Genomic DNA, 72,089 nt, shown 5'->3' with positions numbered 1-72,089 from the left:
CTAACCATAAACTTAAATCTAACACTAAACCTAAACCCAACTCCAACCTCAAAAACAAAACTAATCCTAACCCTAACAGTAACCCTACCCATACAATTAGTCCTAACCCTATCACTAGCAAAGTCCCTACTCCTAAACCTAACCCTAACAATAAACCTAAAACTACCCTACCCCGACCCAGACATTACCACTAATCCCAACCTTACTCCTAACCTAACTCTAACCTCAACCCTAATGATCAGCCTAAATTAACGCTAACCCTATAACCATAACCCTAACCTAACACAACCCTAACTCTAAGCCTAACCCTACCCTAAATGTAACCCTACCAATCCCTAAACCTAGCCCTAGCACTAACCCTAATGATAACTCAAACTTTGAATCTAACCCTCCCCATACCCTAACCCAACCCTAAACTTACCTAACCCTAAACAAAACTCAAATCTTAGCACAATACCTTATACCTAACCACAATACCCATAACCCTAACCCTAACATTAATGCTAACCCAAACACTATCTCTAACAGTAGCCATAACACTAGCTCTAGAATTAATAATAGCCTTAATCCTAAAGCTAAACCTAACCCTAACCCAAACTAAGATATCCTTATACCTACCCCTGCCCTTCACCCTAACCCTAACCCTAACTTAACCCACACATCAACCCAACCCAAAACCCAACACTAACCCTAAACCTAATTCAAACACTAGCCCTACCATAACCCTAAACCAAATCTTAGCACTAGCCTTAACTCTAACTTTACCCAACTCACACCTAACCACAATAACCCTAACCCTAATGGCACCCTAACTCTAACCCCAGCCCAACACCTAGCCCCAGCCATAGCCTTAACCCTAACCCTAGCCCTAGCCCTAACCCTAATGAAAACCCAAATTCTAACTCTTAACAACATAATCCTAACAGCAACCCCAACCTTAAACCCATCCCAGTCCTAGCCCTACCCCAAATTTAGCCATAGCCCTAGCCCTAACCTCAACCCTAACCTAACACCAATCTCAATCTCAACCCCAAACACAACCCACGGCCTAACAAATAAATTTAAAACTAACTTGAACTCTAAACCAACACCAAACACAATCACAACCCTAACTCCAACCCCTACTCCAACCCTATCATAACACTAAGCCTAGCCCTACCCTAGACTTAGCTCTAGACCTTGCCCAAGACCTTGCCCTAGACCTAGCCTTCACCATAAAAATAACCCTAGCTATAACACAAACTCTACCCTACACTACCCCTGCCACTACCCCTCCCTAATCCTACTCTAATTCTAACCTTAACCCTAACCCTAACCCTAAACCTCACCTAACCCTAAGGTTACACCTACCCCTAACCATACCACTAACCTAAAGATAAGTCTAACTCTAAACCAAACTATAACCCTAATGCTAATCCTAACACTAATACTACCCCCTAGATATAAACTTAGTCCTAACCCTAAAGCTAAATCTAATCCTAACTCTATCTTAAACTCTAATCCTAACCCCAATGCTAACCCTAGCCTACACTTAACCCTACCCTTATCCTTAACACTAACACTAAGCCTAACCCCAACTACTAATCCTAAATACAACCCCAACCCCAAACACAAACCAAGCCACACAGTCCCAGCCCTAGCACTACCCTATCCCTAATTCTACCAGTAACACTTACCCTAACCCTGTCACTAAACCTACTTCAACCCTAATCCTAACCATAAACTTAAGCCAAACACCAACCCCAACCATAACCATAATGCTATCTCTAGCCCAAATCATAACCATAACTTTAACCCTAAAACTAGCACAGACTTTAACACTAGCCCTAGCCCTAACCCTAAATCTAAACTTAACCTTACCATAACCCAGCCCAAACTTAACCTGAACCAAAACACTACCCATAACCCTACAATAACCCAAACTCTAAAACAAGTCTAATCTTACCCCAAGCTCTAGCCCTAAACCTAACACTATTCCTAACCCTAACTCCAATGACATGCTTAACAGAAACTGTAACCTGAACCCTACCCTATCCCAATACTACAGTAACCCTATATTAACCCTAACTCTAACTCAAACAAGTTCCCTACTCTTAGCTCCAGCCCTGGACCTACCATAACCCTAACCTAACCCTGACCCTAACATTAAACTTAACAGGAACCTTATCCATAACCCTAACACTACCCTAAACCTACTCTACACTAACCCTAACTCTAACCCTAACACTAGCCCTAGTCGTAACCCAAACAGAAAACCTAATTCTAACCTAACCACAACATAATCCTAACCCTAACTCTAACCCTAATGCTAACCCTAACACTAACTCTAACCTAACAATAACCCTACCCATAACCCTAACACTAACAGTACCCTAACACTAAACCTGAGCCCTAGACCTTGACCTAGCTCTACCCTAAACTCAACACCAATCCTAGACTTAACCCTAACCCTATCATCCTACATCCCTATGTCTACCCTGAATTCTAACACTAACCCAAACCCTATCCCCAACTCCTAAGCCCAGTCACATCACCAACACCAACACCAACACAAACCCCATTCCTAGTGTAGTCCTAGCCTTAACCCTAGCCATAGCACTAACCTTAGACCTACCCCAAACCCTAACCCTAACCCAAACCCTGACCTCAATCCCTCCCCCAACCCTAACACTAATTCTACCTTAGCACTAGCCCTAGCCTTCACCCTAAGTCTATCCCTAACCCTAACCCTAACCCAAACCCCTACCACTACCACTAACCCCAACCCTAGCCCTAGCCCTTGCCTAGCTCTATTCTAAGCACAACACCAATCCTAGCCCTACCTCAACCCTACCACATAAACCTAACCCTAGCTGAACCCTAACTCTAATTGTAAAAATACCTCAAACACAACCCTAACTCTAATCTTAACCCTAACCCTAATGCTAACCTGACCACTAACCCTAACCCTAATGCTAATACTAAATCTAACCATAACCCTAGACCTAACCCTAACCCCAATCATAGATCGAATACTAGCCCTAACATTATCCTAGCCCTAGACCTAAATCTAAGCCTAAGCCTATCCCTATCTCTAACCCTAAAACCAACACCTAACCATAAACACAATCCCAACCTCATCTCCAAGTCCAACCCCAATGCCAACTCCAGCCCCAGCTCTAGCCCTAGACTTCATGCTAACCCTAACCCTAGCCCTAATCCTTACCCTAATCCTAACCCTAACCTCTAGTGAGCTTTTTCACGAGCTCTTGTACTTCTGACCTAATTGGGGTTGACTGAAGATGCAGAAAGGACAAATGATAGAAGAAAGACATGCACAAAGTTGGGGCCAGTTGTGCTAGGCATACAGATGGAAATGCCCAATGTCCTTGTTGCTTTTTTACTTATTTTCTCTTCTTTTACTCTGCTTCTTTTCTTTTTCTTTAAAACCTTACTTCTAAAGTCTTTTTTCTTTTCTGTTCTTTAAAGTCTCTTTCCTTAGACTTGCTCTGTCCCATGTTTTCCTTAATTGCTCTTAAAGTCTTAGCCCTCAGACTCGCACTGTCCCATGTTCCCTTTAGCTTTTACTTAGCATAGCTTTTTGAAAGCCTATGTACAAAGTTCCTGGTACAGAAAGCTGCTCTGGTGGAGACACACAACAGCCAGCAGCAGCAGTGTCAGCAGCACCTTCACAAGCAGCCTGTAGCCAACTAATCAATCCTCAACCATTCCATACCAAATTCCCCATCAATCCTGCAATCAATCAATCCCCCATGAAAAAACCTCACATCCTCCTTCAGTGTGTCTTTTATATACCGTGGTAAACAAGGAGGTGAAGCAACAGTTCTCAGAGAGGGACATGACATTGTAACAAGTGATACCTGCTCTCTACTTCTCTGAACATAAACAACTTAGGAAAAGCAGCTGAGCTGCATTTTGCCTCTCACTCTCTTCTGTGGCTGGGGCCATGCCAAACTCAGCCTGCAGATCATTGAGCACAAATGTACTTATGTCAAGTTATCGTAGGCTTCTCACAATCTCCCCCCACATTAACCCATGATAACCCTAACCATAGCACTAAAATAATCCAACCAAACCATAACCATAACCCTCACCCTTATCCTAAACTAACCCTAACATAAATCTAACTCTAATCCTAACCCTATTGTAACACACACTTATCTCTAACCCTAACCCCAACTCCCAAGCCCAGTCACATTCCCAACACCATCTCCGACCACAATCCCATCCCTAGTCCTAGCCCTAGCATTAGCCCTCGACCTAAAACTAATCCTAGCCCTAATATTAACCCTACCTTAATGCTAACCCTAACCCCAACCCCAAACCCAGCCCTAGCCATAGACCTAGCTGTAGCTCTATCCCTAACACTAACCCTAGCCCTAGACCTAGCCCTAGCCTTGGCACTAACCATAATCCCAACCCTAACCCTAACTCTATCATACAACACACCTATCCTTATACTTAACCCTAACACTATCCCTACTCTATCCCTAAACCTAACCCAAACTTGAATTGCAAATTCAAACCAAAACATAAACATAATATTAGACCTAGCCCTAGCCACAGCCCTAAACCTTACACTGAACCTATCCCTAACCATAACCCTAACAATAATCCCAAACACAATCCCAACTCCAACCCCAAACCCAGATGCAGCACTAGCCTTAGTCCCTAACACTAACACTAGCCTAGTCCTAACTCTAACCCAACATTAATCCAAACTCCAACCCTAACACTAATGCTACCCAAGCACTAGCCCTAGCCTTAGCCACAGCCCTAGACATACCCCAACCCCAACCCAAACCTTAACACTACCCCAACCCTAACCCTAACCCTTGCATAACACTAAACCTAACCCTTACCTTAACCTTACGATACCCAACCCTAACCCCTAGCCCTAACCCTAATTCTACATAACCCTAGCTCTATTCTAACCCTAACCCTAAACTGCCCTAACACTAAGTATACATAACCCTGATTCTAACCTGAGCCCTAACCCTAATCATAAACCTAAACCTAGCCTTAACCCTTACCCTTGCCCTAGCCTTAACTCCAACCCTAAACATATCCAAATCATACACTTAACCCAAACACCAAATCAAACCACAATCCCAACCACTAACCAAACCCAAACACCAACTCCAGTCCCAGTCCTAGCCATAGACCTAGCCATAACAAAAACTCAGCCCTAATCCTAACCCAATTCCAACACCAACATAGTCCCTACCCCTAGCAATAGATGTAGCTTTAGCCCTAACACTAACCCGAGCCCTAGACCTAACACTAACTATAATTCCAACCCCAACTATAACACTAACCCTAACTTAGACCTAACCCTAGCCTTAGCCCTAACCCCTATCCAAACCCTAACCCTAACTCTATCATACAACACACCTATCCCAGCTTTTAAACCTAAAACTAACCCTATCCCTGCAACAACCCCAACCCCAACCCCAGCCCTATCCCATGCTTCAGCCCTAACTAACCCTAGTCCTAGCCCTACCCTAACATGAACCCTAACAATATCCCTACAATAACCTAGCCCAAACCATAACTCTCACCCTAACCCTAACCCTAACCCTAAAATAAATTTACCATTATCTTAACCCTATCATACCACAACCCTACCTCTACTCTGAACTCTAACCCCAACCCTAATCCTAACTCCTAAACCCAATCACATCCCCAACTACAACCCCAACCATACCCCATCACTAGCACTAGCCCTAGCCCTAGCCCAGACACTAGTCCTAGCCCTAACCATAACCATAACCATAACCCTATCCCCAACCCCAAACCCAGCCCTAGCCCTAGCACTAGAGGTAGCTCTACTCCTAAAACTAGCCCTAGCCTTAGCTCTAAACCTAACCTTAATCCTAATGCTACTCTATCCCTAAACCTAACCCTACTAAAATTCCAACCACAACCACAACACAAATCCGAACCTTAGCCCTATCCCTAGCCTTAGCCCTAACTCTAAACCTAACCCAATCTGAACCCTAACCCAAACTCTATCCTACCACACACAAATCCCTACCCTTAACTCTAAAATTAACCATATCCCTGCAAAATCCCCAACACCAACCTCAAACCCAACCCTTGCTCTGCCTGTAGCTCTAGCCCTCACAATAACCATAGCCCTAGCCCTAGCCCTAGCCCTAGCCCTAGCCCTAACCTTAAGCCCTCTCTACCCCTAAACCTAACCCTAATTTTCATTCCAACACATCCTTAATCCTAAACATAACCCTAGCCCTAGCCCTTATCCTAACTCTAGCCCTAACCCTAACCTAAATCTATCCCAAACTCTAACTCTAACACCAACTCCTAACATCAAACACAATCCCAAGGCCAAACCCAATCCCAACCCCAACCCAAGCCACAACCACAGCCCTAGTCCTCACACTAACCCTAACCCTAATTCTAACTCTAACCCTAACCCTAACCCTAATCCTAACCCACCTAAATCATGCCCCTATACCTAGCCCTGGCCTAAATCCAATCCCAAATACAAGCACTCACCATAAACCCAAGCCTAAACCTACCCTAACTATAAACCTATATGAGCATATTCCTAGCCCTAACACTAGACCTAAACATAATCCTAATCCTAACCCTAAACTTAAACCTAACCCTAACTATAACCCCAATCCCTAACTATAAATAACACTAATTCTCACCATAACCCTAACTGTAACCTATCACTAACCCTAATCATAAATCTAACCCCTAATCCTAATTCTAACACCTAAACCAATCCTAATATAACCCTAACATAAATCTACCTCTAACCATAACCCTAATCATAATGCTAAACCTAACCATAACCTAACATTAACTTTAACTGTAAACCTAAAAATAGACATAGGCCTAACACTAACAACAACCAAAACCCTCACCATAACTATAACCCCTAAATATAACCTAACACTAGCCTTAGCTATACCAGTAGACCTAGCACAAACATTAGCAAAAACCTTAATAATAGCCCCTAAACCTAAACTTAACCCCTATGTCTAACCCTAACCCTAATCATAACACTAATCTAGGCCTAACAGTAACAATACCGATAACACTAACCCAATCCCTAACCCTAACCCTAAACCTAAGCCTAACCCTAACCCTAATTCTAACCCTATCCCTAAAAATAATAACCCTAACCATAATGCTAACCCTAACCATGACCCTAACTTAACCCTAACCCTTACCCCAACCCTAAAATATCCATAATCCTCACCTTAACCCTAATCCTAATACTCATCCTAACCACACTGTAACCCTAACCCTAACACATAACCATAACATTTACCATAACACTATCCTAACCTTAACACTACCTATAACCCCTAAACCTAACTCAAACCCTAAAGGTAACAAAAACCCAAACCATCAACCTAACCCTAACCACCCTAACTTTAACCCTAAACATTACCATAACCCTAACACTAGACTTGGGCCTAACACTAACAATAACCCTAACCCTCACCCTAAACATAAACCCTAACTCTAAACCTAAGACTAACCAAAACCTAAACCTAACCTTAAATAGACCAAGGTCTAATATTAGCAATAACCCTAACCTTAAACCCTAACCCTAACCCTAACCTTAACCCTAACCACTAAACAAACCCTAACCCTAACCACTAAACCTAACCTAACACTAGACCTAAGCCTAGCCCTAACAATAACCTAAAGCTAACCATACTCCTACCCCTAATTTACCTTACCCTAATTCAAATACAAGATCTAAGACTAGCACAAACATTAACACTAACCCCAACTCAACCTTAACCTTACCCTAACACAGAACCAAGGCCTAATGTTAACCCTAACCTTGATGCTAACCCTAATCCTAACACTAACCTAAACATAACCCTAACTTTAGCCCTTACCACAATCCTACCATATGAACTAACCCTAACCCTAATGCTAACTTGACTCTAACACTAACCCTAAACATAACCCTAACACTAGAAATATGCCTAACACTAAGAATAACCCTAAACCTAAACCTAATCCTAAACTGAACTGTAATATAACTCTAACCCTAGCCACAACCCTAATCTTAATCTTAATCCAAACCCTAAAACTAACCCTAACCAAAACCTAACCTTAATTCTATTCCTAATCTGAACTCCATCCCCTACATCAACCCTAAAGTACCCTAATACCTACCCTAATCCTACTGTAACCCCTAACCCTAACCCTAACTTTAACCCTAAACCTAACCCTAACCCTAAGCCTAACCCTAAACTAACCTTAACTTTAACCCTAAACTTAACCCTAACCATAACACTAGACCTAGGTCTAACACTACAAATAACCCTACCACTGATGCCTAACCCTAACCCTAACCACTAACCATAACATTAACCCTAAACCTATCACTAGACCTAGGCCTAGCACTAACAATAAACCTAACCCTAACTATAACCCGTGTTATCCCCTAATCCTAAACATAACCATAATGATAATAGCGACCTAGGCCTAACATTAACAATAAATCTAATCCTAAACCTAACACTAACATTAACCCTAACACGTAACACAAACCATAACCATAACCCTAATTTTAACCCTAACCCTAACAGTAACTATTAAACCTAACAATAACCCTAAACCTAAACCTAACCCTTAAATAACCTTAATTCTAACCCAAGCCTAACACTAACCCTAACAATAGATATAGGCCTAACACTAACAGTAACACTAACCCTCACCCTTAAACCCTTACTCTAAACCTAACCATAACCATAACCCTAACCCTAACACTACACCTGGGCATAAAATTAACAATAAGCCAGACCCTAACCCTAACCAAAACTCTAACCTTAACACTAAGACTAGACCAAGGTATAACAATAACAATAACCCTAAACCTAAACCTAACACAATCCCAAAGAGTGACCCTAGCTGCAACTATAACCCTAAATTAAGAACCAACCCTAACCTTCCTTCTAACCCTTACCTAACTGGAACACTCACTCTAACCCTAACCCTAACCCTAAATTTAGGCCAAACATCTAACGCTAACCATAAACATAACCCTAATCCTAAAACTACCACTAACTGTAATCCCTAATTATAAACCTAACCCTAACGGTAACATTAACCCTACCCTAAACCTAATACTCACCTAAACCTAGCTTTAACACTAATCCTAACCCCTACTTTTAACCCTAAAATAACTCTAATCCTCATTCTACCCCTAACCATAACCCTAACCCTAAATCTAACCTAACCCTAACCATAAATCTAACCCTATCCCCAACTCTAACCATAAAATAACCCTAATCATAACACTAACCAATCTGTAACCCCTAACCCTAACCTTAAGTCTAACCATTAAGCCTAATCCAAACCCTAGCCCAAACTATAACCCTAACCCTAGACCGAACAATAACCTTAAACCTAACCAAAATGCTAAACCTAACCATAACCCTAAACCAAACCCTACCCTAACCCTAACACTAGACCTAGGACTAAAACAAACCATAACCCTAACCATAACCTTAACCCTAAAATAACCCTACCACTAGCTCTAACTCTACCCATAACCCTATCCTTAACCCTAAACCTAACTGTAACCTAACCTTAACTTGAACACTAACACTAACCATAACCATAATCCATAACCTAAACCACTAACCCTAACACTAACTCTATACCTAACACTAGACCTACGCCTAGCACAATAAACATTACATAACCCTAACTCTAATCCCTAATCTTAACCCTAAAGCTAATCCTAACCATAACTCTAACCTTAAACCTATCCTTAACAATTACCATAATCCTAACCATAACCCTAATCCTAACACTAACCCAAACCCTAACCTTAACCTAACACTAGACCTAGGCCTAAACTAACAGTAAAATTAATACTAACTCCAACACAACTCAAATCCTGACCCAAACAGTAGACCTATGACTAAAAATTAAAATAACCCTAAAGGTAACCCTAAATTTAACCCTAACCTTAATCCTAACCATAAACCTAACACTAGAAACTAACCCTAACCTTAATGCTAACCTAACCCTAACACTAACCCTAACACTAGATCTATGCCTAATACTAACAATAACCTAAACCTAATCCTAACCCTAAAGTAACTCTAACTGTAACCCTAATTTTTACCCTGATACAAACATCAAACTCTAAACCTAAACCTGACTGTAACCTTAACACTAATCCTGAACCTAACATAATCCTAACCTTAACCCTAACACTAACCCATACTCCGACCCTAAAATAACCCTAACCCTAATCCTAATTGTAATGCCAACACTAAGCCTAATGTTATCTCTAAACCTAAATATAACATGAACCCTAACCTTCACCCTAAACCTAACCCAAATTAACTTTAACTTTAACCCTAAAATTAGGTCTAACCCTAACACTAGGCCTAGAACTAACACTACAAATAAAACTAAACCTCACCATTAACCCTATCTCCTAAATATAAATCTAATTCAAACACTAAGCCTAACCTAACACTAGACCAAGGTCTAACACTAAGAATAATCCTAAACCTAAATCCTAACACTAACCCTAACCACTAACCCTAATCCTAAGCCTAAACCAATCACTAGACCTAGGCCTAGCACTACAAATAACCGTAAAACTAACCCTAACCCCTAATCATAACTCTAACCCTAACACTAACACTAAACATAGGCATAAAACTAATAATAAACCTAACATTAAAACTAATGCAAACTCTAATCCAAACCCTAACACTACACCTAGGATTTACACTAATAACCCTAAACCTAACCATGAAACTATCCCTAAACATAACCCTAATCATAACTCTAAGCTTTAAAACTAACCCTAATCTGACTCTAAACAAAACATAACCATGAAAATTACCCTAACTCTAACCCTAAACATTAACTCTAACCCTAATCCTAACCCTAACACCTAACCATAACCCTAAAGCTAACCATAACCCTAATCCTAACCCTAAACCTAATTGCAACCCTTAACCCTACGCCTAACACTAACTCAAACCCTAAGGGTAACACAAAACCTAACCCTAACCTAAACCTAACTTTAACCTTAAACTTAATCCTAACCCTAACACTAGACATAGGCCTAACACTAACAACACTTATCCTCAAACTAACCCTAACCCCTAATTCTAAACATATACTAACCCTGATCCTAATCCTAACCCTAACACAAACCATGACCACAACAATAACCCAAACCCTATCATTTACACTAGTACCCTAACTTAAACCTAAACCTAACTCTAACACTAATCTTAACCCTAACCCTAACACAGAACTAGGCCTAAAACTAAAAATAACCCTAACAAACCCAAAGAGTACCCATAACCCTAACCCTAACATTAACCCTAAACTCAACCCTAAACTTAACCATAACTCTAACTCTAATTCCAAGCCTAATCCTAACTGTAATCCTAACCCTATCCCTAACAACCCTGAACCTAACCCCTATCCATAATCCTAACACTAATGCTAACCCTAACATTAACCCTGACCCTAGTAATAGCCCAAGCCCAAACCCCTAACACTTACCCTAATGCCCTACTTAAACCTAAACCTACCCTAACACTAACCCTAAACCTAAACCCAACTCTAACACTAGACCAAGGCCTAACCCTAATCTAACCCTAACTCTAATCTGAACACTAGCTCTAACCCTAGCCCTAACCCTAACCATAACCCTAAACATAACATTACACCTGGGCCTAACACTGACAATAATACTATCCCTAACCCTAAACCTAACCCAAACAGCTAACCCTACCCTAACCATAGACCTAGGTCTAGCACTAACAATAACACTAACCCTAACTCTAACCCCTAAATCTAATCCAAACTCGAATTCTAACCATAACTTTAACCCTAACTGGATCCCAAAAAATGAATCTAATCTTAAACAAACTGTAACCCACATCCTAAACCTAACACTAGACCTAGGCCTAAAAAACCCAGGACTGGAGGTATGGCTCAAGTAGTAAGGCACTTGTCTGGCACGTACAAGACCCCGAGTCAAACCCCTGTCCATCAAAAAAAACAAGCAAACTAAAAAAACCCAGCAAACATAACCCTAATCCTAACACTAGAACAAGGCCTAACAATAACCTTAATCCTAACCCTAACCCTAAAACTAACCATGACACTAATAAACCTAACCCTAACCCCCAACACTCTAGTACCCTAACTTAAACCTAAAAATGACCCAAACACTAAACTTAACCCTAACCCTAACATGAGACCTAAGCCTAAAACTAAAAATAAACCTAATCCTAACCCTAACCCAAACCCTAAGAGTACCCTTAACCCTAACCCTAACCCTAAGATCAACCCTAACACTAAGCATAACCCTAACCCTAACCCCTAACCCTTATTAAGTGCCCTAACCTAAACCTAAACCTAACCCTAACACTAACCCTAAACCTAACCTAACCCTCACACTAGACCTAGGCCTAACACTAACAATAACCCTAACCCTAACCCTAAAACTAGACCTGGGCCTAACACTGACAATAACTCTAATCCTAACCCTAACCCTAAAACTTATCCTAACCCTAACTATAATCCCTAACCCCAACCCTAACCATAACCCTAACACTAGACCAAAGACTTAAACTTACAATAACCCTAATGCTAACTCTAACCCTAACCCTAGCAATAGCCCTCACAATATAAATAACCTTGACACTAACCTTAACCTAAACCCTAACTCTAAACCTAGACTGAACATAACCTTGACCCAAACACAAAACACTAAACCTAAACATAGCCATAAGCCTAAAGCTAGCAATAACCTTAAACCTAACACTAATCTTAGCCCTAACCCTAACCCTAGACCTATCCATAAACCTAATGTAAACATAGCCATAGGCCTAACCTAATAGAAAACCTAAATCCAACATGAGCCATTATCCTAATTGTATCCCTATCCTTAGCACTAACCCTAACACCAGGCCTAAACCTAGTGTTAGGCCTAAAACTAACAATTAACCTAAACCTAACCCTAAACCTAACCAGAGCCCTAACCCTAACACTAGACCTAGCCTTTGTGGAGAAGGACAAGAAGAGAAACAGACAGTCTGTGTTCTGATAATGAGACAAGGAGAAGGGATGGCAAAGCTGAGAGATAAAACTGAAAAAATTAAAACATAAAGAAGGTTACATAGCACTGGGGGAATAAAATAGCCAATAAAGTCACATGCAGCCATATGTGGGTTGAGCTTTGCTTTTTGCTTCTGTAACCTGCTTTACAAGTGTATATAAGGGGAGACCTCTTTGTTCTCGGGGCTCAGCCTTTGGACATGAGTCCACTGAGTCTGTGCTGGCACAATAAAACATTGCTTCCTGCTAAACTGCCTCAGTATCCCATATCTTAGTTTGCAATTCCCACAACAATTCTTGGGGGCTTATCTGGGATTGTGGAGATGGTGATTCGTCTACCTCCCTTGTCTCTGGGGTGCATCCCCCAGACCTCCAGGAGAAGATCCTACCAGGTGTCAATGGACAGTTTGATCCTGAGGGGTACTCATCATCCCAGCAAGTTGGGATGAAGGACTCGGATGCACAATGGAACCTGGCGAGGTGCAGGAATCAATGAGGGGAGGGAAGCATCACTCGTCAGACTGATGAAAACCTGGGTTCAAATTCAGGTCTGCCTCAGGAGGCAGAAGGGGAGACTGATCACCTCCCAGAGACCACTAGTAACCACCTTTTGGGGTGAAACCATGTCTCTCAGGTTCAGGGAGCAGGGCAAAAATGTGTAAGACACCTCTGAGAGTTAACAGGGGTTTGAGCTTTTCCCCGAAAATAGCCACAACTGAGGTTAAGGGATGGATAACAAAAAATTCAATTCCAAAGAGGAAGACTCCCAAAAGAACAGATGCATCAATCACCATTTCACCGGATAGCCTTCTGGGTATAATTTAAAAGTTTTTTTCTTTATTAAGAGTGAACTCTAATTGTGTGTGTGTGTGTGTGTGTGTGTGTGTGTGTGTGTACATTTGTTTACAAATTTGCTTCTGGAGTTCTAGCTCATCTTATGTGCACTTAAATTAACATTTTTTCCTGGCATACTTAATTTACAAAACTTTTATGTGTAAACATCTTCAAAATGGTTCTTAAACTGCTGTTATAAGGTTAATGTGATACTTAAGGTTAAAAAAACGGGTTTTTTTAAGATCTCTATTACAAACTGCTTAAGCTTTTTAGATATCAATATGTAAACATCTTGAGGATGGTTCTCACAAAGAAAAGCAAAAAATTATTATTATGTTCTATTGCCACTTTTAAGAAGACAGATTTTCAAACTTATTTCAATCAGGTCTCAGTAGGGTGCAGACATTCAGGGGTTAACATTCTGGCTTAAACCAGAGGAGAAAAGAAAAAAGAAAAAAGGGGGGGGGCCACAGCCTACAGCAGGAATCTTAAATTTTGGGTAGTTAAAAATGACTTTAGTCTGTTTCATTCTGTCATAAATAATATCTGAGATTTAATTCTCTCTTATAATACATGGGTCTATTAACAAATGGGCTTCCTATAAATTGTTATTCTACAAAAAATAATTTAAAGTTGCTTTCTGATTTTTTCATACAAATATAAGACTCTAAGCTAAAAGGTTTTATAAGTTATTTTCAACAAGTAACACACACACACACACACACACACACACACACACATATATATTATATTAAGGATATGGTTTTTAAAAATAAAAAGTTAAAAAATACTTTTAAATAAAAAAAAGGGTTAAGACAAGCTCCCCTAGGGGATACAAAATAAGTTGTTACAAAGGTACAGAGTAAGTTGTCATAAAAAGATGGCATTTATAAATGCCTATGTAAGCCATTAAGTTAACTAAAATCCACTTACATTAAAGGTTTTGTAAGGTCAAAATTTAATGAACTGATGTTAAACTAAAACTTAATTCTCTAAGCTCATAACAACAAGACTATCTTTAAAATATTATATTGTTCTTAATAACATTTAAAAAACTCTTAAAATGGTTTTTGTTTTGTCAAGATAACTGTCAGAAACTTTTGGTACTACTAGATAATCCACAAATTTGTCAAGACAACAAGAGTTTTTTAAAACACAGAGAGACAAGAAGCAGCTGAACACAGGAAGTACTGCTACACGGATGTGAGGGTTGAGACAAATTTACTTATGTAAAGCAAAGTAAAAAGAAAAACAAAACCAAAATAGACTCTCCAGATAAGAAAAAACTCAAAAAAAGCACTACACTGGAGGTCAAGACCCCCAGTTTTTATTAGAGTCAATAGAGTGGAGATGTTAGTCCCACTCCTTCCACATGTCAAGTAGAGGGGATTTTTGGCCTGAGATGGCCATATTGGGCCTATTATTTTAGGGGAGCTCCACTGACTACAGGTTGATGGGATTCTGCTGTATGTTATTAGCCAACTGTTAATGTCAACAATTTGGGATATGATCCCTTATCAATGTCTGAGCCATGACTCTTGGCCATTAGGTTTCCTAACTCCATACTTAGTCCTCATAAATATTTACCTGTGCTCTCTGGTGATCTTTTTCAGAGTTTTAACTACTAATGTAACTGCGTAATGTTCATTTAAGAGTTGGCTTATGTTGAGGTTAACAGTGAGGACAGCGATGTTAGGACCAGACCCCCTGACATCTTATAGATGGCTTACTAAAAATTCCCCACCCAATCCCAAAGACTAACAAAGGGACAATTGTTAAACTTTATCTCCCCAGATGGATGCCAAGAACAGTTGAACAGACAGTGACATAACTACAACTTATCTTTCTTGGTTACCCAGCAACAGTATCCTTTAGTGACCTTCCTGGTGCTTTTCCACTAACTGCCTATATCTAGCCTAAGCCTGTGTATGGCAGTGGGCTCTAGCTCTATTGTTGGGGTCCCTTTCCAGAGGGCTCATGCCTGAACAGTAAACCCTGTACTGGTGTTTGAGCTGTCTCTCTGCCTCTTCCATATCTATTATTTTCTAACAGTTTATGACCTCATGGTTCAACAACTGTTCTCTTGGATGATGCTAATACAGTTGATACCCTATATGTGTCTGAGACTGGGCTATTTGGGTTTACTAAAATTGTTGTCTGCCCTCTGCCAACGGATTAAAAAAAACTTAAGGTTTTACTTCAAAAACAACAACTAAATTAATATGTATATATAACCTCATAAACCTGTGAAGTTGTTACTGGTTCCTTATACTAAATATTTATGTTTTTCAAGTATATCAGGCCTTCTAAAACATAAAAGTTAGATAAACACAGTAACAAAAATTAATGGCACTGATATACTATTCTGTTAGTTGCTAAATTGTCCATCAAAATTTTAATCGTGGCTCTTTTAGGTTTTTGTCATTACAGTTCTGATCCTTCTGGGGAATTTACAATCAACTCCATAAAAAATGACTCTAATAAGTGCTTGTTTATCAAATAGGTTAGCTTTTTAGACATCTGCTTTTGTTGGATTTTATGTATTGTCCTTTTCTAGAAGCCGACTGCCTAAGAGCCACTCCTTCTAAGCCTCTTTGCTGCTTAAATTTGGCCAAAAATGTCTAGTTGGTATCCCACCTGATCTTCTTGTTATTTCTCCCCCGACATGGAACCGAAACCAACCAAGCAAACAAAATCCAGAAAAAAATAAATCCTTGCAATAAAAAAAAAATGGCAAATCAAAAAAGATCTTCAGTCTATGGCCATACCACCCTAAACATGCCCAATCTGGTCTGATCTCAAAAGCTAAGCAGGGTCAGGCCTGATTAGTACTTGGATGGGAGAAGGATCTTCAAAAGAGATTGCTCAGAGACAAATAGTTTAGAGACAAGGGAGAAATGCCGTCAAAGTTCAAATAGAGTTATTCATGCCAGACCTCTCAAAAATAACCAAGGCTGAGAGGATTAAAAAAATAGTTCTTATACACATGTGGCCATCTGACTTTAAAGCCCATCCAGACACAAACTCATATTTTAAACAGGGTCTTCTACTTAAAGACAAAATAACTATTTTTACATGTCCTTTGATACTTAAAGATGATAGTTTTAGCTTTTTTTAAAAAATGAGTTTTCTTGGACATATATACTGATAATATATTATTGCCATGGTAATTCTACTCAGTTAAAAAAAAAAAGATACTGTCTGGGTAAAAAAATAAAATGTCCAAACATTAAAACCCCATTAGAGGAAACCTTTTGTTGTTGTCTTATCTATCCCCACTACAGTTAAAGTAACAAAAATTACTCCCTGGATCCACGACAGGTGAGTAAAGCTAGCCTCTCGCAAGTGGGAGTGCATCCCTGACTCAACCTCACCATCCAAGATCACACTCCAAAACATCTGCACCCATCCTCATCAAGACTCCACTTTCCAAGAGACAACAGGGAACCACAAGCAATGGGACAACAGCCCTGCTCTAGTCACTCTGAAAACTGACTAGTCTTTACAGGGAGGAAGCTCAAACATGGGACACACCTTGCTCTCCTCTATACTATTGGACTCTTACATTTGGGTTGGTCCTTACAAGGTTTTTCTCACGTACTAAATGTTATAAGAGAGCCATTGTTGGGACCCCCACACAGTCAAACTTTGTATCATACACCCATCAACAGTCAAATGTTACATCAGCTCATGTACTCCCAGCTTAGTGAGGTTGTTAGTATGTAATACTAAAAGTCCCAAAATAAGAAAAAAAAAAATACAGGCTACATTTGTCATAAAAAGTGGGACAATGGGTCTTATCTTGGGAGCATATTTGATGTTACCCTGCCTGTTTCCCCTGGTATTGCAGTCTATCAGGACCATTATGAAGACCACTAAAAAAAAGGCCACAAATGGAATGATGCTATAAAAATACAAAACCCTAGATCAAAATGATGCTCTTTGACCCTAGGTAGGTCTGAGCATCAAAGAGGGGAATGATGTAGCAGGAGGGAGGACCAGAAGAGAAACAGACAGGCTGCATTCTGATAATGAGACAGGGAGAAGGGAAGGCAAAGCAGAGAGATAAAACTTTAAAAATTAAAACAAAAAATATCACATAACTCTGTGGAAATAAAACAGCCAATAAAGTCACATGCAGCCATATGTGGGTTGAGCTTTGCTTTTTGCTTCTGTAACCTGCTTGCAAGGGTATATAATTATTGTATGAGACCTCTTGGTTCTCAGGGCTCAGCCTTTGGACATGAGTCCAGTGAGTCTGTGCTGGCACAATAAAATGTGCCTTCCTGCTAAGCTGCCTCATTGTCCCATATCTCATCTTGAGATTCCCACCACCTAACACTAACAATAATGCTAATCCTAACTCTAATGCTATCCCTAACACCCTAACCCTAATCCAGCCCTAACCATAATCCCTAACCCCAACCCCAACCCAAATCCTAACCATAATCACAACCCTAACCGTAACACTAACACTAGATCTAGGACTCAAACTTACAATAACCCTAACACTAACTCTCGCCCTAACCCCAGCAATAGGCCTCACAATATAAACAACCCTGACACTAACCTTAACCCAAATCCTAATCCTAAACCTAGACTAAAAAGAACCCTAACCTGAACACAAAACCTAACCCTGAAACTAAACATAGCCATAAGCCTAAACCTAACAATGACCTAACACTAGCCCTAATCTTAACCCTAACACTAACCATAACACTAGTGTTAACATTAATAACACTAAATCTAATGCTACCCCTTTCCCTAACCCTGGCACTGCACTAACAATAACACAATCCTTATCTTAGCTATACCACAAAACTAACCCTACACCTTGGCCAAACATAAACAGTAACATTAAACCTAAACCTAAACCTAACCCTAATTCTAACCATAATCAAAATCTAGCTTTGGTCCTAGTCCTAAAGATAAAACTAACCAAACCTAAACACTAGAAGTAACCCTACCCTAGGCCTACCCCTAAACCAAACCCTAACTCTAAATTTAAATATAGCATAGGAATAATCCTGTTAACAACCTAAATCTAACACAAACCATAACCCTAATCATGTCCCTATCCTAGCACTAACCCTAAAACTAAACCTAAACCTAGTCCTAAGCATAATAAACCTAAACCTAACCCTATCCCTAACCAATACCTACTCCTAACACTAACACTATCCCTAACTCTAACACTAACACTATGCCTAACCCTAAACAAAACCCTAACCCTAACACTAAACCCAAAGCCTAACCCTAAACCTATCCCTAAACCTAACCCTAATATTAACTCTAGACCTAGGCTTAAAACTAACAATAAACCTAATCCTAACCCTAAGCAAAGAATACCTTTAACACTAGCTCTAAACATAACCCTAAACCTGTACACTAACCATTACCCTAAACCTAATCTTAACCTAACCCTAACACTAGAACTAGGCCTAACACTAACACTAATTCTAACCATAATCCTAACCCTATCCCAAACAATAACCCTAACCTTAACTCATCACTAACCCTGATCCTAACCCTTAACCATAATCCTGACCATAACAATAACCCTAACCATAACCCTTAACCCTAGTGCCCTAAAGCTAAACCTAGCCCTAACACTAACCCTAAACCTAAAACTACCCCAAATACTAGACCTAGGCCTAAAACATGAAGCCTAATCCTACCGTAATCCAAACCCTAAAATTACCCTTAACCATAAACTTATACCCTAACCCTAACACCAAACCCTAATACTACCCTAAACTAAAATCCTAACACTAACCCTAACACTAGACCTAGGCCTAAAACTATAATAAACCTAATCCTAACCTGAACCCAAACTGAAGCATACCTTTAACACTAATCCTAAGCATAACCCTAAACATATACCCTAAACCTAACCATAACCCTAAACCTAAGCCTAACCCTAACGTTAACCCTAACCCTAACAATAGACCTAGGCCTATCACTAACATTAACCCTAATCATAACCATAACCCAAACCCTATCCCCCACAATAACCCTAATCCTAACTCATCAGTAATCCTAATCATAACCCCTAACCATAATCCTGACCCTAACCCTACCCTAACAATAACCCTAACCCTAACTCAAGTGCCCTAACCTAAACCTAAACCTAGCCCTAACATTAACCCTAAACATAAAACTATCCCTAACACTAGACCTAGGCCTAAAACAATAAACCTAAATCTACACTAACACAAACCCTAAGAGTACCCTTAATCCTAACCCTAATCCTATACCCTTAACCTTAACCCTAACTCTAATCCTTGCACCCTAACTCTAACCCCCTAACCCTAAACCTTAACTTTAATCTCTAACTGAAACCCCTAGCCCTAGCCCTAGCCAGAGCCCTTGCCCTAGCTCTAATCCTAACCCTAGCCCTAGCCCTACCAACTAGCCAATACCCCAACCCTAACCCTCACCTCTGCCCCCACCCCGACACTATACTGACCATGACCCTAACCCTGACTCTAACCCAATCCCTAACTTCTAACCCTTAACCCTAACCCTAATCCTAACCTTATGACCTTTTACTGTCATCCTTTCATGACTATTTATACCATTATCTTTCACAATGCTTCTTAGATGCCCACCACATACCAGGCATTCTTCTAGGGCTTGAGGCTATGCATGTGACTAAGACAAAATGGAATGTATTGTAATGGAATGTATAATCTCAGTGGAGTAGGATTATAAATAAAAAGCAAAAAGAAAGTTTCAGGTTTAACAAGTTCTATTTAGAAAACAAAACACAAATCATTTCCATTTTGAGGACTAGAGTAGGGAATGTTATTTGAAACAGCCCTTCTACTGAAAAGAGCTAACATTGCTGGACAAATACATTTTCACAAAATTTCCTTGGCTAACATGTAGCTTAATGGTAGAGCACTTGAGTTGCACCCTTGAAGCCCTGATTTGATTGCTGGTACTGCTAACATAAACAAAACAAACAGAATTTCTTACAGCTCAGATATAATCATGAGGAAATTATTAGGCTATAGAAAAGGGAAACCCAGAGTTTGTTACATGTTGAAACCTTTTTCTTGACCTGAGGAAGAATTCACCTCACCCCTTTTTATAACCAGCACAGCTTGAAATAAGGATTTGGTGCCTAGAAAGTTAGGAGGAAAATCTGAGTTCTGCCTTCTCAAATTGGGGGGCTACTGTGATCTGAATCTTCATCACATCAAGTTGCAATTAAAAAGGGAATGGCTGCCCTGATAGCATCAGACTTGACCAGAACTTACTTCTATATAAGTATTTATATATATGTATGTGTATACATACATATGTGTATATAGCTAAATTTCTTTTAAAACCAGTGGCAAAATATACATAAAAATTAATGTGGGAAAAGCCTCAGGCCCTGGGTGCTGGGGTGGGTAACACATTTTCACGCCTGATTTCTCTCAGGGAAGGCTTACTACTCTTGTCACTTTCCAGGAAGGAAGTGAAGGTGGAAGCCATCCAAGCTGCTGTCTGTCCTGCTCATTATGCACTACTGGGAAGCAGAAGTTTACGATGATTAGTCAGATGATTGTTGATGTGGGAGAAGCATACTTGCAGGCATAGAAGGGAGATTTCTTGGTCAGCTCTCTTCCTTGTGATCTTCATGGTCAGGTGCCACCCAGGATATCCTGGAGGAACTCTGGCTACTTCACTTTCATCCTGAAGCCCTATTGCCACCAGCACCTCTGGAACCTGCTTTAAAAGCTCAGTACCTATCAAAATGGACATTTCTCACTTGTGACAATACCTGGGAATGAGAAAGAACAGTGGTCAGCAGATAGAACCCAATTTCTCCTGGGAGACCTGCATTAAGAACACAACTTGGGAAAGCCAGGCACCTGTACCAGCACTCAAAGGTGCACAAAGGTAAACCCAAATCTAGGACACTCAGAGGAGCAATTCCCACTCAGATTAGGAGGCAGGAGTGGAACACTGACTTCTCCCTTAGAAAGTGGCATGGGAGCTAAGTGCTGTAGGAACACCAGGCATCTGAGACTTCCTGAATCTGAGGTGGGAAGAGCCAACTGTCAGGAGGAGAAGCAAATGCTGAGACAGGTGATGACATGGTACACTCCAATGTCTGGGGAACCTGCATTCTGCTCAGAGCATAAGGCATCTGCACCCTAGGGGGAAGAAATGAAGGTAAGAGCAAAAGCAAAGAAAGCATCCTGAAAAGCACTTAATGTCATGCCAAGGCCTTTACTACTTCACTCTCAGGAAATGTGATTTTTCTGCTGCCCTAATAGAATACAAAGACAGGGTAACTTGTGAAGGAAAGGAGCCGCATGATTATAGAGGCTGGAAATCTCATGTTAGGACGATGAATCTGACAAGAGCCTTGTTCTGCCTCCTAACATGAAAAAAAAGCAGAATGGTGATTCAGTGCATACAGAAAAGACAAAACATAAAGAGCAATTTTGATTCTAATAACTTGCTTTGTTTCTTTAATTTTTATTTTATTCATATGTGCATATAATGTTTGGGTCATTTATCCTCCCTTCATCCTGCTATCAAGCAGAAACTATTCTGCCCTTATCTATAATTTTGTTGAAGAGAGAGTATAAACAATAATAGCAAGGACCAAGGGTTTTTGCTAGTTGACATAATGATAGCCATACAGGGAGTTGACTCACATTGCTTTCCTGTACATGTGTGTTACCTTCTAAGTTAATTATTCTCGAACTAACCTTTTCTCTAGTTCCTGGTCCCCTTCTCCTATTGGCCTCAGTTGCTTTAAAGTATCTGCTTTAGTTTCTCTGCGTTGAGGGCAACAATTGCTATCTAGTTTTTTGGGTGTTTTACCCATCCTCATACCTTGTTGTGTGATCGAGCTTTATCATTTCATCAAAGTCCAATCCCCTTGTTATGTTTGCCCTTGACCTAATGTACTTATTTGAGGAAGAACATATGATTCTTGGTCTTTTGGGCCAGGCTAACCACACCCAGAATTCCAATTCCATCCATTTACCTGCGAATGATAATATTTCATTCTTTTCATGGCTGCATAAAATTCCATTGTGTATAAATACCACATTTTCTCAATCTATTCATCAGTAGTGGGGCATCTTGGCTGTCTCCATAACTTAGCTATTGTGAATAGTGCTGCAATAAACATGGTTGTACAGGTGCCTCTGGAGTAACCTGTGTCACATTCTTTTGGGTATATCCCCAAGAGTGGTATTGCTGGATCATATGGTAGATACATGTTTAGATTTTTAAGTAGCCTCCAAATTTTTTTACAGAGTGGTTACTAGTTCACATTCCCATCAGCAGTGTAAGAGGGTTACTTTTTTCCCCACATCCTCACCAACACCTGTTGTTAGTGGTGTTGCTAATGATGGCTATTCTAACGGGTGAGATGTAATCTTAGTGTGGTTTTAATTTGCATTTCCTTTATTGCTAGAGATGGTGAGCAATTTTTCATGTGTTTTTTGGCCATTTGAACTTCTTCTTTTGAGAAAGTTCTGCTTACTTCACTTGCCCAATTCTTTATTGGTTCATTAATTTTGGGAGAATTTAGTGAGTTCCCTATATATTCTGGTTATCAGTCCTTTGTTTGATGTGTAGCTGACAAATATATTCTCCCACTCTGTGGGTGTTCTCTTCAGTTTAGAGACCATTTCTTTTGTTGAGCAGAAGCTTTTTAGCTTTATGAAGTCCAACTTACCCTATGCTATCTCTTAGTTGCTAAGCTGCTGGGGTTCCACAGAGACAGTTCATGCTTATACCTATTAATTGCAGAGTATTTCCTACTCTTTCCTGTACCAACTTTAGAGTTTGGACTCTGATATTAAGGTCCTTGATCCATTTTGAGTTAATATTGGTATAGGGTGATAAACATACATCTAGTTTCAGTTTTTTGCAGACTGCTAACCAGTTTTCCCAGCAGTTTTTATTGAAGAGGCTGTCTTTTCTCCATCATATATTTTTAGTGCCTTTGTCAAAGACAAGTTGGTTATAGTTGTCTGGCTTCATATCTGGGTCCTCTATTCTGTTCCACTGGTCTTCATGTCTGTTTTTGTGCCAGTACCATGCTGTTTTTATTGTTATTGCTTTGTAATATAGTTTGAAGTCGGGTATTGTGATACCTCCAGCGTTGTTCTTTTGACTGAGTATTGCCTTGGCTATTTGTGGCCTCTTGTGTTTCCATATAAATTTAACAGTAGATTTTTCAATCTCTGATGAATTTCATTGGGATTTTGATGGGAATTGCATTAAACCTGTAGATTACTTTTGGGAGTATGGACATTTTTACTATGTTGATTCTACCAATCCATGAGAATGGGTGATCTCTCCACTTTCTATAGTCTTCTTCAGTCTCTTTCTTCAGAAGTTTATAGTTTTCCTTGTAGAAGTCGTTCACATCCTTTGTTTACACCTAGGTATTTGATTTTTTGAGGATATTGTAAATGGAATTGTTTTCACATACTCTTTCTCAGTTTGTTCATTATTAGTGAATAGAAATGCTAATGATTTTTCCATGTTGATTTTATAGCAAGCTGCTACCTTGCTATTGCTATTGATGGTGTCTAGGAGCCTTTGAGTAGAGTTTTTTGGGTCTTTAAGGTATAGGATCATATCGTCTGCAAACAGGGATACTTTGACAGCTTCTTTTCCTACTTGTATTGCTTTTACTCCTTCATCTTGCCTAACTGCTCTGGCTAGGAATTCCAGTACTATGTTGAATAGGAGTGGAGATAGTGGGCATCCTTGTCTATTTCCTGATTTTAGAAGGAATGGTTTCAGTTTTTCAGTTTTTAAGTATAATGTTGGCTGTAGGTTTGTCATATATAGCTTTTATAATGTTGAGGTACTTTCCTTCTATTCCTAGTTTTCTTAGAGCTTTTATCATGAAATGCTGTTGGATCTTATCAAAGGCTTTTTCTGCACCTATTGAGATGATCAAGTGGTTTTTGTCTTTGCTTCTGTTAATGTGGTTTATTACGTTTATTGATTTTCATATGTTGAACCACACCTGCATTCCTGGGATGAAGCCTACTTGATCGTGGTGAATGATCTTTTTGATGTGTTATTGAATTCAGTTTCCCATTAATTTATTGAGGATTTTTGCATCAATGTTCATTAAGGAGACTGGCCTATAGTTCTCTTTTTTTGGAGGTGTCTTTGCCTGGTTTTGGGATAAGTGTAATACTGGCTTCATAAAATGTGTTAGGCAGTTTTCCTTCTCTTTCTAATTTCATGGAACAGTTTAAGGAGGGTTGGAACCAGTTCTTCTTTAAAAGTCTGATAGAATTCAGCAGAGATTCCATCAGGTCCTGGACTTTTAGTTTTAGGGAGACTCTTAATTGCTGCTTTCATTTCATTTTGTGTTATATATATATTCAGGTCACTAATATCCTCTTGTTTCAGTTTTATATGATCATATGTATCTAGAAATCTGTCCATTTCTTTAAGATTTTCGAATTATTTGAATATAGGTTCTCGAAGTAGTCTCTGATGATTTCCTGGCCTTCCATGGTGCTTGTTATCTCCCTTTTTGCATTCCTGATTCTACTAATTTGGGTTTTTTCTCTCCTCATTTTAGTCAGGTTTGGCAGGGGTCTGTTGATCTTGTTTATTTTTTCAAAGAACCAACTTTTTGTTTCATTAATGCTTTGTACTTTTTATTTTTTTGGTTTCTATTTCACTGACTTCAGCTCTTATTTTTATTATTTCTCTACTATTTGTTTTGGGATTTGCTTGCTTTTGTTTTTCTAGGAGTTTGAGATGTATCATTAGGTCATTGATTTGAGATCTCTCAGTCTTTTTAATATATCCACTCATGGCTATAAACTTTCCTCTCAGGACTGCCTTTGCTGTGTCCCATAGGTTCCGGTAGGTTGTGTTTTCATTTTCATTGACATCCAGGATCTTTTTAATTTCCTCTTTTATTTCATCAATGACCATTGTTCATTAAGCAATGAGTTATTCAATTTCCAGCTGTTTGCATATTTTTGTCCTTATTTTTGTTGTTGAGTTCTAGTTTTATTGCATTGTGATCAGATAGAATGCATGGTATAATTTCTATTTTCTTATATTTGCTGAGGCTTGCTTTGTGCCCTAGGATATGATCTATTTTGGAGAAGGTTCCATGGGCTACTGAGAAGAATGTATATTGTGTAGAAGTTGGATGAAATGTTCTGTAGACATCAACTAGGTCCATGTGATCTATGGTATATTTTAGATCTAGGATTTCTTCATTGATTTTTTTGTTGGATGACCTATCTATTGATGATAATGGGGTGTTAAAGTCTCCCAGGACCACTGTGTTGGAGTTAATATATGCTTTTAGTTCCTTCAGGGTATGTTTGATGAAATTGGGTGTGTTGACAATTGGTGCATGTAGGTTGGTAATTGTTATTTCCTTTTGGTCTATTTCCCCTTTTATTATTATGGAATGTCCTTCTTTATCTCCTTTGATCAATGTAGGTTTGAAGTCTACTTTGTCAGAGATAAGTATTGTTACTCCTGCCTGTTTTCTGGGGCCATTTGCTTGGTAAATCTTATTCCAGCCTTTCATCCTAAGCCTTTGCTTATTTCTGTTGGTGATATGGGTCTCCTGTAAGCAACAAATTGTTGGATCTTCCTTTTTAATCCAGTTCATCAAATGGTGCCTTTTGATGGGGAAATTAGTCCTTTAACATTAAGTGTTAGTACTGATGGGTATGTAGTAATTCCTGTCATTTACTTGTCTTAGTTGTTTGAAGGTTTGATTGTGCATACCTAAATTGATGTTACTCTCTTCTTTCTTGCTTTTTCTTTTCCAGTAGTTTGGTGCTGCCTGCCCTTTCATGGTTATGTTGGGTTTCACTTTCTGTGTGCAGAATCCCATGAAGAATCTTTTGTAGTGGTGGCTTTGTGGTCATATATTGTTTTAGTTTCTGCTTATCATGGAAGACTTTTATTGCTCCATCTATTCTGAATGATAGTTTTGCTGTGTAGAGTATCCTAGGGTTCAAGTTATTTTCATTCAGTGCCCAGAAGATCTCACCCCAAGCTCTTCTTGCTTTTAATGTTTCTGTTGAGAAGTCTGCTGTGATTTTGATGGGTTTACCTTTGTATGTTTATTTGTTTTTTCTCTCTTACAGCCTTCAATATTCTTTCTCAAGTCTTGTACTTGTTGTTTTAATGATAATATGCTGTGGGGTAGTTCTATTTTGGTCAGGTCTGTTTGGAGTTCTGAAGGTTTCCTGTACCTGAGTGGGCATAGTTTTCTCTAGATTTTGGAAAGTTTCTGTAATTATTTTGTGGAATATATTACACACTCGCTTTGCTTGTACCTCTTCTCCTTCTTCAATGTCCATGATTCTCAGATTTGGTCTTTTGATGGAGTGAGTTTTTGCATTTTCTTTTCACAGGTCGAGTTGTTTAACTAATAGTTCTTTGGTTTTTCCTTTAATTACCATTTAAATTCAAGTTTTGAGATTCTGTCTTCTGCTTGTTCTGTTCTGCTGGATTGGCCTTCCGTTTTATTTGCATTTCTGTTTCGTTCTTTTTTCTGAGGTTTGCCATATCCTGAGTTTCTTCCTCTCTAATGTTGTCTATTTTTGTCCTGAGTTCATTTATCTCTTTATTAATCATGTTCTTTGTTTCACTTTGGTGTTTATACAGTGCTTCTATCATTTATTTGTTCTTGTGCTTTCTCAAATTTTCTATTTTTGTTGTCTTGGAATTTCTTGAGTGTCTCCATATGTTTTAGTTGACCATGTCCAGTATCATCTCTATAAAATTCTCATTAATTACTTGCAAATTTCTTCTTTCAGCTTGCTCTTGGGGGCTTCATTGGGTTCTCTGGCATAGTTTATCTTTGCTTTGTTGTCATCTGTCTCTGAGTATCTGTTTTCTTCATTTCCCTCTGGTTCCTGTACTAATTTTTTGCTGTGTGGAAACTGGTTTCCCTGTTTTTTCTGTCTTTCCATCATTGCCCTTGGTATTGTTATTGTCCCTGTACTGTGTGCAATTAAGTATTTTTTAGCTTGTAATAGTAACAATGGTGATATTTAAAATGGAAGGGTCAGAGGAGAGGGAAAGTAAAGAAGGTAAAGAAAAAGTTAAAAACAAACAAGAAACAAAACAAAAGTGTCAAAGAAATAGGGAGAGATAGTGTACTAATCAACAGTAAGCTAAACGGGCATTAGAGAGACAGAGAGATGATTAAAAAAATAAATCTCCAAGTTCCAATGAAATAAAGTCTCAGTCTTAATAATTTTGGTGTTAGTTCCTCAGCCTCCAATCCTGGTGTCTCAAAAGTAGTTCTGTCATTGTCTCATCAAAGGGGAAAAAAACAAAAAAACAAAACACAACAAAGTATCCCAAGTTCAAATGCAATACAGTTTCAGTAAGTGTTTCAGCATGCAGGTGTAGTTCAGTTGTTGTCTCATCAAGGGAAGAGAAAAAAAAAAAGGGTCTGGAGACAGTTCTGTGAATGTCTATCTGAGGCTGCGGCTCACCTGCCTGCTGCTGTCAGCCAGCTGTTACAGGAGGCTTTATTGATTGCAGATTTCAGGGATGAGCTTAACACTCACCTAGCCCCTCAGTCTTTGTTTACTTAGAGTTCTCCTGGGTGTGACCACCACTTTTAAAAGCTTTCCCCTTTCCAAGCACACTGGGGGAGGTGGCGCTACATACACCTTCTCTGGCCAGCTTATTTTCCTCACACCACCACTTTTACAAGCTTTCCCACTCCAAGGTTGCTGGGCAGGTGCCGTCACTCCTGCCTTCTCTGGCCAGCTTATTCACAATTCATGTGGGAAGTGTCTCTTTCCCACTCTCAAGTGGAGTTTTCCTCCCACTGCCCCTTCTACAAGCTTTCCTGCTCCAATGTTGCTGGGCAGGTGCCACCACTCCTGCCTTCTCCGGCTGGCTTGTTTATTTTCAGTTTCGTGAGGGACTGCCCCTCCCTCACTCTTTGGCACTCAGGGCACCCTGCCCTCCTTGCTACATCTTTTTTTGTTGTTTATTATTGTTTTCTTTCTCTTTTTTCTCTGGGTGGGGGTCAGTCTGTCCTGGGGCCTATGCTGATCTGGCCCAGGGTTGTCTGTGGGAGTACCACATGCTGCTTAGCTCACCTTGTGGTCTGCCTCTTCCCAAGCAGTCTGGGAGCTGGCGTCTGATGGCATGGGAGCTCTCCTGTTTCTCCATTTAACATGGAGTGGGGATGCTATGTGTGGGCTGGGGGTGTAGAGGAGTCAGAGTTTTGCCTCTTCTCAGTGGTTTTTCCTGTAAGGTGTATCTCCAGCATCTCTCCAAGATTTTGTTTTAGGAAGCACACTTTCTGCTTCCTCCCTCTAGTCACCATCTTGGAATATAATAACTTGCTCTTGAGGCAACTAACACAACCTAAATCATCTCTAAGCACCATTACATTAAGAATCAAATCTCAACATGAATTTCAGAGGTAGACAAGCCATATTCAAACCATAGAAGCTCTGAAGGATTTTAGCAGGGAGTGATGTATATTGACAAAGTTTTCCCAACAATAGCATGGAAAACGGGAGACCTGAATTTACCGGAAGGCTAGAGTATTTGACAGACAAAAGAGGATGAGTCCTTGAAATGAAAGGGAGAGAGACCAAAGAGATATCCGGGTACAGTGATTGCCATAGCTTGGATCTGGAATATCCACCACAGTCCTGTGTGTTAAAGGCTTGATCCCTAGCCTATGGCATTAATAGGAGGTTGTGGGACCTTTAAGAGATGGGGCCTAGCTGGAAGAGGTTAAATCATTAAGGGCATGCCCTTGAAGGAGATATTGGGACCTTGGCCCTATGTCTCTCTTTCCTTGCTTCCTAGCTGCCATGAAGTTAGTTGCTCCAACCAACATGTACCCCCCCACCATGGTATGCTTTTACTTTGGTAGTTTGCCACTGTGACAGAAAGCTGACTGCACAGTGACTTAGCATACATTGAGGCCATTCCCAAGGCAGAGAATGCAGATTGGGGAAGGGATGACAGTCTGGCTGCAGCCAGATACATTTTGAGGCATTCAGGATGGGCCGTTGTCATGCTATGCTCAGCTTCTGCCATGCTCCACTGAAGTGGACACCAATTCTACCAGCATGTCATGAAACTGATTGTCCTACAATTGCCAATGACATCTGTGAGATTTGAGTGGACATTCTGTGTCATAATGTTGAATCCATTTTGTTTCCTTTTTCTTGTTCTGGACACATGGGCAGGGCATTTGATGCCACTCTCAGATGCAGTTGTCTCCTTCCCCTGGAAATCTCCAGTCCCCTCTGGTACACATTGTACCACCCCTGTCACTCCTGCCTCCTCCACAGTAACCAGTTTCACAAGTTTTTCTGAGCATTATCCTCAACAGCCAGTTTACAGTTTTCTTCATCAAACCACCCAACCTCTAGACAAGAAAATTTTCACTTTCTCTTGCAGGAGCCCCATTCCACTGACTCCCATTAACATGCTCTTCTCTGAGTAATCTGTATGGAACAGTTCTGAGTAGACTTGGCAGATTTGGATTAAACAGCACAGGCCTGGCCTGCCAAAAATAAAGGCAAAAAAAACCCTACACAAAGAAAATAAATGAATCAAAAAGCAAGTTGGTTCTTTAAAAAAATTTAAAAAATTGATAAACCCTTAGCCAATAAAGACCTAAATTAATACAATAAGAGATGACAAAAGGGGTATCACAACAATACCAAGAAAATCCAGAGAATCATTAGTGAATATTTTGAAAACCTATATACAAACAAACTGGAAAATCTAGAAGAAACTGATAAATTCTGAGTTGCATTTGACCAATCAAATTGAACCAAGAGAATATACACCACCTAAGTAGATTTATAATAAAAAGCAATGAAACTGAATAACGAATCTCCCAACTAAGAAAAGCCAGGCCTGACAGATTCACTGATGAATTCTACAAAACCTTTAAAGAAGAATTAACACAAACACTCCTCAAACATTTCCATGCAACAGAAATTCACTCAATGAAGACAGTCTTACACTCATCCAAAAACAACACAAGACACAACAACGAAATAATTATGGGACAATCTCTTTAATGAACATAGATGCAAAAATTTTTAATAAAACACTGGAAAACCAAATTCAACAAAGTTTTCAAAAAGAAATGCTTAACCTCCCTGGCCATAAAGCAAATCAAAAGCACATTAAGATTCTATGTCACTCCTGTATGAATGGCTATCTTTAAAAACACAAACAATAACAAATGTTGTCTAGGATGTGGAGAAAAAGAACCCTCATACACTGTTCTTGGGAATATAAATTAATACAACCAATATGGAAAATGGTATGGAGTTTGCTTAAAAAAACAGAAAACAGAACTACCATACAACCCAACAATAACACTCCTGAGCATAAATCTGTTTGAATGTAAGTCAGGATACAAAAAAGACACTTGCACACCCATATTTATTGCAGCGTTATTCACAATAGTCAGGCTAGGGAAACAGTCCAGATATCTAATAACTGACAAACAGATTAAGAAATGTGGTATATATAGTCAATGAAATATTACTCAGCCATAAATGAAAATCAGATTTTACCATTATCAGGTAAATGGATGAAACTGCAGATCATCATAGTTAAGTGAAGTGAGCCAAATTCAGAAAGACAAAGTTTACATGTTTTCTCTCATATGTGGAAAATGGATCCAAATACAAACAGAAGCATTATTATATATACGCATATGTACAGAACATGCTTCCAATATAGGACTGTTTAAGGAGACTAGGAGAGGATGGGAAAAAGAGAAAAATATAGAGTGAATAATAGTGAAATATATCATATAGGAAAACAGAGCAAAAAATGCTAAAAGGTATTGAACTATATGGAGCAGGGGAAAGGGTAAGGAAGAATAACAGAGAGGGTTAGACTAATTTAAGTACAATATATTTACAGGTGAAATACCAAGGCAAAACCCCACTGAACAATGAAGACAATGAAAGACAGGAATGTAAAACAGATCATGTTAAGGGGAGGGCAGGAGGAGTAAATGAAGAGGGTGAATATGGTTGTACTTTCTATACATATATGAATATGGAATACTGAGACCATTTTCAGAAGGGGTAGAGGAAAGAGGATAATAAAGTTATGAAATAAACTGGGGTACATTGTATGCATGCATATATGGAAATATCACAACATAACCCCCTGTAAAATTATTATATAATTAATTTTTAAAGATCAGGTTGTTTTGGTATATCATGTTATTCAAAATGTCTTTTATAAAACAAATATGGAAAAGCTAGCACTTTGTAAATACAGGTAATATTTATCTATTCAAATTAGTGTAATCTAATAAAATATTGTCCAATGTGACATATATCTTTATTGTCTATTAAGAGAAATAGTGACTGCACAATACCCCAGCCCTAGCATTCCTTTCACCTGCAAATAATCTCATGAGAAACAAAAATCTTTGTTTTTCAATGCAAACAGACTGAAGCCTTGACAGAAATAGAGAGACCCTGCCCGTCTGAGTTACAATGTATATATTTTACATCATCCTAAAGTTTCTTTACTTTGAGAAGCCCTGGTTTCTCTGGAGTCTAGTTCCAAATTCCCGTACTTTAACTTATCTTTTTGGAAACTAATCTCAAGTTCCTCCCTGTCTTCTACCACAATTGAAACTACATGGAACTATATACTTTCTAATGAAATTGTGGTCTAGCAATGCATTTCCTGATCTTTCATTACTAATCCTGTTTTCCTTATTTCCAATTCTCTTAACTATGGTGTATAAGAGACACTCCTGTACAGAAGCAATATTTTATATGACATGAAAGTATAAACATGTATGGGTGATCATGTGTCATTTTATTTATCTATGGGAAATAACAGCTCTGCATAATCAGATACTTCAATCTTAGTTTCTTCTTAACAGTGAGAAAGATGGGAAGAGTGGAAACATTTTTCCCTAAACTCAAACTACTTTGTTATGGGAAGCTCAGTTTTATTTTCTCATATTTCTAATACTCCATCCTTCCTTTTTCTAAGGAATTACCTTATTTAACCACACTCCACTTTCTGTTCCATGTACTCCTTGTTCTCTCTGCCTCTCTCATCTTCATTCCTTCTACTCTTTCTTCTTCCTCATTTCCTAACTTTCCTAGCTGAAAGTTGATAGGATATACAACTTATTATCATTTTACTTCTTTAATTCATTAGGAAGCATCTAACACACACTTTTTTGATTCTTGAAACATAACAATGTTCCTATTTTTAAATAAACACTTGTCAAATGCTTTTTTATAATATGTAATTCTTACCTTCTGCTTGACCTTTTTCTGTAGGTTCTCCTGCTTGATCTGAAGCCACAGGTTCTTGATCAACATTCTTCTTTGGAAGACTCTCAGAGATTTTCTATCAAGATTAATATTAATACTAACTTGCGTGAATTTCCTACAATCATTTTCTAAGCAAATGTCTGAATTTTTGATTTTGAAAGCAGTAAGACTTGAAAATAAGAGAGGACTGTGTTAAAAAAAAAAGAACATTTCAGTCAAGTACTTCACATATGCTCTGTAGCTCTGTATATCAAGCCAATCTTTTACCTTCATATGGCTACTGACTCTCTAAACAAACCACGGAGGTTTACAGGAAATATATCTTGGACAATACTTACTTGTGTATGTATTCCAACAAAGGAAATGACTTAAGAATATGCAAAATTATGATACTGATACTTCTAATTTTCTATTTATGCCATACACAATGAAGGATAAAAATTGGCATTTCTAGTATAAAAATATAAAGTTAACGTCTCCAAATCTTTTCAATTAGTATTCAAATACTTGTTAATATGGACCCAGTATTCACATGAGAACTGAAAAAAGGGACTAAAAATCTAATCAACAGTATTCCTGAGCTTCAAAGATCAAAGTATTTATATGCTATAATTAACATCTGTAGGTTTTGGGGCTGGGGGTATAGCTGAGGGAGAAGGGCTTGCCTTGAATGTATTATGCATTGGGTTCAATGTCTATCACCAGAAAAAGAAAAAAAAAACCTACTGTAACCAGAAAGCAACAATGCATTCTAAGGTTTTAGAAAAGAATATGACATGTCCTTACTGCTGGAGTTATTTTCAAAAGCAGAAAAGCTTCTTACAAAGATAATTTCTTCTCTGTCATTTCTCAGAAAAAATACCACAAATTATGACCCTCACTACTCAACTGGAATGAATAATTTTTCACAGATTCCATAGGCACTGTATGACAGAACCAGGATTCTAAAAGGTCATGGATCTTCAACTACTGTGGCAACACTTTGTAGTAGCCCTGTACCTTAACAGAGTAGGCCCTTTGTTTCCCCTGTGCACATTCACCACCTTTAAATAGTTACATGAAGAGTAACTATTCATAAGTTACATTGTAAGTTACATGAAGAGTTTTAAACATACTCCTAATGCAGTATTTAGAAAACACAATCCGTTTGTAATACAAATTTTGAGAAATAAATTTTAAATTTGTATATTTAAACAGTTTCTATTGTTATTTTAGTCACACAGAACTATGAATGGAATGAGATATTTTTAAAACTCTCCTGAAAACACCATGACTCTAAAAAACATGTTCGGGAGAAAGTTGCATGCTAAGAACTACATAGTCTTGAAACTAAAGGCACTGAAGCAAATCCCTGATGATTATAATAGCCAATTGTCCTATTTCATATTTATTAAAACATAAGATTTAGAAAAGCTATGGTAGCATAAACAAATAAAAGTCACACTAAGGAACAATTATCCAAATAATCTTTAACCAATTTTTAAATGTCATCTATTGTGGAAAATATTTTGGATTTAATGTATTATTCACCCAATTTGAAGCCCCCACTACCTCAAAGTATTTACTAATCCTTTGTTTTTTATCAGAAATATCAACTAGTCATAATTATATTAAATGTGACCAACTTTCCACATAAAACACGGTATGTACACCACTGCTGAATTTTAAGAGTAAACACTACAGAAAACAGAATTCAGAGCAAGAAAATTAATTTCACAAAGGAGGACCTTACCTTGGTATTAAAATTATGAACATCATCCTTTATTATAGGTGAGGGAGCCACAGTACCAGATTCATCAGAAAGCCTTTAAAGCAAAAATATACAACAAAATGGATGGGTAAAATTCTCTTAAAAATCTGGTGAAAGTTTGGCTACCTGCATGCTAAATAATATTTCTTCATTGATATGATTTGACTGTTTTAGAAAAGCATTTAATTACCTATTTCTGCCTCTACTTCTCAATGAAATCTCACTCTTTGTTACTTATCAAATTGTGACAGCCAAAATATTGGCAGAGCTTAAGAATAACTGGCCTTCACAAATTGTCCTGGCCAAGACTGAACTGAAAAACCAATTAGCTCACCTAACTTTTGCTACCTGAACTAAAACAACCCTGAAAAGTTCCACTGTCCCCTCACCATTCTTAGTTCAATGACTAAGCTGTGTAACCAAAACATGGCAGTCTTGGTTCTTCAGCATGGAAATCACTTATTAAAGAGAATCCATCTCTTGCCTTCACTCTAAAACAATAAAGGGAGTTCCCTCAAACATTTAGAATGTTTCAAGGCTAAATGTACAAAAATCAAAAAACATATATTTGTTGTTTTTGAAAAACTCTATCCAGAGAGATGAAAGAATTTTTTTAAAATCCAATTATTTTGCAATTTGGTCCAGCCTTATCCACATAAACTAGTAAGAACTTAAGCTTCATAAGTACTCAGACACTCAGAAGGAGAGACTGCTGGAAAAGCAGGGTCCTGGTAGTTGTACCTGTGCTTCCCTAAGCACTCTCTAAGTATCTTTCTTTCTATGAGCTCCTACTCCAGCTCCTTCTTCTGTGGGGCTCAATGTCATTATCCATCCTTTAAATACTCAGCCTAGGAAGATGTAGATTCCTCAAAGAAGGATGCATTCAAAGAACTAACAGCAGGATCTCTGCATTTCTTGCTCCAGACAAAATAAGCTAAATGGAGGCTCAACAAGCTGTCCTTAGCAACAGGCATAGTACCAACTACTCAGATGTATCTCCATGCCTGCTATGCCAGACAATCCTAACCCTTCCCTACACTAAATGCACACAGAGTACATAGAGGTGAAGGGGCGCCCTCGCTGGGCCACAGATATATGTCATTCAGCAGCATCTAGACTCCTGGTACTTGAGGGGCTCCAAGCCACTGTCTGCAAATTGAAGTGAAGTGGATGATATCACATTCCTATTTTCTATAGAGACTCTTTCCAATGGCTCAAATTATTTTTAATATCTTTCAACAGAAATCTAAACAATGGTTAGTTTAAACAATTAAACAAACAAAACTTAACACATTTTTTTCAGGGTTCCCTTGGATCCACAGTTTTTCTAAATAACTTTCAATATTTTGTGTCCTCGATTCCTGTATTATCTTTATTAAACTTGTCAAAAACCCCAGTACTTTGATCTTTTCTCTAAAACCCTTATTCCTACTCAACCCAGTGTTTTTCCTCTTCACACTTCCCCTTCCCATGTTACTTCCAATCTTATCCTCTAACATTGGGTTCATTTGCTGATTCCATCCTTATCCTCTTCCACTGGGAATGCTAGACTCACCCCACCACACACCATTATTAAAACACTCACCTACACAATGATAAATAAGGAAGACAACCAGCCTAGGAATTAAGGAACATGAGATTAAATCTCATTTTTGCCATTTCCTACTTCCAAAGAAGTCATTTAAATATCTTTGAGTTTCAATTTCTCTACCAGAAAAACCATTTTCCCAGGATGCTAAATACCAATTGAGGCACTACAGGATATTTTTATAATTCCCTCACACGTTCCATACTTCGACCCAACAATCCACATAATTGTGTGTGTGTGTGTGTGTGAGAGAGAGAGAGAGAGAGAGAGACAGGTACCACTTTGCAAATGGAGAACTAGCCCAGAAGACTAGAGAAAAGATGGGAAAACACACTGGAACAGGCAGACCTATCCCATATATGGAGTCCCCCACCAAGTGCAAACCACAGGAGAAGATAAACCAGCAGAGCTGGTCCTAAACTTCTCCATCCCTGGATCAACCACTCCACATACATGAATAGAGACAGCTAGTTGTGCATGAATGTTACTCCACTGCCTACCCTACAGCTGCTGCCATATATACCTGGAGCCATAAACCCCCACCTGAAATAATGCTGTGGTTCAGATCCTCACCCCTAGACCTGCTCTGCCCTCTGGAGTGACCTGTTTATGGCAGCACCTGCCCCTTGCTCCCTCCAGCTGCTGCCCATTGCTGAGAGCCACTGGACCACTATCACACCCAGGCTGCACCCAGAGGAGAATCATTGGAAAATCCAGACCTAGAGGGGAGCCTGGAGCAAACACATCCAGAGAACCACAGATAGAAAGCTGAGAGACAGACATTGGAAGAAAACACCTGCTGCTTTGACAAAGCCAAACTGGTATATACTTTCCTCTTCAGCAGTGAAGAAGTACTGACATAGCTATTTTTATTTATTTATTTTAATTTTATTTTATTACATTTGGCAGTTTGAACTCAGACACTCACACTTGCTAGGCAGATGCTCTACCACTTGAGCATGTCCCTGCCTTTTTAGGCTTTTATTTATTTGATTTTTGTTTTTTGCTTTAGTTCTTTGTCAGATAGCATCTTGTGTTTTTTCCCCAGGGCCAGCCTTGGACCACAATCCTCCTTCTTACACCTTCCACATAGCTGAGATTACAAGTGTGTGCCATTACGGAGGGCTTATTGGGTTTAAATAGGAACTTGATAATTTTTTGCCACAAACTGCAATCTTTCTGTTCTGCCACCTAAATATCTGGTATTATGGGAACATGCCAACACATTTGGCTGTTATTTTCTATTTTTATTATAAATTGTTTTATACTTTTCCATTCCATACTATGTTGTCTTTCTCTGCAATTATACTATGTTGTTTCACACTACTATTCCATATTCCTTCATTCCATGTCCTTTACCTCAAACTCCTCATCTTCCTTCTTCCTTTCTCCTTCTCTAACCCTGTACAGACATGATGAGAAAAAAATCTTCTACACTCCACACACTAATCAAAATGCCAAGACTAGTGGCCAAAAATGGATACTGAAAGCTTCAAGAGAAAAATGCAAACTTGCAACGGCAAGTAGTGCATCATATCTTTCACCAGAAACCCTCAGAGCCAGGAAAGACTGAAATGATATATTTTAAGCTCTGAAAGAAAATAACCACCAAACAATATTACTATATCCAGCAAAGTTATCTTTCAAATTTGATGGAAAAATAAAAACCTTCCAAAATAAACATAAGCTAAAGCAGTTCATATCCATCAATCCTGTGTTGCAGAAGATAATTAAAAGGAAGACTACAAACAGAAGGGCAAGGAAGACAATCACAAACATCAGACCCAGGAAATAATAAATTTTAAGAGAGGTATATATGATCACATGCTTGAATATGTTCAATGCAGCAATGGAGCAAAGCCCATTCAAATCAACCTGAAAAAAAAATCAACAGAACTGCAGAAAACAATAAAAACCTCTCAATCATAAGCTTACATGTAAATGGTCTTAACTCTCCAAAGACACAAGTTGGCTTCTTGGATTAAGAATCAACACGCGGGGAGAATTCCAAGATGGCGGCTAGAGGTAGGAAGCAGAAAGCGACCCTCCTATAGTGAAATCTTGGAGAGACGCTGGAGACACACTTTGCAGGCATAATCACCGAGAAAAGGCATAACTTTGACTCCTCCACATCTCCAGCCGGCGCAGAGAATCTCCACTTCACCTTAAACGGAGAACCGAGGAGGCCCCCGGGCCGCCAGTGGCCAGCGCCCATACGGCTTGGGAAGACGCGGACCAGGAGAACTCTGAGCAAATAAAGCCTGTGGGACCAGGTGAGTGCTAAGCTCACCCCAGAGATCTGCATAAATAACGCCCGCCAGCTACAGGCTGAGAGCAGCAGGCAGGCAAGCCACAGTTGCAGATACCACTCTCAGAACTGCCTCCAGACGCTTTTTTTTCTTTTTCTCCCTACCTTTGATGAGAGAACAACCGAATTACACCTGCAAGCCGAAAAACTTACTGAAACTGTATTGCATTTGAACTGGGGACACTTGGTGGGGCTTTTTTTTTTTTTCTTCTGTGTGTGTGTGAGTGTAGTTTTGTTCTACTTTATGCATCCCCTTTGATGAGACAACTACAGAACAACATCTGAGGCACCAACTCCAGGACTGGAGATTGAGACGGACATCCAAATTATTAAGACTGAAATTGCATTGCATATAAACTTGGAAGTTTTTTGGTTTTTTGGTTTTTTTTGTTTTTTTTAATTTTCTATTTTCCATTTTATTTTAATTCATTTTTATAAATAGATATTACTTTCATATACTTATTTTTTATTTTTTTTATCTTTGATTTTCAATCCTCTCTCTGTCACTCTATTGTCTGTTCAGCTTACTGTCGATTAGTACACTAACACTCCCTGTTTATACCTTTGAAACTCTCTTGTCTGATACCTTGTTCTGCTTTCTCCCTCTTGTCTGTATATTTGTTTTCCCCTTTTCTTTAACTTCTTGCTTTCCATCTCAGCTCACTCTTCCATTCTCAATATTACCATTGTTATTATTACAAGCTAGAAAATACTTAATTACACACAGTACAGGGACAGTAACAACACCAAGGACAATGACAGGAAGACAGAAAAAACAAGGAAACCAGTTTCCCGACAGCAAAAAATTAGTACAGGAACCAGAGGGGAATGAAGGGAACAGAAACTCAGATCCAGACTCCAACAAAATGAAGATAAACTATGCCAAAGGACCCAATGAAGCCCACAAGAATAATTTAAAAGAAGACATACTACAAGTACTCAACGAGAATTTTATAGAGATGATACTGGATAGGGTCAACCAAAATGTACAGGAGACACTCAAGAAATTCCAAGACAATAAAAATAGAGAATTTGAAAAAGCAAAAGAAGAAATAAAGGAAACCATAGAAGCACTGTATAAACACCAAAGTGAAAGAGAGAACACAATGAATAAATGGATAAATGAACTCAGGACAAAAATAGACAACAATAAAGAAGAAAACAGCCAGGATATGGAAAACCTCAGAAAAAAGAACGAAACAGAACTGCAAAACAAAACGGAAGGCCAATCCAGCAGAATAGAACAAACAGAAGACAGAATCTCAGAACTTGAAGATGAAATGGTAATTAAAGGAAAAACTGAAGAACTACTAATTAAACAACTCAAGACCTGTGAAAAGAAAATGCAAGAACTCACTGACTCCATCAAAAGACCAAACTTGAGAATCATGGGCATCGAAGAAGGAGAAGAGGTGCAAGCAAAGGGAATGCGTAATATATTCAACAAAATAATAACGGAAAATTTCCCAAATCTAGAGAAAGATATTCCCATACAAATGCAAGAGGCCTCCAGGACACCAAACAGACCAGATCAAAATAGAACTACTCCACGACATATCATCATTAAAACAACAAGTTCAGAAACTAAGGAAAGAATATTGAAGGCTGCAAGAGAGAAAAAACAAGTAACATACAAAGGTAAACCCATCAAAATCACAGCAGACTTCTCAACAGAAACATTAAAAGCAAGAAGAGCGTGGGGTGAGATCTTCCGGGCACTGAATGAAAATAACTTCAACCCCAGGATACACTACCCAGCAAAGCTATCATTCAAAATAGATGGAGCAATAAAAGTCTTCCATGATAAGCAGAAACTAAAACAATATGTGACCACAAAGCCACCATTACAAAAGATTCTGCAAGGGATCCTGCACACAGAAAGTGACACCCAACTTAACCATGAAAAGGCAGGCAGCACCAAACCACAGGATAAGAAAAAGCAAGACAGTAGAGAGTAACATCAAGTTAGGTACACACAATCAAACCTTCAAACAACTAAGATAACTAAATGGCAGGAATCACCACATACCTATCAGTACTAACACTTAATGTTAATGGACTTAATTCACACATCAAAAGACACCGTTTGACAAAATGGATTAAAAAAGAAGATCCAACAATTTGTTGCTTACAGGAGACTCATCTCACCGACAGAAATAAGCATATGCTTAGGATGAAAGGCTGGAAGAAGATTTACCAAGCCAATGGCCCCCGAAAACAAGCAGGAGTAGCAATACTTATCTCTGACAAAGTAGACTTCAAACCTACATTGATCAAACGAGATAAAGAAGGACATTCCATACTAATAAAAGGGGAAATAGACCAAAAGGAAATAATAATCATCAATCTGTACGCACCCAATGTCAATGCACCCAATTTCATCAAACATACCCTGAAAGACCTAAAAGCATATATAAACGCCAACACAGTGGTTGTGGGAGACTTTAACACTCCATTATCATCAATAGATAGGTCATCCAAACAAAAACTCAATAAAGAAATCCAAGATCTAAAATATGCAATAGATCAAGTGGACCTAGTAGATGTCTACAGAACATTTCATCCAACCTCTACACAATATACATTCTTCTCAGCAGCCCATGGAACCTTCTCCAAAATAGATCATATCCTAGGGCACAAAGCAAGTTTCAGCAAATATAAGAAAATAGAAATAATACCATGCATACTATCTGACCACAATGCAGTAAAAGTAGAACTCAACAACAAAAGTAAAGACAAAAAACATGCAAACAGCTGGAAACTAAATAACTCATTACTTAATGAAGAATGGATCATCGATGCAATAAAAGAGGAAATTAAAAAGTTCCTGGAAGTCAATGAAAATGAAAACACAACCTACCAGAACCTATGGGACACAGCTAAGGCAGTCTTGAGAGGAAAGTTTATAGCCATGAGTGCATATATTAAAAAGATTGAAAGATCCCAAATCAATGACCTAATGATACATCTCAAACTCCTAGAAAAACAAGAACAAGCAAATCCCAAAACAAATAGAAGGAGAGAAATAATAAAAATAACAGCTGAAATCAATGAAATAGAAACCAAAAAAACCATACAAAGAATTAATGAAACAAAAAGTTGGTTCTTTGAAAAAATAAACAAGATCGATAGACCCCTGGCAAACCTGACTAAAATGAGGAGAGAAAAAACCCAAATTAGTAGAATCAGGAATGCAAAAGGGGAGATAACAACAAACACCATGGAAGTCCAGGAAATCATCAGAGACTACTTTGAGAACCTATATTCAAATAAATTTGAAAATCTAAAAGAAATGGACAGATTTCTAGATACATATGATCATCCAAAACTGAACCAAGAGGAAATTAATCACCTGAATAGACCTATAACACAAAATGAAATTGAAGCAGCAATCAAGAGTCTCCCCAAAAAGAAAAGTCCAGGACCTGATGGATTCTCTGCTGAATTCTATCAGACCTTTAAAGAAGAACTGATACCAACCCTCCTTAAACTGTTCCATGAAATAGAAAGGGAAGGAAAACTGCCAAACACATTTTATGAAGCCACTATTACACTTATCCCAAAACCAGGCAAAGACACCTCCAAAAAAGGAGAACTATAGGCCAATCTCCTTAATGAACATTGATGCAAAAATCCTCAACAAAATAATGGCAAACCGAATTCAGCAACACATCAAAAAGATTATTCACCACGACCAGGTAGGCTTCATCCCAGGGATGCAGGGGTGGTTCAACATACGAAAATCAATAAACGTAATAAACCACATTAACAGAAGCAAAGACAAAAACCACTTGATCATCTCAATAGATGCAGAAAAAGCCTTTGATAAGATCCAACATCATTTCATGATAAAAGCTCTAAGAAAACTAGGAATAGAAGGAAAGTTCCTCAACATTATAAAAGCTATATATGACAAACCTACAGCCAGCATTATACTTAACGGAGAAAAATTAAAACCATTCCCTCTAAAATCAGGAACCAGACAAGGATGCCCACTATCTCCACTCCTATTCAACATAGTACTGGAATTCCTAGCCAGAGCAATTAGGCAAGAAGAAGGAAAAAAAAGAATACAAATAGGTAAAGAAACTGTCAAAATATCCCTATTTGCAGACGACATGATCCTATACCTTAAAGACCCAAAAAACTCTACTCAGAAGCTTCTAGACATCATCAATAGCTATAGCAAAGTAGCAGGATATAAAATCAACATAGAAAAATCATTAGCATTTCTATACACTAACAATGAGCAAACGGAAAAAGAATGTATGAAAACAATTCCATTTACAATAGCCTCAAAAAAAATCAAATACCTAGGTGTAAACCTAACAAAAGATGTGAAAGACCTCTACAAGGAAAACTATACACTTCTGAAGAAAGAGATTGAGGAAGACTATAGAAAGTGGAGAGATCTCCCATGCTCATGGATTGGTAGAATCAACATAGTAAAAATGTCTATACTCCCAAAAGTAATCTACATGTTTAATGCAATTCCCATCAAAATTCCAATGACATTCATCAAAGAGATTGAAAAATCTACTGTTAAATTTATATGGAAACACAAGAGGCCACGAATAGCCAAGGCAATACTCAGTCAAAAGAACAATGCAGGAGGTATCACAATACCTGACTTCAAACTATATTACAAAGCAATAATAATAAAAACAGCATGGTACTGGCACAAAAACAGACATGAAGACCAGTGGAACAGAATAGAGGATCCAGATATGAAGCCACACAACTATAAGCAACTTATCTTTGACAAAGGAGCTAAAAATATACGATGGAGAAATAGCAGCCTCTTCAATAAAAACTGCTGGGAAAACTGGTTAGCAGTCTGCAAAAAACTGAAACTAGATCCATGTATATCACCCTATACCAAGATTAACTCAAAATGGATCAAGGATCTTAATATCAGACCCCAAACTCTTAAGTTGATACAAGAAAGAGTAGGAAATACTCTGGAGTTAGTAGGTATAGGTAAGAACTTTCTCAATGAAACCCCAGCAGCACAGCAACTAAGAGATAGCATAGATAAATGGGACCTCATAAAACTAAAAAGCTTCTGTTCATCAAAAGAAATGGTCTCTAAACTGAAGAGAACACCCACAGAGTGGGAGAAAATATTTGCCAATTATACATCAGACAAAGGACTGATAACCAGAATATACAGGGAACTTAAAAAACTAAATTCTCCCAAAACTAATGAACCAATAAAGAAATGGGCATGTGAACTAAACAGAACTTTCTCAAAAGAAGAAATTCAAATGGCCAGAAAACACATGAAAAAATGCTCACCATCTCTAGCAATAAAGGAAATGCAAATTAAAACCACACTAAGATTCCACCTCACCCCTGTTAGAATAGCCATCATCAGCAACACCACCAACAACAGGTGTTGGCGAGGATGCGGGGAAAAAGGAACCCTCTTACACTGTTGGTGGGAATGTAGACTAGTACAACCACTCTGGAAAAAAATTTGGAGGCTACTTAAAAAGCTGGACATCGATCTACCATTTGATCCAGCAATACCACTCTTGGGGATATACCCAAAAGACTGTTACTCCAGAGGCACCTGCACATCCATGTTTATTGCGGCACTATTCACAATAGCCAAGTTATGGAAACAGCCAAGATGCCCCAGCACTGACGAATGGATTAAGAAAATGTGGTATCTATACACAATGGAATTTTATGCAGCCATGAAGAAGAACGAAATGTTATCATTCGCTGGTAAATGGATGGAATTGGAGAACATCATTCTGAGTGAGGTTAGCCTGGCTCAAAAGACCAAAAATCGTATGTTCTCCCTCATATGTGGACATTAGATCAAGGGCAAACACAACAAGGGGATTGGACTATGAGCACATGATAAAAGCGAGAGCACACAAGGGAGGGGTGAGGATAGGTAAGACACCTAAAAAACTAGCTAGCATTTGTTGCCCTTAATGCAGAGAAACTAAAGCAGATACCTTAAAGCAACTGAGGCCAATAGGAAAAGGGGACCAGGAACTAGAGAAAAGGTTAGATTAAAAAGAATTAACCTAGAAGGTAACACCCACGCACAGGAAATCAATGTGAGTCAATGCCCTGTATAGCTATCCTTATCTCTACCAGCAAAACCCCTTGTTCCTTCCTATTATCGCTTATACTCTCTCTACAACAAAATTAGAGATAAGGGCAAAATAGTTTCTGCTGGGTATTGAGGGGGGGAGCGGGAGGGGGTGGAGTGGGTGGTAAGGGAGGGGGTGGGGGCAGGGGGGAGAAATAAACCAAGCCTTGTATGCACATATGAATAATAAAAGAAAAATGAAAAAAAAAAAAAAAAAGAATCAACACGCAACACACCCTACTGGCACAGACACAGGGACTGAAAAGTGGAAGATGGAAAATCATATACCAAGCAAGTGGAAATGGAAAGAAAAGAGAAACTACCTTCACATCTGAAAAGCAGATTTTAATCTGAAATTATTTAAAAGGGATAAAGAAGGACACTACAAATTAATCAAGGGAATGACATATCAAAAAGATATAATAACTGTAAATTTATAACCACCAAATATTGGTGCACCCAATTTCATAAACAGTATTATATATAAAAGCACAGATAAATCCAAATAACATAATAGTTATTGTTCAATGACGTACTCTCTAAGATAGATAGATATCAAGAAAAAAACACAGAAAAGTCAGGGATAAACTGCACCATAGAACAAATGAACTTAACAAACACCTACAGAATATTCCACCCATCAGCTTCAAAGTACATATTCTTAGTAGCCCATGGTAAATTCTCAAAAATAGATCTGATTTTAAACCACAAAGTAAGTCTTAACAAATACATGAGAATTGAAATAGTTTTTTTACATTAGGTCATTATGGAATACAGCTAGGCAATAAGTGCAAGACTGAACAATCTATTTAGACACACTTTTGAACAATCAGTGGGTCACTGGAGAAATCAATAGTAAATGTAAAAATTTCTAGAATCAAGTGGCAATGAAAATATAACATACCAAACTTACAAAATACACTAAAGGCAATTCTAAGAGAGAAGTTTACAGCTATGAGTACCTGCATTAAAAAATAATGGCAATCTCAAATAAATAACTTAATGTTGCATCTCAAGCTCTTAGAAAACAAGAATAAGTCAAACTCAAAAGCAATAAATGGAAAGAAATAATATGATCAGGGCATAACTTAAAGAAATGGAGACTAAAAGAACACTACAAAGAATCAATGAAACAAAAACTTGGTCTTTGAAAACATAAAAAATGCAAACCCTGAGTCAAGATAACCAAAGAAAGGATGCAAATTAATAAAAGTAGAGGTAAAAAGTGGGTATTTCAACACATAACAATGAAACTCAAGGATCATTTGGAAATATTTTAAAAACATATTCAATCAGTTGAAAGATGTAGAAGAAATCGATAAATTTCTAGACACATATAACTCACAACATTGAATTAAGAAGGTATAAAACTTAAACAGACCTATGATAAGCAATGGACTTGAAGCAGTAATCAAGCGTCTCCCAATAAAGATGAGACCAGCACTGGATGAATTCATTGTCAAATTCTACCAGACTTTCAAAAGAATAAACAACAACGCTCCTTAACTAGTCCATAAAATAAAAGGAGTACTACCAAGCTCACTCTATGAAGCTGTATTACCATGATACCAAAACCATATAAGTCACAACAAAAAAAGAAAACCAATATCATAGAAGATCTAGAAATAAAATCACACCACTACAGCCATCTGATTTTTGGCAAAGGCACCAGAACATACATTGAAGAAAAGACAGTCTCTAACAAATGGTGTTGGGAAAGCTGGATATCCACGAGTAGAAGACCGAAATGAGATTCTTCTCACCCTGTAAAAAAATTCAAAATGGATCAAAGATATTAAAATAAGGACTGAAACTTTGAAACTGCTAGTGGAAAGTCCAAGGAAAACACTTACGATATAGGAATAGGTAATGACTTTCTGAAAAGGACTCCAATTGCTCAGGAAAAAAGAGCAAGAACTGGTAAGTGAGACCCATATCAATTTTTTTAAAATATCTTTTTACACAGGAAAGGAATTACCAGAATCAAGAGGCAGCAAACAGAATGGGAGAAACATTTTTCCAACTATTCATTGGAATAGTTGATCTTCTATAAAGAGATAAAAAATTTAAACACAAGAAGAGTAATCCACTTAGTTGGCAAATGAATTGAGGAAAGAGTTCTCAAAAGAATAAGTACAAATGGTCAAAAACTATATGAAAGAATGTTCAGCATCCTTTTCTACAAAGGAAATGCAAATCAAAGCATTTAGATTCCATCTCATTCCATTTCAGAGTGGTTATCATCAAAAAGATACAGGGCAAAAGTAATGCTTATACTGTCATTGGGAATGGAAATTAGTGTAACCACCAAGGAAACTAGCATGGAGGACATTGTACTTCTGTATGAAAAGTTCATACTGAAAAATCCATATAAAAATAATGAAGTGAGAAATGGGGATGGGGAGAAGGGTATAAAAAACAGTAACAGGAGGAGCACATATTATCAAAATCCATTACATGCACACACAGAAATAGCATGACAAAACCCCTCACTTTGTAAAATTAACACACGCTTTGAAAATAAATTAAAAATTTATCATAAAAAAGCAAACAAACAAACAAAAAATCCCTCCTCTTGCTTCCATACAATGTATGGTCTTTGGCCACACTTAAGTGAGTTCTGTCCTAAAACTTCTGATGGTTAAAATCAAGGTACTGGTCAACACTGTAATTGTCAAAAATATTAGAACAAACCCTAGGTCTTCCACTGGACTTCTCAGGGAAACTCTAAACTGGATTTACATGATTTATTTTGATTTTCTGAACTGATCTGATATGGATATGCAGCTTGATTCCATTACTACACAGATACCTGTCAATCTATGTAGAGGAGAAGACAATATATTGGTGACCCAGGAAGTATGACAGTCAAATCATGGGCTGGCAACTCATTAATTATGGGCCAATAGGCCAATGAATCATCCTCTCCGAATGCCAGTTGCTATGTAAAAAATAAAATTCCATTATAGTAGCATGGATATTTTACAAATCTGTTGTGATGGCTACAAGAAATCACAAATACTAAGAACATAATGTGGTGTCTAACCCCAGGGTCAAAATTCAACAAATACTAGATTCTTTTCTCTAAATTCCATAATTAGTTAACATGTTTTAAAAAAAAAAAACTATTAAAATCCTACCTGGCTAAAGCGTTGTCTTCACAACTATTATTTGCTATTAAAAAAGATAAAAATAGACATTAAAAATAAAATATTGAATGCATAAAACTCTAGTGCTTTGTTAGAAATATTTTGGGGACCATATTGTAGAGTAAATATTAATGAAATTACTGATAAGCAATTAATGCATTCAGAACTCTTCCTTTTCTTTGTATTTATCAAATATAAGGAGGAAGAATGAACTTGATCAAAATTTTATTCCTAAAAGGAAATTGCAGTATACAATGGCCATAAACCTACCTGAGGGCTATCAGACTGACAGAAAACAGTGCCATTTGTAGAATGTGTACATAAACTGACAGCGTCAAGCAAGGAGCTTGGTGTTTTTGAGTAATGGCATTAAGATCAATTCTCAGAGAGTATACTTATTTTGTTATGACACAACACAGCTTCTCCAAGTATTCAGTAAACACTGTTCAGTTTAGGATGAAATGTCCTATCACAAGGAAGCTCAATTTATAGGCACTGTACTTTACTGCACAAAAAAACATGGACCAGAGACAAGAGTGCTTTCAAAGACTTCCCAACTGCTAATGGAGAAGTGTTCAAGACATGCCACTCACACTTGCTAATCCTTTCCTGGGGAAGATGCTAACCCTTATACAAATTTAATAGCATTTATCTTTTTTTATTTATGCAAAGATATGTAAGATTTCAAGGACAAAATTAAAGTAACACTTTCAGACAACACTGTTTAAGGTTCTAAATTTTTTACAATTAATTTTAATATAATTCTGATCTCTAGACAATTAAGAAAGAAATTAAGAAAAATATAAATGCAATTTATACGTGGCTTTTTAGACCAATCTTTTGGAATCTAAATTATCTTATGCTGACTTACTTTATCTAGAGCAGGACTACCAAGAGTAATTCATGATAAGAAGTCTTACCTGGATTACTGTTTTGGATACTGTTAAGTAGCTTTTCTTTATAATCCAAAATTATTCTACCACTTCCATGTAAAAAAAAGTAATAAAGATAAATTACTATTTTAATAGTTACATGAAAATTTTTGCCAAATACAAACTCTTAGAGGAGTACTTCAGACAATATCAGAGACACTATCAGAATTTTTAACATATTATTAATTATTAAATTAATAATAAATTATTAAACATATTATTATTAAATTAATAATAAATTATTAAAATGTATAGGCTATAAAACTTTATTAAGTTTATAATTAAAGAACAAAAAAATAAAGTGAAAAGTCCATGAATTGAGGGCAACACAGTTTAATAATAAGGAACTAAATGATCTTCATATACTGAAAGTGGCCTGGTCTCAGAAAAAAATCATAGCTCTGTAACTAAGAGTTGTTTGTTCTTGGAAAAGTTGTTTTTCTTGGGCTTAAAGTCTTCTTCTAAAAGCTAAGGATTTTATGGTTTCAGTTCATCAGGTTGCTATGACGAGTTAGTGGAATAATATGAAAATATGGCCAGAGAAACAGAAAAGCAATAAAATAGTTTCTTAATACTGAACTCTTTTGGAACCACAAAAGAAATCCAATGTGTATTTTTTCACAGGGTATAAATTCAAATTTTGCAACTACCAGGAAAGCTTAAGTCCTAATTTTGGTTAAAAGTTGTTCTAGTATTAGTGGTTTATAAGTATGAACAAATCAGCTATTAATTTGTAATTAAATTTTTATTAATATATAAAAATTATATATTTATTAATATATAATCTCCTTGAATTAAATGAAATGATTGTTAACTATTATTAATTTAATCACATCAATGGCACAAAACTAATAAATTCCAAGACCTACCTACTATTCCCCCTATATAATCAAACTTTGAACCAGAAGATATTTGTTAGAATGATGCTCAGTCTCTATGTCTATTTCCAACTGACTTAGAAGGTAAAAAACTTTTATACATGGATACTGATGATTCACTTTTATAAATCTAATTAGTCTATTTGATTAGAGAATTGCTTGTGAGGCAAAATTGGAAAAATCTTAAAACCTTGAAGTACAGATTTAAATAGTTTGATTGACTCTCACCATGGTAAAAAGATCACTTTAGTGATCAGTTGCAATTTGGTGCCCACCCTGGGGACAGTGATATGGGACTTCCCATAATCTAAGAAAAGTTTCTACACTAGACGTAAAGGGGCCTTTGTGTTTGGATTTGGTATCAAAGAAGAAAGGAAACTCTCGTCTCTTCCTGAAGCACTATTAGAATCTATGTGATAGTTTAAGATAATACAAACAAATTCATATTTGCTCCACAAAAGACAAAGTCCTCAGAAGTAGCTCACCATCATAAAAGTCTAGGCTAACATTTGGGCTCCATATAAGGTTTTGAATGTGGCAGAATGATTATTGCATTAATAATATGTTTGGGTAAAGTTAGGAGGACCAGCTGCCAAAGTAGACCTTGGAAATAATAGTTGAGTTTAAAACATATGTGAATATGAAGTAAAAAGGAAGTCATAACTTTTCAATATAAATGTATATTATCATAAAGACTTAAGGATTGGAATAAAAAAGACAAGATGATATTATGTAAAGATTAATTATTATTGTATTTCAGGAACAATTTTAATAGAACACTGCAGAAACTGAATCCACTCAACAGAAAAAAAAGCATGACTAGATTTTACTTTTTTCCCCCATCATCTCACAGGTGAATGAGGGGTGACAACCTTGTACTAAAGTAATCCTTTAGAGTTCTTGAATTTCCCTTTGAGAATTAAAGTAGGGTGTAAACGATAGCACCCAAGAGAAAATACCATAAGTTTCTGTTCAACTGGACATTTAAAGACACAAAAAAATAATTTAAAAAGTCAAAGCTGTGACACCATTTCTTTCCCATGTGTAGGGATTATACTTGCAATGACACGGAAAATGCTGGCATCCACAAGGACAATACTTGCCTAGTTCACATTAGGCCCGTGTTCAATCCTTAGCATTGCCATGAAAGATCCCTGAGATAAAGAATTCCACAGTGATGACTACTTCTAATGAGTCTATGCTTTTGCTTTATATTTCTGTCTAGTGAAGTGAACTCACTACCATTCCAGCACTTCCTAAACTACATGAAATATAACCTGATGTAACATATGCAATAGTTGTAACTATTTTTAACCTCAGTGTATTGTAACAAGCATTTTAACACAGACACTTACACTTTACAATGACCTTCAACAGCATACCGAAATGCAGTCCATCCAAAGTCATCTCTAAAAGAGACATCAACACCTTTCCGAAGGAGCAACTGGACAATATCTCTTGAGTCACATCTTACAGCATACATGAGGGTGTTTCTAAATATCACAGAGACAACTTCACCTTTGGGTATTTTCAAAAGTTATTTATATATCTTATTAATTTAATATTGTGCTTATCTGTGTAGAATTTACCATTTATTAACATATATGAGCATATATGTGTTAACAAGGCTAGTTGTGTTCACAAGGCTAAAAGGAGAAATTACACAGAAAACCTCATGGCCCACTTTCTATTCTGATTTAATAAATTGCCACAAATAGCTAAAGGTCAAGTATATAAAAGCCATTTTCATGATTAAAACAGCAACTGTAGTTAATGTTAGTCACAGTAATTTCATTAATGATGCTGATAACCATGTCCTAGGCACTGAACTAAAAGCTGTATAAATAATTGTACAACCACCCTTCACAAGTGCTATATTCTGTTTTTCACATTAGGGAATGTATTTGGTGATAAGGAGTGTTCCCAAATTCACACAAATGGGAAAGACAGGAATTAAATTCAGTTTTGTGTGAATCTAAGGCTTTCTCCTTATAATCCACCTATGACATCTTCATTAAATTGGAGAAAAATAAAGTTATTTTTCCTCTCCTTTGCCCATTGAAAATAATATGTTAATATAAATAAAGTAAGAAAAAAGAACAAAACTCAACAGCATCTGGTAATAGCAGTTAGTACCCACTTAAAAGATAAACTAACCTCAATACTTTTCAATGAAAGTGATTTAAACCAAAAAATTCATCCAAAGCACTATGATTTTCAACTCCTAAACTTAATGAAGCATTTTAAAGTAAAAATGTATAAGAAGCAAAGACTGAAAATAGCATGACTTCAAATTTTATTATGAATCAAAATTACATAATCTATATTTTTTAAAGCAGTAGCAGTAATATGAAACCCCTTTAGCTAATACAAGATCATGTAAGTAACAAGCATCACATGATAAGTAGCAACCATAAGTAAATAAAAAAGAATATGAACTTTTTTATACTGCTGTTTGCGTTGCTCACTCCAAACAATTGCTTTTCATTTTTCACTACATCCCAACAAGTATAAGTTAATCTTCTTCTTCCCATAAATTAACTATTTCTGACTTGAGTGATTATCTCCATCTCAAACATCACTACGATAGATGTTTTTAAAATAAAGTACTATACCTTTTATAATCATCAAATGTGTGTATATTTGCTCCCTTCCATATGAAATAGTCTGCCAAATGCAGCTTGTTTTCCCTTAGAGCAAGTAAAAGTGGTGTGAGGTGATCCTATAAAACAAAAATCTCAATTTTTAGTTCATATACATACATCTCAACTGAACTGAAAATCTTATAAACATACAATACAGAGGACAAGTAATCAGTAGTCTCTTCCTTCTCACTCCATTGTATTTCCATATTGCTGCTCCCTCTCTTTGAAATGACCCTCCCCTGCCTAGAGCTGTCACAATAACTCCATTCCTCTACAAAACTCACTTCATTTACTGGTTCCACAAATCTTTGCTTCTATCATAGCAAAGATACCAAAAATGGAGTCATGTGATTATTCTCATACAAACTCAGAGCTTCTTGAGGGCAGGGACTGTGTCTTTACCTCAGCAACCCCAAGCCCAAACACAGTATCAAATATTTCCAATATTTTATTGAGTAAATGAGCTAAATTATCATGTCTAGATCAGGACTTTTGTCTGTATTCTAAATAATATTTACTTTTCCACATATACTGTGCCCCAACAGATTCAATGATCATCTGTTTGAGAAATATGACAAAACTGTAATTTTTGCTTAACTCCTATTTTGCAATGTTTTGTGGCAAACATTAGCATTTGAGATACTAAAGTTTCAAGGACACTGTCTTTGAGAGCTTTCTGGTGACACAGGTGTTTCCTGCAGGTCATGGAAAAAGCTTGCTTGAGTTTCTTCTATCTATGTCATGAGAACTCTAGATATCAATATCAGGTTCCTCCTCCAAATGGGTCACTAGGGAAATGACTCTAAATTAAATAAGAGAAGCTTCAAAGCAACTCACATTGCTTCTTACTAAATAGTATATGGGGGTTTTCCCATTATTAGATGAAAGATCTTTACCTTCACTGTTATAAAGCTTAATACAAAATTTTATTCTCACTTGATAATCCTGTAACCCTGAGGTACATCTACTGTGTGTTTGTTTTGTTAGGACCCGGAATCCTATTCCCCCGAGAGACAGAGAGCCAGGCGTGAATGCAATCTACAAAGCAGAGTTTATTGGGCTGGCTAGCCAGGGTCGAGCTCCCACATGGACACGCAGGACCGGTTAGGAAAAACACGACCCTGAGCCTCTTTAGGGGAAATCTTATATAGACCGCGGTGGCGTGCATATTTTCGTTATCAACATTGGGCAAGCAGGCAGAGCACATCTTGCGCGTACCTCACATCTTGCACGTACCTCACATCTTGCATGTACCTCCCGCTCACATTCCCCACATTCTATATGCCCTAACCGAGCCCTGCCGCATTGCTTATCTTATCTACACGGGGTGTTTGGTACTGGTTTCTCCAACACGGGGGTTGGGGCCCGCTGAGACCTCCTATTCCTTTCAGTTTGTTTATTTGTTTGTGGAAACAAGGTTTCACTATGTAGTCCAGGCTGGCCTAGAAGTCACAAATCTCTTGTTCAGACTCCCAGGTGTTAGATTATAGACATGTGCATGCAACCATGACAGGCTTATCTACTGTTTTTAATTCAGTTTTATTTTTGCTGTATTTTAATTACAGCTTAAAGTTATTTTTCATTTTAGGGAAAGCATAAGTCATAAGTGAAAAGAAAAATGTTTTACCATTTAAAATTCTAATGCTGATCTACATACATTATTTTTACCATAACTAAATCCACCAAGTAACTTGCATGGTTAATGAACAATGCTAAAGAAAAACAGACTGTTGTCTATAATATGCACAACAACTTGTTCAAATATAACTGTGATTATCAATAAGACTTATGACTTTCCAATGTCAATGCAATTACCTATGATATAAAGAAAAAGGTTTAAAACACCAATTTTTGAGATTCTGGGAATGGAATTCAGGGATTATACATACTAGGCAATTTTTCTTCCATAGAGTCACATCCCCAACCCCAAATACTTACTTCTAAAATTCAATCTCATTTCTAAGTGGTTAATATAAAAATGGATCATATGCTTATAAATTAATGTCATCTTGAGAACTCTGAAATCTGTATCCACAATACAGTCTAAAAGAATTTGCAGACTTAAACACTCAATAGGCAATGTAGGTGACACAGGAAATACCCAGATGGGTACCTAGCAAATTGGAGCACACTTGGGCCTCAGAGAGTGTGGTGCCCTTGCATAAGATCCAAACGATCAAGGGGCTTCAAGGAGACTGGATTTGATTCTTTAAGACCAGCTTGAACTCCAGGTTTCTGCAAGTCTCCTCAAGTTCAACTGTGGACCCAATTCATGGAGGAAACCAAGTATATCTATGACCACATTGAGTCCATAGCCCTTCTGTTTTAAATTTGCTATATGTGCATGTCCCAATGGGTATATACAAAGAAAATATTTGCATGTAAAATCTGTTATTTAATATCATGTTTTACCACAAAAAGTAATAAAAAAGACAAAAATACCTACTCCAGAATTTTTCCATCACCTTTTGTTTTATACTCCATTCGTGTTCAATCCTCCTAGAGTACTAATTAAATAATCTGTTGCATAGGACTGCTGAGGCTAAACCATTGCAATGATTCCCATCGCTGTCCTTACACTGGGGACTAAAGATGATGAGGCTCTAGGAACTTAACAGACCTGTGGGCATCAACAAACACAGCTTCACCTGTAAAAAGGGGTTTGTGATTTGCTACTCTTCTGATGGAGAAGCACTGTTTGTAGCTTTTGGAACTGATGACCTGAATAACAGCAAGTAGACATGAAATCCCTAAAGGACCTTAAAGGCCAGTCTTCACTTATTGAAAGATTACCCAGAAGCAAATGTCTAAAGACCTTCTAGATGGCAGTGAGTGACTGACAGCTGGAAGGAAAGGGGCATTACTCTGTAAATTACTAGGTATCAGCAATAGCATTTCTTTTAACTTCTCGGTCACAGAGATGAAGATGAAATTTAGGCTAACACTGTTGGAAAGGACAGATTGGAAGGAAGTAGTACCTAATTAAGCTCTTCTAGAGATGCCTTAGATTTTTTTAATATCTTGACATTCACATGTGACACTTATCTATTCAATGATTCTTACCCAGAAGCCTATCAGATTTACTCAGACTCTGCAGGGAAAACACTACCCAGGTCATTATGATGCACAATTTTAGTTGAGAACTAAGAGAAACAGAAAAGCATTGCTTCGTTCTTATTGCTCATCAACAGGGAGAGACAATTCCCTTTGTCATATGGGGATACAGTCAAGAGGAGGAAGAAGCTAGAAGTTACTGAAAAGTCCACTTAATTTCCTTGGTTTAGGCAGAACAGACACCAGGAAATTAAAAATGAAACTTGATTTCATTATATAAAAATGCAAAATAAAATATCTCTCACTTCCCAGCAAGCCATTGTAGATTTGAAAGCAGTTTAGGCTTTGATCTAAGCAGCTATATCTGCCCCAAAAAAGGATAATACGCCAGTGAGTTATTTGATATTTGCTCTAGTTTTCTACATAAATTACTACTACTCAATGCCAATCTGGTTTCTTCAGAGTCCTCCTAAAAGGCATGTTTGTAACTCAAGGACTTTCTTATTCAAATGATCATTTCCCTTCAAATTGAATAGCACCATATCAATGAACATAAACTGTATTTTTCAAAAATGAAAAAAACTGCTCTCAGTATTTTCCCTCAATTATCTAATTTCTAAATTGGCCTGCATATTTCTAATCAATTTCTCATTCCATTTTCCTTCTTCAGCATTACCACTAATGCTGACAAAAGCATCTGTATTTTCTTTTATCAGAAATGCTTCCATGTTCTTTGAGTTTTATAATAAAGTTGATTTCCAAGGCAATTTTCCTTTTCTTTTTTTCTAAAACTAATTTAAAACATCTTTACTGAAAAAATACTCAAAAAAAGAGATTCACCTTTAACAAATTCCATATTTCCATGTATTATTTATTTGTCATGGATGCATAGAAAAAAGCTTAACCCTCTCACAATTCAAAGTATCAGTACTTACAGTGACATCTTCAACAACTAAATTATCTCAAAATATTTTTAATCAGTGAATGTGTGAGCTTCTAAACATGAAAAATTAACCATATATTTGTCACTGTTAAAACACATGTACTTCAAATGATCTGAAATTAAAGTTGGATAATCCATACCTGGGTTTGTTCTTCAACGTTTGCATTGTATGAAAGCAGTTTGGTAGCCATTGGTGTGTTTCCATTGTAGACAGCGTAATGGAGAGCAGTATTGCCATTGGTGTCCTTAATGTTTGGATCAGCACCATGTTTTAAAAGAAAGCTTGCACATTCCTCCTGCTGGCACTGTACAGCCTGAGGGTATTAAACCCAGAAACAGATTGTCAGTTCAACAAATTCAAGATAAACATTCCACAGGTTTCATCAGTTACTTTTATTTATTTATTTGTCCATTTATCCCTACTCTATTTTTTTATTTTATCATCTTTACATTTACTCATATGTGTATACATTGTTTGCCTCCCCCAACCCCCATGTACACATGCTTGTTCTTTGATTTTGTTGAAGAGAAAACATAAGAGACAATAAGAAAGGCATAATGTTTTTGCTAGTTTGAGATAAAGATAGCTATACAGAGAGATTCCTAGCATTGCTTCCATGCACTTGTGTATTTTAATGAAGTAAATCATTGTTTTGTCTAATTAAATCCATCTCTTCTGAAATTGATGACTACAATCTACCTTAATCAGAGCTGTGCTGTTGTTGCTGTCACAGATGTCAATCTCACACTTACTCTCCACTAGGAGAGTCACCACTTCTAGATGGCCATGGGCACAGGCAAAATGCAGAGCAGTTCTGTGGAAATGGAGTGGTTTCATGAGATTATAGCGCACTATTCACAAGTCACAATATTCATGTAATTGTAATCCTTAATACTCTGCCTTCTAATGAAATCCCTATGTTTCTTCTGAAGAAATGACACTTTACTAACAGTTGTTGTGATATTAAAGATAAGGCAGTCTATTTGATTGCATTTTGTGTATGTGTGTGGTGCTGGGAACACAACAGATGACCTACCATATGCTAGCAAGTCACACTTCAGCAAGAATCTATGCAAAACATTCAGGGCAATTTCTTGCACACAACAGCTCAATGTACATCAGATACTATAACTGTTACTATCACTACTACTGAACACATTCAAATATGTGAAATAATAAAATTATACCTATTTTGCAGATATGTTTTAAGAATTAAAACATCTCTGATATTGGACTCCCACTTGTAATTCATGAGGTATTACAATTTTGGTTAGTAGCATTTTAACATCTCTGATATTGAACTCCCACTTGTAATTCATGAGGTATTACAATTACACTTAGTAGCATTTTAAAATTTTTTCTTAAAAAATACACCCTCCAAAAAAACCCCAAAAAACTACAAAAAAACACAAAATAAAAAGTTATCACACAATCCATGGTGGCTCACATTAAGTGAACTATGATACATACAACAGGTCTTTGGCATTTAAATAAATGTACTATGGGTAAAAACGGTTGATCAACAGCAACACAAAAAATCTAAACACACAGTAATATTTTCTCTGATTTTCAAGAAAAATAAGGCAAAGGAAACTCAGGATTCAAATGAGTAATCATGGCTCTTTAGAGTTACAGAATGTATGGAAATTAATTTTTGGGACCATTCATAAGAGGGTCTTTCCCAAAACAAAAACATGTAATTTGGCATTCGGTTTTGTTTTGTTACTTTTCTCATTGTGTATTACTTAAAATTTTAATCTATATTCTATAAGCAATTTATTTTGTTACATAAAAATCTAGCTAGTAATAATATGTCAGTAGTATAAATTACTAAATCCTTACATATATTTGGGAGTTGGGATTTTCTATTCTGTTTCCTTCACTAATCTGTCTTTTTGGCTGCTGCTAAATGATTAATTTGTGAAAACTAATAGCATATTTTGATGCTATTAAAGGAAGGGTCAGATCAACAGTAAAAGACAGCATGTGGAACTAAAATGGTTAATTTTTTTATTTATTATTTTGTTCATGTGAAATTGATCAACATAGAAAAAGCTCATACTTGGGAATATTGAGTCTTTCTGTTCAAGAATGTGAAGCCAAGGCCTCGGCACAGTGCTGTGATCCTCAGTGGGTACCCTGTGAGCAGGGCACATTGAGCAGCAACCAGCACGTGGGCCACGTAAGGGTGGGTGGGCCCAGATATTAAGCAGGGAACCCACTCTGATCTCAGTGCAAAACTTCACAGAGGAAGATGAATGGATTACAATAGAAAATGGTACTAGAACAGTTGGAATCAGCAATTTTGGGAGCTGTCATTGACTGCAGCTTGCCTGAAGTTAGAATTGTAAAAGCAAGGTGAGTATCGTGATTTGGAAAGTGTGAAAAGCTGTCAGTGAGCTCTATTTTCCTCTATCACATGAAGTAACTGAAGTTAAAGAAGCACTTGCACAAACCCTGTGATGAAGATGGTTGGCTGCCAGGATGAAGCCAAGCGACCCTTTGGAAATATACAAACTCATTCGTGAAAAGACATATGAGAAAGGCAGAAAATCTAGTGAAAATAGCAACCTTGCCTCAAATAACATGAAATAACTAACATAAGAAGAAGGATGAAGAGGAGGAGAAGGTAGTAGGAAGAGAAAGAGGAGGAAGAAGAGTAGAAGGAAGAGGAAAAGGAGAAGTTTCTTTATAAGGTTTTTCAGTAAAGATCAAATGTGCATGGGTGTACACTGATGGAAAAATGGATATTTAATTTTATTCAAAGGATATTTAGGTGTGAAGTGGATAAATATTTCTCTCATAATTCACTTCTCTTCAATGTATATAACATTATTGCTTTCTTGAACCTGTAATTAATTTTGCTACTTAAATCGCTTTTAAATAGTCATGATATAGCAGAGGAGGATGAGAAGAAATACAGACTAACCCAGAGTCTTGATAAAGCAGCAGAAAGTCATAACAGAGAGATAAAACCTGAGGAATTTGAACATGAAGGTCACATAACACTGGAAAGAAAAATTCACATAGCATTAGGGTAAAAGTAGCCTACAGTATTGAATATAACCATCCATATATGTATTAGACCTTGCTTTTTGCTTCAGTAACCTGCTTGCAAGAGTATATAAGGTGAGACCCCTTTGTTCTTGGGGCTTAGCCTTTGTACAGGAGTCCACTGGGTGTGTGCTGGCACAATAAACATTGCTTCCTGCTAAACTGCCTCAGTGTCTCATATCCTGGCTAACGGCTTCCTGCAATAATGAGGGGGAATTATCAGGGGATGGGGAAACACCTGAAGCTTTAATGTTGTTTGGAGGCTTATAATAATGGCCTGGGTGCTGGGCCCCACACTGGTGTGCAGCATGCTCCCCTCCATCCCCACCCTGGGAAGAGGTCACTTCTCAGGCATCGCCCCTCCCCCGCCGTCTGCCCCGCCCCCTGGCTGGCAGGCCCCGTTACCTGTTCTTCTTGTCCCTGGCATCCACGCTCCATTTCCCACTGCTGAGGAGAGCCTTCACTTCCTCCACGCGGCCAGCGCTCGCAGCCCTGTGGATCTTGGCATCAGTCTTGCGTTTGGCATAGAACCTGTGCCAATAGCGGCTATCAGCACCTCCATGCCCGGGTCCCTGGGAGGCCCGACGGCCATCGCAGAAGCCCAGGGGCGTCCTCTCCTTGGCTCCAAAGCCAAAGATCTTCTTCATGGCGCTCACTACAGGCCTCGGACCCTTCCCTCCTTCTGGGCTATTCTTGCCCTTGAAAGCAAATGTTACCACTCCGTAGCCAAATAGGTCCAGCCACCGCTTCGTGGTCTCCGGGTCAGTGGCGGACACAGTAGGCAGAAAGGACGTTGGCGTGACACGTGCGTGCGCATGCGCGAAGGTGGTGCGCGCCTCAGGCCTGACCTGGGACGCAAGGGTGCTCAGTACCCATGCGCATGCCTGGTCTGCTACTTCTTTGCTAATGAGCATCCCCAAGCAGTTTTAGACGTCTGAGGGAGACCTGTCGCCAGGGTGAGGTCATTTGCAGTCTGTGCTCTTGTCAGGAAGAAGACCTGGGCGGGTGCAACGCAGACTGGCCTAGCCAGCAGGGGACGCGTTCTGAGCTGGGACAGGCGCCTTTGTTTGGCTGCCGCCTCTGATGGGTGCCTGCATGATCCCCTCCTATGGACAGCAGGCAAGGGAAAGGGGACATGCGGAACGGCCTACCTGTGCTGGGCCAGGAGAGGGTTTGAAGGCCGTGATGGCTGGCTCAGCAGGCCTGCCTGGCACAGCGAGCTTCCCCCCGCTCCTGCTGAGCATCCTGCTTGCCTTGTTACTAGACTGGCCACCCACCTGCCTGGGGAAACAGGTGGGGAGCAGGGGAGCAGCCTCAGGCTGGCCTGGAAGTTTGACAGGTGGGACAGGCTAGGATTGGGGAGCAGGCGGCCTCCGAGGCCTGTGGGGCCTGTGGACCGAGCTCTGGCAGGACAACTGATCCCAGATGGCTACCTGAGACAGTAGCTTTTTCACTAGAAGTTATGACCACCCAGAAATACTGGCAGACCTGTGGAATGGCCACCTACAGAATATAGTCCAAAACAATTCCTGGGAATGTTGAGTTCTCTAATGATTGTTCTGACACATCTATACCAAGTCTAGTTATGCAAATACTGAGTGTGGATGAGCTTTTATCTAATCAGAATTAGTCTGTTATGATGCTCAAGTCCATGCACTGACCACTGCTTAGACAGATAGGAATGGTTATGAGAGCATATGGTGATGTTTGCATCAAAGGAGATGGCCTGCAGAGTTGCCTGAGAAGTTAAAACAGCAGCAAGCTCCTCTTTCTCCCACAGACAGGAGTGGACACCACCAAAGATATGGTAAAACTGACACTAAGCCTGCAAGAACTTCTACAAGTGGTGTGGGGGAGTTCATGGCATGGGCCTGGCTGGAGAATGGTACCACCCCTTGCCTGTGTCTCTGGGAAATGTATACCACCCAGAAGGACATGACATCTTCTTATTACAACTCCACATTTTTGCTTTTAAAATATATTCCTAATTAAATGTATAATTTTAAACATCATCCAGGGTTTTCTAGGACTACATTATTAATGATAATTCAATTATTTTAAACCATTGTTTGTAACATAATTGAGCAAGACACTGAATCTTTAGTGTTAGGATTTCTTCTGTATAACTAGTACCACTATAAAAGTATTGGAACTTGCTATCAGTTCTGTAGGATTTTTAATCACAAAGTCTGTTATGAGTCATGCTTTATCATAGGATGTAACTGTCTTGTCCACTAAGAAAAGCATTATAGGGAGGGCTTACTAATTGATTTTTCCATAAGAACAATCTTTTTTCTTCCAGTTTACCATAGAAAACACTGGCTTTTTTTAATTTTTATTTTATTCATATGTGCATACAATGTTTGGGTCATTTCTCCCCTCTTCTCCCCGCCCCCTCCTTTACCCCCCCCTTACCCCTCACTACCAGGCAAAAACTATTTTGCCCTTATCTCTAATTTTGTTGAAGAGAGAATATAAGCAATAATAGGAAGGACCAAGGGTTTTTACTAGTTGAGATAAGGATAGCTATACAGGGAGTTGACTCGCATTGATTCTCTGTTCATGTGTGTTACCTTCTAAGTTAATTCTTCTTAGAACTAAACTTTTCTCTAGTTCCTGGTCCCCTTCTCGTATTGGCCTCAGTTGCTTTAAAGTATCTGCTTTAGTTTCTCTGCATTGAGGTCAACAAATGCTATCTAGTTTTTTAAGTGTTTTACCTATCCTCATACCTCCCTTATGTGAAAACACTGGCTTTTATTATTTTTTCAGTACTTGGAGCTTCCTGCCTTAATAAATGCACATAATAGAAAAAAATCTGGGCATTTTAGTGAACATCTATTATCCCACGTGCATGGGAGACAGAGGCAGGAGGATCCCTGACTGAACCCAGACTCAGGTCAAAAGTATAAGATCCTATCTGAAAAGTAACTAAATCAAAGAGGACTGGGGGCATGGCTCAAGTGGAGAGTGACTGTCTAGCCAGCTCAAGGCTCTAACTTCAAACTCTGTTACCACCAAAAAAAATGTCTTATACAAACTCCTGGGAAAGTGCCTTCAGTAGCCAGTATACTTCAGTGTGTAGCATCTTCCTTGTGCTGGGGATCTGGCATGGGGGCTGTCCAGCTGGCTGTTTAGTTGATAATCCTTCACTCAAAATTCAGAGTCTGAAAGCTGTCAATTAGTGATTCAAATTGCCTAGACATCCAACATCACAGCTCACTTGAAGGAGAAATAAACCCTAAAGGGGATGCTTACAATAAAAACTTATAATTAACATTAGCAGTGATATCACATTTTAAATTACAATACTCTAACAATGCTTAACTCCTGCCCAGGGACCATGAATCCATATGGTCACAAGTATATGAATTGAAAGTTCTCTGAGGAACAGAGATAGTTAAATAGTTTCAAATAACAACTCCATGAAGCACTAAAAAATTAAAGAATGACCTCAGAGGAGAACTCCAGCTGACATGCCTTTAGTGACCAACGTGAACATCATCAGTAGTGAGAACATCAAAACTGTCTCACATGATAGGATGCGATGAGAAAAGTCACAGTATCATTTCTGTGATACTCTTACCAAAAGAAAATGACATGAGTCTAATCATGATGCATGAGAAAAACCCAAAAGAGGGACATTCTGCATTAATTCTACCTCAAAAGATTCAAGGTCATGAACATCAAGGAAAGACTGGAGAATGTTCCATACTGAAGGAGTCTAAGAAATACAACTAATTGCAATCCATGCATCTGAATTGGATCCTTTTGCTATTAAAGACACTGTAGACAAATAGCAAAACTTCACAGAATCTGAGTATTAAGTAATAGGATATATTAATGTTAACTTTCTTATTATGAATGTCATATATGAATGTCCCTCCTGCAGATTGAAGATCAAGCTTAGGATTTAGTGCTTAGAGTAGAGGAGCTTCAGAGAAGGTGAAACTCTTAGTCCTGACAGGCCTCCAATGTCAAGGTCAGAGCCCTAACAGGAAAGGAGTAGGGAACTGAAACTTGGGGTGGGGATACATGAGCCTATGTAGTAGAGAACTTTGAACTTTCAGGTTTTTATGAATTTCCTAGGTCTGCTGAAGTGACCTACTCCCCTTCATTGGAAAATCACATGAGGTTTCCAATGAGGCAGGTGCCCTGCAGAAGAGTGCCTGTCCTTCTCAGAACTCATCTTCACCTCCTTCTGTCAATCTGATATACAATAACCAAATACTAACCCTGCTAAGGGATGAGAGGGATGATCCTCTGAAGGATGCACAGGAGCTGCTAATCCATTCAGGCTAGAACTATGTACTGAACTGGATCCTGAGCTAGATAAGAAGTGGAGGAAGGTAAAAATGATATGTTAATCAGTATAACAAAAGCCAGGAGATAATCAATTATCAAGAGAAAAGGGTTATCTTGCCTAATAGTTTTGGAGGTCTCAGTACATGACCGGTTTGGGACTGTGGTAAGGCAACACATCAGGGAAGGAGTTTATGGTGGAGCAGAACCACTTACATCATTGCTGGAAACAAACAGAGGAGAAGAGGAAAGTTCATGGCCCACTACCTCCATTGAGGGCATGCCCCTAAAGACCTTCCACTAGGCTCAAACTAGTAAAAGTTCCACCACCTCTCCATGGTGCCTCCCTGTGACCAAACTTTTAACACACGGTCTTTGGGGGCATTCAACACCTCAATTAGCATGTGGACAAGGGCAGGACAGGGCAGCTTCCATGATATGGTGTATTTTCCAACATACAGAAGTTAACATCCTGGCAAGGAACCCAAAAGGTAGGACTTTAAAGATAGGTTTTAGGAACTTAGGAAAAGCATATGTCCATACTAAGTGAAGTAGAACTATGGAGCTTCATGGCAGGCATAGGAGGAAAAGAATCGGGCACACTGCAATGTTTGTAGGATGCACAGAGACATGGTTCTATTGGGATTTAACTGTTGGGAACAGAGGTGAAATCATGTATGCAAATCATGGGTCTGAGAGAGAGCAAAGTAATAAAGTGTCCATTAAGAGGGAAATTAGTTTTTAAAGCTTCAGACTGTAAGCCTGGATGTTAGGTATGTATGGAGACTTTCATTGGGAAAGAGTGGGAAAACCACTGAGTTTTCTGTGCTAACTTGGTGTGCATTAATTTCCAACTCCCTCACTGGTTCCAAAGGGTGAAGATCTCTTACACTATCACAGGAGGTTGTTGGTCTCCACTCCACCTCCACATTTCTTACTTCCTGCTTTGTGCTCTAACAGTCATTCTCCAGAATCCTTCCCAACTCTGAGTCTCATATCAGTTCCTGCTTCCTTCCCATGAGCTTCTGGAAGTACTTGTCCTGAGTCATTCATTTAGTGTCCCTTCACAGGGGTCCCCAGCAGTGTCAGCCTCTCAACCCTGACTTTGGATTTGTCTGGCATGGATTTCAGAGTCATCCAAGCACCTTAATATCTCATGATGAGATCAATTAATTCAGTGGGTTATTCCAGGTACTGAGGTCAAGGGTGCCCAACTTGCAGATTTACCCTGTAAGCTGGCTTGTACCAAAGAATAGAAAAAAAATGAGTCATGATACCACTGGCAAGAGAGATGGAGAAATAAAAAGCAGACATTGATAAGGTTAATTAACACTTTAATTACAGTGGTTGAAAATGATTGACTAACTCAAGGCTGCTGGGAGGGACACTTTACACAATCCCTGTGCACGGAAGAAAAAACATGTCCTAAATACAACCATATTTATAAACAAGTGTTCTAGTCCTTCCCAGAGACCTTGCTACTTAAGTCTTAGACTTAAGTCTAGATCAGCACCCAAATTATCCAGGGTGTGTAGTTAATGGGATGATGTGGTTGAAGGGATTACATGGCAGAGATGTGGTCGAAGGGATTATGTGTCAGAGAAGGTCACACTCTTCTCACTTCTTCCCTGGTGCATGTGGACTCTCCACTACCCTCAGACAGTGACATCCCAGGACATGTTTGGATCAATTCCTTTCCTTTGTCTTTGTCCCTGAAGGCTTCTCCCCCATCAAACTTCTTCAGCTCCCTCCAGGCCCTTGTTTGCCTCTCAGCGCTTCTGACTCTGTTCCCAGCCCTCTGAAGCCCATTCACCCCACCTCATAAGACTAGTGTTTCCCCTTGCCTGATCCTCTCCCTGAGGCTGGCTACCTGGAGGCTACCTAACATGTTGGTGTTGGCCTGACTCAAGTCAGTGTACTTCTTGCTGGTTTCCCTTGAGAATGGGTATTAAATGTCACAAATGTGAAATCACAAATTCACAAATCTCACTCAGGGCCATAATGAGGCATGAGGCATGCTTGTCCACTTTATTCTGATCCAGCAGAGCAGAGCTCTGTGAACTTCCATGACATCTTGAAGATAGTAAATGACCACAACGAAAGCCCTTGATTTCTCACCTGGCATGTGTCACACAGGCGACCAGCCCCCAATCAATGTCCTATGCACTCTCGCAAACCAAAGACACTTATGAATCCTTCTTCCTGTTCTCTTTTTAATTTACAAAACCTACACTCCTGGGATTTCATTTCCATAGCACTTATTTTGGTTATCTAGAAGTCCTGTTTCTCCTAAGGTGGACATTCCCTATCTGGCTCCAATAAACTCTTTGTTTTCACAACTTGCCCTTTAGATTGACACCCTTCCTCTGCATCAGTACTCCCTTTTCCTTGTTTTTCTCTGTTTCCCCTAGCTCTTAATACCCTTTTTGTCTTCATTTTTCCTACCCAGCCATCACCTTAGACAGTGAAACTGGAGAAGAGTTGATAATGTCTCTAATATAGTCCTTTCTATGCCACAACGCCACCCACAGGTACAACAACTTTGACATAGAAGAATACCCTCATCTATAGTTTGCCTCAATAAGAATATATGGTCAGCGAGCTCTGCTCTGAGCCAGATTACAAATTAATTACTACTCACCCATTCCTACAGTTTCTCCATGCCAGTGTATTTCACAAATTATGCTGAAGAACTGGTTATTGAATGGGTGAACCTCCATCTAAATGCTACCCAAGGAAGGGCCCTGCTAATGTACCTGAATCCCTACCCTATTTTCAGGATTGAATTATTTCAGAATTTTATAAAAACAGCTTTGATGCTATGCTTCAGCTGAGGCCAAATGACATCATTTCCAGACTTATTGTTTAGCATTATCCATATTATCTTAATGGAAAATCAAGGTAGAGGGCCATGGCTCCGCTTTGCTTCTCAGACTATACTGTGCACATGTGGAAAACTTTGATTAACTCTAAGAAAAGATAATTCAAGCTTAGAGTGGGCCAATGTATTTGAGTTTGAAGCAGGTTCCTGTTTCACACTTGTCCTCCCCATTCCCCATCTTAAATGGCACTAAACAAGAGAAGGCAAACATAGACCTCCTGGTCCTTTCCACCAGCCCAGCATTTCTCAGTACAAATACTCTGATTCCCGGTGAAGTCCATCCATTGCCTTCCAGACATATCACATTGTCTATTGGCCCTTAGTAAATTGAGAGAAGACTATGGAAGGCAGGGGTACATGGGTACACATGAAAGGTAGCATTTGGAAAGCGGCTACAGTTGTTCATTGCAGTGTGTTTGCTGAACATCTACTGTACACACACCTACATTAGTACACAGTGGGTGAAAGGCACTAGTCTGGGAACTCAACTCATTACATGTGTTAGTCTTCCATACACTGGCAGTTAGTGGTATGCACCCCATCTAAGGAAAGAGGAATTGGAAATGGGGAACCAGCAAGCAAAGATATGCTTATGGTGGAATAAGGGTTTGGGAATCCAGGGCTGTACAGGAGATGGTGTGCACACCCACAGCCGGTGAGCAGCACCCTCCAGCTGCAGGCACCCTGGGGACCAGCTGGGGGGGTGGAGCCGGTGTCGAGAGGGATGGGGCGTGGAGATGAGGGAACGTGGCCAGTGGTGAGAGAGGCGGGGCCTGTTGTAAAAGGGGCCGGGCCAGAGGCAGAAGCTTGTGCACTTGCATCCTTATGACTCTTTAAGAGTCGCAGTGTTCCCTGAAGGAGGTGGTGGTCACAGTCTGTTACTAAAACCTCTATTCTCCGTGTCCACAGTAAACGGAGAAGAGAGATGCCCTTTGAAGGCCCTGAAGCCCTCAGTGCTCATGACCACAGCCCACTGAGCAGCAGAGCAATGTCCCTATCTGGACCCGCCAGGAAGGGAGCGTCCCACCTGTCTGGAACTTTCTTGGAATGCTGGCTCTCTGATTCCGGTTACTTCCTCCTCCTGCAAACTCATCCTTCCTCCAGAAGGAAATGATCCCCAACCGAGCAGGAATTTGCCGCCTTTCGGAATAAATTTAAGGAACTGGAGTGGAATTTTCTCAGCAGGACTTGGACCCTTCCTTCTCTGCCACAAGGACTGGAAAGTGCGGTGCTGGCCCAGGCCACCTTCTCTGGGTGTCTGTCCAGAGAAAAAAGAAGTTCTCTAAGATGGAGAGATGGGGCTCTGAAGGTCTGAGTCTGGACGCGAGGGCCATCAGCCAATGGACTTTGACCACAGACTCACCGTTGGCCGACTTTCTCTTGTGGGTGACTTTATTTTCTTCACTTGCAACATGTCCTTGTTATAATATTAATGGATATACACCGATGGATAAGCATGTTCACCATGAGGAAAATGAGACAAGTTCCTGATCTCAGCAAAACTCAGGAAAAAGGCCTGAGGACTGTTTCCAATATTTTAAACCAAAATAATTCCTGAGTTTACCAATACTCCCCCTCAACCTGAATGAGAGTCCTTATTCAGGAAATTTGGCACCTCCAAGTCCCATCTTGAGAAGTAGAGTGAGTGCCTCATACCTGATGGACAGAACTTGGTTTACACAGTCATCCAGGCCCAAGAAAAATTACTTTCCTCAATCTAGAGATGCCCCAAGCAATAGGGGTCTCTCTCTCTTTCTCTCTCTCTATATGTGTGTGTGTGTGTGTGTGTGTGTGTGTGTGTATGCATATGTATACATATTTACATATATATTAGATAAATCTCATTCTCAAGGTTGCATTGTGCAGCCCAGCTTGCTATGTGGCCTGGGCTGACTTAGAACTTGCAATCTTCTTGCCTCCACCGCCCAAGTGCTGGTATTACAGGTGTGTACTACCACACTTGGCTGTCGAAAAATAAGACATTAATTCATACATTTCACATTAAAATTTAATGGCATTAATGAGGCTTTCAAAATTTGAAAATCCAGCTTAAACATTTTTAATGTTCATGTGAGTATATATATATATATATATACCTATATCAAATGATCCTACAAATACTTAAATTAGCTTAAGTATTAAAAGCAGAATCCTTGTATCTTTTAAAGAATAACATTTTACAAGACACTTAAAGGACATAGAATACTCAAAAGCCAAAAGTATAAACATTGATTACAATATATTGTATTTTATTTGTGTGTAACTTGCTTAAAGCCAATTCAGACCCCATCTTTTTTACTCTTTAGTTTTGGAAGGTGAATTGTCATAGTGTGAATGGCTGAGCCACTCCCTGGTTCTGTTCACAAGCCAGTCTGATGGTTGCCTTGGAACAACCTCGCCTTGTACTCTTCCATCTGCATTCTATCTATCAATCCAATATCAGAAGTCCTGTCTACTGGATTCCTTAAAAATTCCCTGACCACAGTGCTATCAGAACATATTTGTGTCTGCCGTTGGTTTTGTGCTAGAATTGTGATTCCTATTCTTAGACAAATGCTTTAGATGGCTGTCAAGTGATCAACAGAGTGGAGTTACTGTGAACCTGTGTAATCAATCACATTCTACACAGGTCCCTCAATCTTCCGTCTTTTTTTATTTTTTGGTGGGACTATGGTTTGAACTCAAGGCTTCATGCTTGCAAATCCAGTTCTACCGCTTGACCTATACCTCCAGTCCATGTTGCTCTGGTTATTTTGGAGATGGGTGTCTCGAGCACTACTTGCCTGGCCAGCCTTAAATCTCAATCCTCCTGATCTCAGCCTCCCAAGTAGCTATGATTACAGAGCTGAGCCACTGGTGCCTGGCCAGGTTTCTCAGTGTTTAACTTCCAAATAAAGAATGCTGTTTGGAAAGAATGTGCTTATAAAATCCCAGATTGTGACTTGTTTCTTAATGCACCCTAGCAGCCGATCATGGCTGGCATAATGTGTGAGCAGACCCTCAGCAATCTAACTGCATTCAAAACAACTTGTGTATCTAACAGGGCCATTTGAGAATTGTTCAAAACAAGTCATTTCACCTCACTCCATTTTTCCCTTTAAAATTGCAGTTACCTTTCCCTTCAGTGAAATAATTGCTTTGTGTCAAACTGAACCAGTGTCTCCTGATTTGCAAATGTATTGACTTTATTTTAACATGATTTATGAGTTTTTGTTTTACACTTAAAGCTTGAAGGTTTTTGTTTTGTTCAACACTATCAAACATTAAAAATATTATTTCACATAGGTATGGGGATAAAGATAAAAATCTAAAATTGCAATGTATTTAGAAAGTAAGCACTTTAGGAATTTGTAGGATGTCATCCATGCTTACCCACAAAGTGATTGTGCTTATAAATTGTCTCAGTGTCAACAGAAAAGGTTAAATGTAAAGAAAAAGGAGTTTATACATGTACAAGTAGTAAAAGCTGTTTTTCTAAAGCAGTTCCTGGGCCCTTCACCCTCAAAGCCCAGGTTCTGGCTGCAATAAATACTGGAACCTCCTGAGGCTGTGTCTCTGCCTACTGGGTGTATGGGGAATGGAAAGGGAAGTTACCTTCCCTGGGATTAAGTGTGAGGCTGCAGTTTCTAAAGAGGTTCATGTCCTACTCTCTCAGCACAGACCATTCTAGCCATCGCTTAGGTAAGTAACCCATTCTAATTGTAGGGACGCAGGTGTTCCTGATCTTGCCACCCCCACAGGACCTCCAAGGTCTCCCAGTACACGTCTCCTCTGCTGCAAAAAAGGGCTTTTGACTAAAACCACTTTCCAATTGTCAACAGGGAAAACATCTGAGCATGCTCTAGAACGATCCCCACCAAGCTGAGCTCTTACTGAATTGCTTGAAACGCCTCCCCCTCCATTTCATTTAATTCCAAGTTGGAAGGAAGTAGCCCAGCTCCCCCAGGTACCAGCAGATCCAAATGGATCCAAAGGTGTAAACTCCAGTTCTGTTGGGGAGAGAAGGCAACAAAGCCCTAAGGACCGAGCAGAGGAAGGCTCAGGATATGCCCTGCAGACCACACCTGCTGGCTATGCCCCATGGGCCAACCTCACTGGCCACGCCCCCTGGGGGCCACACTCTGCCGGCCACACCTCTGCAGACTACACCTGTTAGTCACACCTGCAGGGCTTTCTTTCCACCAGGCAACACAGACGCTCTAAGAAGGTCCATTGGAGCCTCTATGCTGTGGTCTGTCTTCTCTCCCACCTCCACGCTGGGCATTATAGACCATGGCCCACCCAGGAAATGACCTTGAGAGCTCAGGGTCAAACTCTGGGCCTTGGGCTGGAGTCATGGGTCAAGCAGCAGAGCACTTGCCGGACAAGCAATGATGCTCTGAGTTCAAAACCCAGCACAACCAATACCAAACGAAAAATACTCATCATCTCCCATCTATTGTAGTTCTCACTCGTGTATTCTTGCCCTGTGCCCTCACCTTGCCCCTCACCACTGCACTGACACCACTGAGACTGCAAACTCCACTCCTCCCCAGCCTTGTCCTCTGTGGCTGGGTCCTGGGGACAGCCATGACCTTGGCATTGGAGGATGCTTGAAGTCTTGGCAGAAGGTAGTAGTGCTGATGCTTTGCCCTCTCTGCCAGACTAGGAAATTGCTGGATAGTATTGAAGTTCTGTGTCTAACTTTTTGAGGAAACTCTCTATTGTTTTCCATAGCAGCTGCACTATTTTGCATTCCCAAAAACATTATCAAAGGGTATTAGTTTCTCAACATTCTCATCAGCATGGTTATCTTTTGTGTTTTGACAACAACCAGCCTAACAAGTGTGAGTGATACTGCACTGTGGTTTTGATTTGCATTTCCCTGACAATTAGTGATGTTGGGAATATAGGCACATGTTTGTTGGCCATCTGCATGTCTTCTCTGGAGAAATGCTGTTCACTGGATATTAGTTTTTTTATTTCCATAAAATTATTTCCTATATGTGTGTAAATACCATACAGATTTTCTTCATTGATATTTTCCTTAAAATGGAACAATATTTACAAATATTGTAACATTAGAAATGTAATATTAGGCATTTTTACAGTAAATAGGCAATATTACAAATGGTACTTGAGTCAATCAAAATCTAAAAGAAAACATGACAGATTGGATGAGAAGAGTATCTTAATTATAAATGATAATTTACACTAGAAATTCACTTACATGCTTTTTAATTATGTCTAATACTTTAACTTTTCATGTACCCATCA

At 38.6% G+C, this 72,089-nt stretch overlaps 1 protein-coding gene across 1 annotated transcript; it reads right to left on the bottom strand.

Moving 5' to 3' along the window:
- Positions 1–21,450: 21,450 nt before the first annotated feature.
- LOC141417927 (uncharacterized) lies at positions 21,451–60,567 on the bottom strand. Its single transcript, XM_074057391.1, has 8 exons — positions 60,059–60,567; positions 57,299–57,413; positions 56,739–56,912; positions 52,572–52,678; positions 51,312–51,449; positions 34,972–35,044; positions 33,222–33,315; positions 21,451–21,680 (listed from the first exon to the last, which is right to left on the bottom strand). Exons 1-8 carry the CDS (start codon positions 60,565–60,567, stop codon positions 21,451–21,453), a joined length of 1,440 nt encoding a protein of 479 aa, XP_073913492.1.
- Between the last annotated feature and the right edge of the window lie 11,522 nt (positions 60,568–72,089).

This window comes from Castor canadensis, chromosome 16, assembly GCF_047511655.1.
Source record: "Castor canadensis chromosome 16, mCasCan1.hap1v2, whole genome shotgun sequence".
Taxonomy (NCBI): domain Eukaryota; kingdom Metazoa; phylum Chordata; class Mammalia; order Rodentia; family Castoridae; genus Castor; species Castor canadensis.
The sequence above is the reverse complement of the archived record's forward strand: the minus strand, read 5'-3'. Positions and strand labels throughout refer to the sequence as shown.

Excerpts from the sequence above, each read along its gene's own strand:
- LOC141417927 (XM_074057391.1), bottom strand. The coding sequence starts at position 60,567 with ATGCTCATTAGCAAAGAAGTAGCAGACCAGGCATGCGCATGGGTACTG. Across the intron at positions 57,414-60,058 it reads GCCAGGGACAAGAAGAACAG|AACTGCTCTGCATTTTGCCT; the intron begins GTAACGGGGCCT and ends CCATTTCCACAG. Across the intron at positions 35,045-51,311 it reads GTTGAAGGTCATTGTAAAGT|GCTTTCTGATGAATCTGGTA; the intron begins GTAAGTGTCTGT and ends TTTGCTTTAAAG.